At 41.6% G+C, this 72,089-nt stretch overlaps 1 protein-coding gene across 2 annotated transcripts; it reads left to right on the top strand.

The window, feature by feature from the left end:
- Positions 1–20,519: 20,519 nt before the first annotated feature.
- On the top strand, positions 20,520–67,024 carry NLRP3 (NLR family pyrin domain containing 3). 2 transcript variants are annotated; one of them, XM_045803964.2, is made up of 11 exons: positions 20,522–20,639; positions 20,732–20,793; positions 20,957–21,285; positions 24,277–24,375; positions 24,869–26,636; positions 28,823–28,996; positions 31,154–31,324; positions 32,688–32,858; positions 62,368–62,538; positions 63,004–63,174; positions 66,389–67,024. In XM_045803964.2, exons 3-11 carry the CDS (start codon positions 21,003–21,005, stop codon positions 66,486–66,488), a joined length of 3,108 nt encoding a protein of 1,035 aa, XP_045659920.1. In that variant the 5' UTR covers positions 20,522–20,639; positions 20,732–20,793; positions 20,957–21,002; the 3' UTR covers positions 66,489–67,024. The 2 variants fall into 2 exon arrangements, with proteins under 2 accessions (XP_045659922.1, XP_045659920.1); XM_045803966.2 differs by lacking the exon at positions 32,688–32,858 and having other exon boundaries at positions 20,520–20,639.
- The last annotated feature ends 5,065 nt before the right edge of the window (positions 67,025–72,089 follow it).

The raw sequence follows: 72,089 nt of genomic DNA, 5'->3' as shown, positions 1-72,089 counted from the left end.
AAACCAATCCCATGTCTTTATACTTTTTTAAAAAGCTTTCTTGTGAAGTCATCTCTATACCCAACATAGGGCTTGAACCTACACCCTGAGATCAAGAGTCACATGCTCTACCCACTGAGCCAGCCGGGCACCCCTATTAATGCTTTTTTTTTTTAACAGTCCTAAAGGTAGAAGCTTTTCTAATTAGATCAACATGAGTGTAAGGTGTGTAACTTACGACTATTATGTGTATGCTCTAAATTGAAATTTTAAGAAGAAATACCACTGGAATTGTGTTGATTACAGCTGATTTTAAGAAGTCACAGTGAGCTGCATAAGATTACTTGGAACATCATGTTTCTTTTTTTTTTTTTAATGATTTTTTATTATATTATGTTAGTCACCATACAGTACATCCCCGGTTTCCGGGAACATCATGTTTCTTATGACTATACTTATATTCTCACAAAAGTTCTATAACATTTAGTTAAAAAATTTTGTATCGAGGTATTTGGAAAATTAGAAGCTTCTTTTTAACTTGTGTTGATATGACTTGAATTATTATTTTCTGAAATTAAGAGCCCTGAATCTACCTGTAAATCTTTTCACATACTGTCCTTTAAGCCTTTGTTTTATTATTGTTGATTTACAGCTTACTTATTACTTAGGTTTTCTTTATAAGAATGCCATCAATGTCCATGCTTTTATGCTTTCCAAAAAAAAGAAAAAAAAAGGCTGTGTTTGGATGAATGTATAAGAAAAAATAAAATATTTACTGTCAAAAAAAAAATAAAAGAAAGGAAGTAAAAATTACCCATAGTGTGCACAGAATGAGATGGATTAAGAACTCATGACCCTGAGATCAAGATTTGAGCTGAGATCAAGAGTCAGTCACTTAACTGACTGAGCCACCCTGGTGCCCCATGAAATAACTTACCCTTAAATTTAGAGTATCTTCAATAAAGTGGATAGTTTCATACCCAGCTCCACAAGAGAAGCTCCTCATCCCCAGTTTATAAGACTCACCCATGCCCTCAGAGCCTTACTCTATTATTTTAGTGCCTCACTGTTAAAGATAACAGATAATCAAGGATCTAGAGACATTTAAGGAAAACTTGCAAGAGAGGGGAAAAAAAGTGAGAAACCAAATGCAGAGGCAAAATCACACTGAGAGAATAAAGTTAACAATATGCCTATAGAGATAGATAAGAACTAGATGTCATGAAGTAACAGTAATCTGATAACTAGAACTTTTAGAAGTTGAAATGCTCAGAGTCAATAAGAAAATGTATGGGTTGGAAGCTAAAGGACATAGAATCCATTAGAGGATAGACATAAATGATAAACGGGTGAAAGAGTCTGGGTGAATCAACCCAGAAAGGCTTACAAAGTCAATACTTAGATTTTTAGAAAAAATAAAACAGGAAATGGGGGAGGGGGGCATAGTCAAAGAAATCAAGTAAGAGGTTTTTCCAAATACTGATGGCATTCTTTTTCAAATTAAAAGGGCTCCTTGAGTATCAATGCATAAAAGGCTCACATTGTTTTAAAATTTTAGGCCCAGGGAAGAAATGATCTCATCAGCATCCAGAGAAGAGGAGGAAATGAGCAAAGAGAAAGAAATCACATATAAAGTGACAAGAATTCAGATGTCATTGTGTTTCTCAAAAGCAACATTTGATGCTTGAAGGATTATTATCTAAATTTTTCAACCCAGATGAACTACTAATCTAGTGTGAGTACGAAGCATAAACACTGTCCAGCATGAAAGGCTCAGGATATTGACCTGATGATTCTTTTCTCAAGAAGCTAGTGGAAGAGAAGGAAGCAAATCAAGAAAGAGAAAGGTATGGGATCCTGATAATGAGGGCACTGAGTCAGGTCACTCAAGGAACTGCTCTAGACCTAGGGAGAAATCTGTCCAAGCTATGTCAGGAAGACTGAGGACCTGGAAGACACTGTCCAAGCTATGTCAGGAAAACTGAGGACCTGGAACACACTGTCCAAGCTATGTCAGGAAGACTGAGGACCTGGAACACACTGTCCAAGCTATGTCAGGAAGACTGAGGACCTGGAACACACTGTCCAAGCTATGTCAGGAAGACTGAGGACCTGGAACACACTGTCCAAGCTATGTCAGGAAGACTGAGGACCTGGAACACACTGTCCAAGCTATGTCAGGAGGACTGAGGACCTGGAACACACTGTCCAAGCTATGTCAGGAAGACTGAGGACCTGGAAGACACTGTCCAAGCTATGTCAGGAAGACTGAGGACCTGGAACACACTGTCCAAGCTATATCAGGAAGACTGAGGACCTGGAAAACACTGTCCAAGCTATGTCAGAAGACTGAGGACCTGGAAGACACTGTCCAAGCTGTGTCAGGAAGACTGAGGACCTGGAAGACACTGTCCAAGCTATGTCAGGAAGACTGAGGACCTGGAACACACTGTCCAAGCTGTCAGGAAGACTGAGGACCTGGAACACACTGTCCAAGCTATGTCAGGAAGACTGAGGACCTGGAAGACACTTTTTAGGAAAAAAAAGAGAGAGAGAGACTCATAGGATTGATGATTTGATAGCACATGCAATGGAATGTCCAGATACACTAACAAAACAAAACAAAACAAAACAAAACAAAACAAAACACAAAACAAAACAAAACAAAACAAAAATTATGAAATAAATGAAGGCTATTGTTAATCATGAAAGAAAAGAAAAGAAGTAGAAGCAGATAATCTTGGAGCAGTCCCTGGCTTTGCGGGAAGAGCATGAGTGAGGCCATCAATCTGTAGACATTGGATGGCCTCACTCACACTCTGATGGACTATAATTGGGGGACAGGATGGGGGCCAAGGCAAGGAGAGGTGTGAAAGATCTAAATCTGCATTGTCAAAGAAGGAAGTGGACAGTGTCTAAAACTGAAAAATTCAAGAAATAGCCTGTAAGCAAACTTAAAAGTAAAGAGAGGAAGGGAGAAGAGTGCCCACATCGGTCAGAGGAGGTGTTCCTGAGAGTGGGGTGGGATGGGATCTTCACCCAGCTGCACAGGACGAGAAGCCCACATCGCAGAGACTTAAACAAGACTTTGTTGTGGTTGTTGTTTGCTTTCTCTTTAGAGGAAGGTGACCCGGTCATGATGAGGCTGAGGCCTCAGAGTGTTTTAACTATTTATGTGCAGTCTTCCTTAGCCTGTGGTTTTTGGTTTCACAGATTCAAGACAGTGCTGGTGGCCTTGGAGTCTGCAGCTGCATTCCTGGCAGGTGCAAGAGGAAGGCACGCTCCGGCTCTCTTCCTTTTGCTTAAAATAGGAACTTTGGAAAATTAATAGTTGTACTGATACACTGTTACTCGCATACTATACAATTCAGCTATTTAATGTATGCAGTTCAAAAGTTTCTCGTGTATTCATGCCATTGTGCAAACATTGCCACCATTAATTTTGGAACATTATCATCACCACAGATGTTCTAGTGGGGAACGTTCTGTCCCCACAAGAAATCACTCCCCATTTCCTCCCAAATCCTCAGTGCTAGGCAACCGTGAACAAACTTTCTGTCTCTGTCCACCTGCCTATGGACAGTTTATATAAATGGAATCATATGTGGCCTTCTGTGAGCAGCTTCTTTCTCGTCCTCTGTGTTTCAGAATCATGCATGTGATCACACTGTTTCTTACTGAATAATGTCTCATGGGGTGGACACGCCACGTTGTGTTCAACCACTCGGCTGTTGCTTCCGCCTTTTGGCTATTACGGATCCTGCTGCTGAGTTCCAGCATGGACACTGTGCCCCGAGTGAGCGGGGGAAAGGTGATCGGGGCTCCCAGATGCAGCTTGCCAGCCACTTGGACTTGAGGGGAATGAGAAATCCTGAGCTGCTGTCCTTTCCTTGTCTGGTACGACCCTGCATCCCACCACGGAGGCATGAGGGGAGGGGAGGCCGTGCCTTCCTGGAGCTCTCATCCTCCCAGGGAGAGGCAGGGCAGGTGGAGGGGAACGAAGGAGCCGCTTCCCGGCTGGGGTCACAGCTTCTCCTGTTGCTAGGAAGGTTTAGGAGATTTTCTTGGGTAAACACATCGTCTTTAGCTGTCTACCTTTAGGACAATTTCCAGAAACTTTTTTTTTTAATTTTTAAAAAGTCTGTTTATTTTATGTATGTAGGTAGGTAATCTCTACACCCACTGGGGGCTCGAACCCATGACCCCAAGATCAGGAGTCATACACTGGTCTGACTGAGCCAGCCAGGTGCCCCTCCAGAAACTTTCAAATGGTTGCTGTTTTTACACATCTCACCAGTTGTGGTTGTTTTGCTTGGGAATGGGTCCACAGGCCCCTTATGCTACATTCTGAAAGTGAAATACCCTCATAACACTCATGATAGTTTATTAAACCATTTACTTTTTAATCATAATCTTGAAACTCCTTGCATCGAAAAGCAAGGTCTCAGTGTAAAGCAAGACATCATCAGCCATCATGGAAATTCAAATCAAAACCGCAATGAGATTCCACCTTACACCTGTTACAATGGCAAAAATTAATTTCTAAATATGAAAGCAAGTTCAGGTCCACATCACTTTACAGTATTTTCTCCTTTTGTTAGAGATTGGCTTAAATTTGTCCTCTAGTGGGGTTGGTTGCTTGTTTTCCTCCTTTTCCAAAAAGCAGGCATGGCAATGGTATTTTTGAGGTTCTTATCTGTTTAAAAATGGTTTTTTGACTGTTTGCTTCAATGAATTGGCTGCATCCACAATTCTTAAGCCAAACTCTGCTTTAAAATTTCAATGAAATGATGCTGAGATTTTGATTAAGTCTGGGGCAGCTTGATTGTAGTGCTTTACAGATGCCTTTATCTGCTGACTTTTGCCCATAGGATTATTTCTCAGTCTTTGAAAGATATGCCCAAATGTTGCATATCCTGAATCATTTTTCCTTGAGACACATTGCGCCTTTTCAGCTGGTAGATTCAAGCATGCCTTTATTTTAGGAAAGTTTTCGTTAAGTCTCTGATTTCATTTTTCTCTTTTCCTATTGCATTTGCTCTCGTCTTCAGGGGCAAGATTTATGTATATGTTGGATCTCCTTTTCCTCCACATCCTCGCCAACACCTGTCTCTTGTGTTGTTGATTTTATCCATTCTGACAGGTGTGAGGAGGTATCTCGTGGTTTTGATCTGTATTTCCCCGATGATGAGTGATGTTGCGCATCTTTTCATGTGTCTGTTGGCTGTCTGGATGTCTTTGGGAGAAATGTTTATTCAGGACCTCTGCCCCCTTTTAATCAGCTTATTTTTATTTTATTTACCTTTGTCGTTGAGTTGTACAACTTCTTTATATATTTAGATATTAGCTCCTTATCTGATATGTCATTTGCAAATATCTTCCCTATTCAGTAAGTTGTCTTTTTAATTTTTGTACAAAAGCTTTTTATTTTTATTTATCTTATTTTTTTAATAATAATTTTTATTATGTTATGTTAGTCACCATACAGTACATCCTTAGTTTTTGATGTAGTGTTCCATGATTCATTGTTTGTGTACAAAAGCTTTTTAATGGCTGTGTTCCTTTCTGGAGGCTCTGGGCGGGAGTTGTTTCCCTGTCTTTTCCAGCTTCCAGCGTCCTCCTCACATGGAACCACCCTGAACTCTTCCCTCCCTCCCTTTCCCTTTCAAGGACGCCGTGATGATGCTAAACCCACCCGAACGATCCAGGGTCCTCTCCCTAACTCAGGGTCAACAACGAGCAAGCTTCATGCCCTCTGCTGCTGTAAGTGCCCTGGGCCATACACTGGAGCATGCTCACGGCTTCGGGCATTGGCGTGTGAACACGGGGTGGGAGCATGACTATGCCTAGCGCCTCATCTCCACGCCATGGCATTGGAGCGTTCCTCCTTATCTTCTGTTGGCCAGATGCCTTTCCTCTCTTGTTACCCCCTACATTATGTTTACACAGTTTTCATGATGGTTTCCTTCAAAAAAAAATCACTTTTCTCTGAAACAACGGAATTTTCCTGGAGTAGCTGGCACACATCCCCAAGGATTCTGTGGCTATGGTTCAGGGGTCTGTGAACTTGCGTGGGAGGAAGTTGAATCTCCATCTTCTCTCGGGAACGTGGACAGCACAGCCCGCTGGTATCCGTAGGTCGTCTGCGTTTGGCACCGTAGAAACTGCCGTCTCGCTCTGCTCGGTGTGAGTAACAGGAAGTCTCCATGACTCACATCACACTTGCATGACACAGGTTTGGGTGATTTCACTGGACTTCTCAGTGACCAGGGTCAGCGTGGTTTGGGTTCTTATACTTTCTCTCCATGCTGGAGACAGGTGCCTGCTGTTGAAAATGCGCGTCCCTGCTTCATCCCCAAATCCTGCCAATCCTGGTGCACAGGCTTCAAGCACGTTTGGGGCTTTGCCTGTTCACCTAGACCCTCCGATCCCGAGGAGGGTGGGGCTGGAGTGGCTGCTTCCTGCCCGTGCGTGTTCCCCACCCTGGAAAGCCCTGGATTCCCTTTATTTCCTTGCAGAAGGGCTGCCTCCCTGCGTCCCTCTGACGCCAGCCCCAGGCTCCCGTGCCCGGGAGCCTCCCCTGCTTGGTGACTTCATCAGGTGGAGGTCCTTTCTCAGTCTCTGTTTCTTCTTGTCTTGGGTTGACTTCAGAGATGACACAGGGTTGGGGGCTTCTCCTCGGCCTTCTTTAACAGGAAGTCTTTTCAGCTTTTTGCACTATTATCTTTTTAAAGTTGCTGAACTTCCTTAGAACGAAGAGGCAGCACAGAGCTGTGTGACGTGGGCGTATCTTCCCGCACACAATCACCTCTCTTAGGGGTGACCCGAGAGGCAAATATGTGTGTAGTGTCTATTTCTCAATCTTTTCTCTAGGCTTATATTCAAATTTTACGTATTCAGTCCATCATCAACTTATATCGGAGTATCTGGTAAAGTGAAATATAATTGCTTCCTTTTAGCTTTAGGAGCATAAAAACTAGCATTTATACTACAGCTCTTGTTTACTGTCTTCTGGGCTAAATGTTCACATTATTGTGGGAGTCTTTTTCAAGGAAAGCCTGGATGCTTTGGGACCCTGTGTCTCCTGTCCCTTCCCTTGTCCCTGGTACAGGGAGGACGTCCAGCTCCTGGGCTGCTCTCTGTCTTTGCTGGACCTCTCAGAGGTCTCCCTGCCTGCACCCGCCTACCAGTCTCCCTTCCAGCTGCATCTGGCACCATGTCCTCATTGGTCTTGGGCGCTCTGGGATTTCTGGTTGTCCCAGAATGCATGCTCCCTCCTTGCGTCTGGACCATGGAAGGTTTTGTGCATATATCATGACCTGGCCAGCTGACACCTCACACACCATTTCCTTATTTTTGAAGAGGGACTTCTCTTAGGGCTGTGTGCTCTTTCTGAGCTACATTTGGGATAGTGAGGCATGTTCTCTTGTATGTTCGGATCCCCTCCACCTACTAGGAGCTTCTTTAATGCCTCATCCTGGGGATTGCATCACAGCTCTGCGGTTGGGCTCTGGGTCCTTACTCAGGGACTGTATTAGTCAGGGTTCTCCGGAGAAACAGTGTCAGTAGGATGTGCACATTTGTATCTGTAGAAGCACTAGAAACTGAATGTTGGTGTCCCCCCGAAACTCATGTGTTGCAACCTAATCCCCGATGAGATGGCATGTGGAAGTGGGGTCTTTGGGGGATCTTAGGTGGCTAGAATGTAGTTAGAGCTTTTGTGTAGGATCTCAGGGCGAGCCCTCCCCCCTCCTGCCTTGTGAAGACACAGTAGACAGATGGCCTTCTATGAGCCAGAAAGCAGGCCCTCATCAGATGCTGAATCTGGACTACATGGCTTCCAGAACTGTGAAAAATAAATGCTAATTTTTTTCAGCCACCCATTTTATGGTCTGATATTTTTGTTATAGTAACCTGAACAGATGCAATATATATGTATATAATATTTATTTATGTGGATCTATATTTATTTCCCTATCTATTATCTATCTATCATCTATCTATGTATCTATCTATCATCTATCTATCTATCTATCTATCTATCTATCTATCTATCTATCTATCTAATCTATCATCTATCATCTATCATCTACTATCATCTAAATTACCCACTGTAGGGACTTTCCATTTCTCCAATTCAGCCTCATGTTAAAGTCTTCATGTTCTTTGAAATTGTTCTTACATCACCTCACAGTCTTCCCTGTGCTATAGTATGAGATGAAATTGATTTTCTGAATTCATGAATGCTCATGCTACTGGGAATTCAACAAAGCTTTTCTCTCTCAAAAAGCCTATATTCAACCATACAAGTCCTTTGTTCAAGGTCATCATTCTAACTTGGAATTCAGAGCTGGCTGAAACTCCTTATTTTTGACTATGTGGCCACAGGGAAAACTACGATGAGCAAATAGTAAAGGAACGCTAGTGGCCTACAGCAGCAGGCGAGTTTTTGAGAAATGTTTCAGAGTCCTAGGGCACAGACACCCACCCGTTAACACAGGCATGTTGTCAGCAATATTACACCTGTACTAGTAAGTCTTAGCTCAGAGTCAACTCCAGGGAAGTGGAAACTCAGAAGAATAGTCAGATCTAAAAAATGGCATCTACTCTGTACGTTGCCTTTGGATCTAAGGACCAAAAAAACCTATATGAAAGTGGCTTAAACATTGAGGCATTTTCTTGTTGGGCTGTTTGCTTCAGTGGACATGTTTCGTGCATTCCTGGCTCTGCCATCCTTCCCGTTTTGTGCTCCCTCGTAGCCACAAAATGGCCTCAGCTTCTCCAGGCAACACTACATACCCTGATGTGAGCTCCTCTATTGGTAAAGGACCAAACATTATCAAAATTCTTTCTTAGGAGCACAGACTTTTATGCCCCCTCTGTGAGGTCTTCACAGGACTTACTCACTGGTTCACTAAAAAGTCATTGTTAGGAGAACAGGATCCAATGATTGGCTTGTATAAACTGGAATACACCCCTGGAGTTGGAGGAAAGAGTTCACTTTTCCTGAGTCTTGTGGGGAAAAGATGGGTACTTATGTAATACTGGAGTCCTATTACAGGGAAGAAGACAGCCAATGGCTGCTGGTCTGACCACCTAAGGGACCTGCTCCAATCCTGTGGAGTTCTACCTTCATTTTAGTGTGCAGTACGTACTTAGCCTTTTGCAGTTCAGGACTTGGCATGAAATAGAAAGCAGGAGAGAAAGCATTAACACCTGCTGTGGTAGAGAAAAAAGACTGTGATTAGATAGAGGACTGGTATAATGATGAAGGTTGGAAGAGAAGGGCAGCCCAGCTGTCCCTACCATACTATTTCGAGGTGACCAAAATTCCAACACCTTGATACATGGGTTAGGTAACAGTCTTTTTATTTTTCTTCTTAAATCACTAAATTATAGGGGCATTTGGGTGGCTCAGTCAGTTAAGCATCTGCCTTCAGCTCAGGTCATGATCTCAGGGTCATGGGATTGAGCCCCATGTAGGGCTCCCTGCTCAGCGGGGAGCCTGCCCCTCTCTCTCACTCTCCTATGTGCTCTCTCTCACTCTTAAATAAATAAATAAATAAAATCTTTAAAAAATAAATTACAATGTTACTTGTGCTTGTTGGAAAAAAGCCAATTAATAAAGACATGTACAAAATAATAGCATGCTCTATTTTTAAAAAAGATATTTAACTTATTTATTTGAGAGAGAAAGCCAGAGAGAGAGCTTGAGCCAAGGGGGAGTTGCAGAGGGGAAGGGGCAGAGGGAGAGGGGGAAGCAGGCTCCCCACTGAGCAGGGAGCCTGATGCAAAGCGGGACTTGATCCCAGGACCCTGGGATCATGACCTGAGCTGAGGCAGACACTTAACCAACCAAGCCATCTAGGTGCCCTGCATTCTCTATTAATGTAGAAAATAAATATCCTCTGAAGGTTTCCCTTCATATTTATAGTTTCAAATATAGTTCTTCCAGATTTGTCTATACATATACTAGTAAGTGCATATATATATTTTAAAAAATAAGTCATACCATATATACCTTCAACAAATTGTCTAGTGTCTAATAGAATAATAATTCTGTAGGAAATTTTTAAGGTTTCCAAGCAACAGAAGTTAAGCATGCAGCCTTTCCAGGTAATGAAAAGAGTCAGACCAGGGCTGACAAATAGAACTCTGCAGTTGACGCACCTGTCCTATTTTGTGCTCTCCCAACATGTGGCTGTGGAGCCCCGAAAATGCCACTAATGTAGCTAGAACAACACTGTTCATTTTAGTTAACTTAGATTTGAAACAACCAACACCACAGAAATACACTCATAAGAGAATATTCTGAAAAACTGTATGCTAACAAATGGGACAATTTAGAAAAATGAATAAATTCCTAGAAACATATAAACTACTGAAGCTGAAACAAGAAGAAATAGAAAAAACAGAATAGACCAATAACCAGCAAAGAAATGGAATCAGTAATCAAAAACTTCCCAAGAAACAAAAGTCCCAGGCCAGGTGGATTCACAGGGGAATTCTACCAAACATTTAAAGAAGAGTTGATACCTATTCTTCTCAAACTATTCCAAAAAATAGAAAAGGAAAGAAAACTTCCAAATACATTCTATGAAACCAGCATTACCCTGATACCTAAACCAGATAAAGACCCCACTAAAAAAACAGAAGTACACGCCAATATCCCTGATGAACGTGGATGCAAAAACTTCTAACAAAATACTAGCAAACTGAATCCACCAGTACATTAAAAGAATTATTCACCATCATCAAGAGGCATTTATTCCTGGACTGCAAGGGTGGTTCCATATTCACAAATAAATCAGTGTGATAGACCAAAGCAATAAAAGAAAGGATAAGAATTATAACATCTTGATGAAGTCCCACAAGTTCATTTTATCTTTTGTTTCTCTTGCTTTTGGAGATGTGTCATAAAAAGGTTGCTTTGGCCGATGTCGTAGAGGTTGCTGCCTATGTTGTCCTCTAGGATTTTGATGGATTCCTGTCCCACATCGAGGTCTTTCATCCATTTGGAGTTTATCTTTGTGTACGGTGTGAGAGAGTGGTCAAGTTTCATTCTTTTGCATGTAGCTGTCCAATTTTCCCAGCACCATTTATTGAAGAGACTGTCTTTTTTCCACTGGATGTTTTTTCCTGCTTTATCAAAGTTAGTTGCCCAAAGAGCCGAGGGTCCATTTCTGGGTTCTAAACACAAGATAAAATGAACTTGTGGGACTTCATCAAGATAAAAAGCTTCTGCAAAGCCAAGGAAACAGTAAAAAAACCCAAGAGGCAGCCCACAGAATGGGAGAATATATTTGCAAATGACACTACAGGTAAAAGACTGGTATCCAAGATCTACAAAGAACTTCTCAAACTCAATACATGAGAAACAAATAAACAAATCAAAAAATGGGCAGAAGATATGAACAGACACTTTTCCAATGAAGACATACAAATGGCTAACAGACACATGAAAAAATGTTCAAAATCATTAGTCATCAGGGAAATTCAAATAAAAACCACACTGAGATACCACCTTACGCCAGTTAGAATGGCAAAAATAGACAAGGCAAGAAACAACAATTGTTGGAGAGGATGTGGCGAAAGGGGATCCCTCCTACATTGTTGGTGGGAATGCAAGTTGGTACAGCCACTGTGGAAAACAGTGTGGAGGTCCCTTAAAAAGTTAAAAATTGAGCTACCTTATGACCCAGCCATTGCACTACTGGGTATTTACCCCAAAGATACAGACGTAGGGAAGAGAAGGGCCATATGCACCCCAATGTTCATAGCAGCATTGTCCACCATAGCTAAATCGTGGAATGAGCCGAGATGCCCTTCAACAGATGACTGGATTAAGAAGTTGTGGTCCATATATACAATGGAATATTACTCAGCTATGAGAAAGAACGAATTCTTAACATTTGCTGCAACATGGATGGCACTGGAGGAGATAATGCTAAGTGAAATAAGTCAAGCAGAGAAAGACAATTATCATATGATTTCTCTCATCTACGGAACATAAGAACTAGGAAGATCAGTAGGGGAAGAAAGGGATAAAGAAAGGGGGGTTAATCAGAAGGGGGAATGAAACATGAGAGACTATGGACTATGAGAAACAAACTGAGGGCCTCAGAGAGGAGGGGGGTGGGGGAATGGGATAGACCGGTGACGGGTAGTAAGGAGGGCATGTATTGCACAGTGCACTGGGTGTTATATGCAACTAATGAATCATCGAACTTTACATCAGAAACCAGGGATGTACTGTATGGTGACTAACATAATATAATAAAAAAACATTAAAAAAAGAATTATAACATCTATTCATGATAAAAACCCTCAACAAACTAGGTTTAAAGGGGATGTACTTCAACAAAGTAAAAACCACATATGAAAACCCCACAGCTAACATCAACTTCAATGGAGAATAACTGAAATCTTCTCCCCTGGGATGAGGAACATGATAGGGATGCCCATTCTCACCACTATTGTTCAACACGGTACTAGAAGTCCTAGCCTCAGCAATCAGACAACAAAAAGAAATAAAAGGCATTCAAATTGGCAATGAAGAAGTCAAACTCTCACTCTTTGAAGATGACATGATGTTCTTTCTAGAAAACCTGGAAGACTCCAGCAAAGAACTGCTAGAACTGATACACGAATTCAGTAAAGTCACAGGATACAAAATTAATGTTCAAAAATCTGCTGCATTTATACACACCAATAATGACATAGCAAAAAAAGAAATCAAGGAATCAATCCCATTTGCAATTGCACGAAAACCAATAGCATACCTTGGAATAAACCTGACCAAAGAGATAAAAGATCTGTACTCTAAAAACTACGAAACACTTATGAAAGAAATTGAAGATGAAACAAAGAAATGGGAAAATATTCAATGCTCATGGATTGGAAGGACAAAGATTGTTAAAATGTCTATACTACCCAAAGCAATCTACACATTCAAAGCAATCCCTAGCAACATACCTCCATTTTTTTCCCCCAGAGCTAGAACAAACTATCCTAAGATTTGTATGGAACCAGAAAAGACCATGAATAGCCAAAGCAATCTTGAAAAAGAAAAGCAAAGCTGGAGGCATCGCAATGCCTGACTTCAAGCTGTATTACAAATTTGTGATCATGAAGACAGCATGGTACTGGCACAAAAACAAACACATAGATCAATGGAACAGAATAGAAAATCCAGAAAAAGACCCTCAACTCTATGGTCAACTAATGTTCAACAATGCATTAAAGAATGTCCAGTGGAAAAAAGACAGTCTTTTCAATAAATGGTGTTGGTAAAATTGGAAAGCCACATGCAGAAGAATGAAACTGGACCATTCTCTTACACCATACACAAAAATAGACTCAAACTGGATGAAAGACCTAAATGTGAGATGAGAATCCATCAAATCCTAGAGAAGAACATAGACAGTCACCTCTTCGACATTGGCTACAGCCATTTCTTGCTAGACATGTCTCCAAAGGCAAAGGAAACAAAAGCACAAATGAACTATTTGGACTTCATCAAGATAAAAAGCTTCTGTACGGCAAAGGAAACAGTCAACAAAACCAAAAGACAACCAATAGAACGAGAGAAGACATTTGCAAATGACATATCTGATAAAGGGGAAGTATCCAAAAGCTATAAAGAGCTTATCAAACCCAACACCCAAAACGCAAATAATCCAATTAAAGCATGGGCAGAAGACATGAACAGACAATTCTCCAAAGAAGACATCCAGATTGCCAACAACCACATGAAGAAATGCTCAACATCACTCAGCATCAGGGAAATACAGATCAAAACCATAATGATTTACCACCAGTCACACCAGTCAGAATGGCTAAAATTAACAAGACGGGACAACAGGTGTTGCAAAGATGCAGCGAAAGGGAAATCCTCTTACACTGTTGGTGGGAATGCAAACTGGTGCAGCTGCTCTAGAGAACAGTATTGAGGTTCCTCAAAAAGTTAAAAATAGTTACCCTATGACCCAGCAATTGCACTACTGGGTATTTATCCAAAGGATACAAAAGTACTGATTCAAAGGGGCATGTGCACCCCAATGTTTATAGCAGCAATGTCCCCAGTAGCCAAACTGTGGAAGGAGCCAAGATGTCCATTGACAGAAGAACAGATCAAGATGTGGTTCATATGTACAATGGAATATTACTGGGCTATCAAAAAGAATGACATCTTGCCATTTGCAGTGATGTGGATGGAACTAGAGGGTATTATGCTAAGTGAAATAAGTCAGAGAAAGACAAATACCCTATGACTTCACTCATGTGTGGAATTTAAAAGCAAAACAAACAAGCAAAGGGAAAACATAAGAGAGAGAGAGAAAACAAGAAACAGATTCTTAACTGTGGAGAAAGAAGTGAAGGTTACCAGAGGGGAGATTGGTGGAGGAGGGTGGGGGAACTAGTTGTGCACCTGTTGTGAGCACTGAGTAATGTGTGGAATTGTCAAATCACTATGTTGTACACCTGAAACTAATATTTCAGTATATGTTAGCTAACTGGAATTTAAACAAAAGCTTAAATTAAAAAAAAAATCCTTAGAAAAGTGGGGAAAAATAGATCTGAGTCTCAGTAGACACAGGCAGCTAGTGGCTCCTGTACTGATTGGTGGAGGGCTGACAGATGAAAAGTTGCTGCCGTCCTGGCAGACAGAGAGAATCTCTCTTCCAGGAAACCCATGTCCTTCTCGCAGCCCGTGTGGGAGAAGTGAAACTGTCTGCCTTACCCACCCAGAGGGGATGTCATGGTGTTCCCAGCGTGGGTGGAGGGAGCAGGGAGCAGGGTGAGGATTTCGGGTGTCCTGCTCTGTTATTACTACTTTGCTTGGGCTCTCCAATATGATCCTGACTTTCGGTGTTTTGGATCTTTGTCCCCAGGTCTGGTATCTGGATTTTGGGGTCAGAAAAATCAATGTGGCATTTCCTGGCTCTGCTCCCACCTGTTGAACCAGGGCTGGTCCCGGTGTTGTGGAGTGGGAGGGACATAGGGAGGGAGAAGCACTTCTGCGCTGGCCCTATTTGTTTTCCCCTCACATTTGGCAGGCTGTTGTCCCTGTGGCTTACATCAGTCATTGGTTTCCCAGAGCGGGTTTAGTTTTGTTTTCCTTTAGTTTCCTGTAGTTTGTTCAAGAGAAAGAAACAACTTTGGGTTTTCCTTCCAGTGTGAGCTTCGAGTGTTTAATGGGCTTTACTTCGGTGCACCGTGTAAAACTGTGTTCTCCACGCTGTTTTCCGAGGAGGCATGTATACAGACGAAGAAGAAATTGTTATGTTTAACTTTTGTGACTGTCCTTGCTTATTATCTGTGTTGACTTTTATGTTCCTGCATCTGAAAGAGAACTTGTTTCAGAATGCAGGATCACACGTGAAGCGTGGTGATTTTGTTCTTGCCTAGTTTTCATATGTGATTAGAATAGCTTTCCAAAGTTCTGGAATGAATTTTGAGCAGTGTTCTTTGAAATCCCTCTGGTATTGTGTTTTGAGCCTCACAGCCAAGAGCACAGCCAGCTGACAGGGATAGAAGGGTTGCGCATAAGGGTGGTGAAGGCTGTAGATCCCGTCTGTTCTTCCTCAGCCTCCCAGTGACTACTGTCCCTACGTAACTGCAACTAGTCAAACTGCACGGATTTGCAAATGATTTCTCCAATTTCCCTACAAACCTGTTACAATGGCTTAAACAGGGACAACACAACCGTTTCTCCCAAGTGCTAGCAAGGAGGCAGAGGGACCGGACCCCTCACGCGTGGCTGGTGGTGGAAGCACTTTGGAAGATGGTTTCACAGTTTCTTAGAGCTTAAACGCAGACTTCTCACACAGTCCAGCCATTCCATGCCTAGATATTTATTCAAGGGAAATGAAAGCACACACGAAAATCTGTATGCGAATGTTTGTAGTGGCTTCATTAACCATTGTCAAAAACTGAACACAAGCCACATGTGCTTGTGTGGGAAACAGAAAACACACTGGTTTGTGCACACTGTGGAATCCATCCCAGCAGCGAAGGGGGACGGAGACGCAGCAGCAGGAGCAAGGGCTCATGTGCATCACAAGGACTGGAAGGACCTGGACACCAAAGGCTGCACGTCGTTGGGTTCTGTGTCCGTGACACTCTGGAAAAGGCACAGGTGTCGCTGCAGAAACCAGGCCAGTGGATGCCCAGGTGTGTGGGTGGGGACAGAGCTGGTCTAGGAAGAGGGAGGAGAAGAGGTTGGGGGATGTTGGGAGTGTTCTGAAAGTCAGTCGTGGGGTGGGTATGCGACCCTATGTGCTGGTGAGGACTCATCGACCTGGATAAGAAGAAGGCAAGAAGTCTTACTGTTTTGTTCTTTCTTTTTTTTTTTTTTTTATTTGACAGAGAGACAGCCAGTGAGAGAGGGAACACAAGCAGGGGGAGTGGCAGAGGAAGAAGCAGGCTCCCAGCGGAGCCGGGAGCCCGACGCGGGGCTCAAATCCTGAGCAGGGAGCCCGATGCAGGGCTCGAACCCTGGACCCTGGGATCACGCCCTGAGCCGAAGGCAGACGCTTAACAACTGAGCCACCCAGGCTACCCTACTGTTTTGTTCTGTTAGAAAAGTTATATATATATATACATACATGGAGCCCTGGGTGTTATACGCAAACAATGAATCATGGAACTTTACATCAAAAACTAAGGATATACTGTATGGTGATGAACATGACATAATAAAAAATTATTATAAAAAAGAAAAGTTACATATATATACACACACTGACAGAAAAACATGAAAAGTACATAATTATTCAAGGAGGGAAAATTCACAATTAGTTGTTTTGATCATCCTAAAACAAAAAAGTGTATTCGTGTCCCTAGAAGTCAGAAATCTAAAGTTCAAGTATCAATCCCACCATCAACTAGTTGGCTGTATCCTTAAAAATGCCTAAATCCACCCCGTTACTATTTGCTCATTTTAAACGACATTGAACCCGCCTGCCTCCTTCGCTGGCAGGTTCTGATAATCGTTTAACTATGAAGGTTTCTTTTAGATCTACTTCGAAGAAGCGGTGTCAGTTAACTGACTAATTTATTTCTTACTCAAATGAGTGATGCCCGGTTATGGCAACAAAATAAATTTCAAGTAGCACAGAAAGATAGAAGAGAAAAAGGAAAAGCTCTTTCATCCTCAAAAAAAAAAATTACAATCCCTGGTTTCTGGTTCAGCCCTTCCTTTTGGGCGTGATTGTCCGTGTCTGTCCTGAGAGTCTGAAGGGCTTGCTCTCCTTGGGACGGGCAGCGCTTGGCACTCAGGTCTGCTCTCCTGCCCTTGCTACGGTGGGAGTAGGTACCTCTCTCTTCTCGCAGGGCATTCTGCACACAATTCTGTAACAACGGTCATAGCGGGACTGAACCACTGACGCCAGCTTCTCTGAGCCAGGTTCTGCCCATTTCTTCATTTGTTCAATCCCTACGACAACCTCTGTCATCAGTGCCATCGACACAGAGACAGAGCCATTTGCCAGCGCCCCTCCTCTGGACATGGGGTCTTACCCCTCTTGCTCCAGGGCCCCGCACTGGCCTGGGGAGCTGAGCACCTGTCCCTCACCACGCTCTGTGAAACACATGACACTATCACACCCTGGTTCTGCAGGCACCACCAGTGCTGGGAAACACCGTCTGTGTGCTTCTCCGTCGTCTAGCTCCTCCTGGGCTCAGCAAGGTGCTTCAGGCTTGTGTTCGTGCCTGGCACACACCAGGTGCTCCATAAGTGTTCATAGAACAAGTGAATCAGTGAGTCAGGGAGCAGAGTTTGTGTCTGTCCAAAGGAATTGAAATCAGGCTCTTGGAGAGATACCCACATTCCCATGTCCATTGCAGTGTTACAATAGTTAGATATGGAAACAAGCTCAGTGTCCATAAATGGAAGAGTGGAGGAGGACGATGCGGTATATATATCTATATCACACACCATGGATATTATTCAGCCACGAGAGCAAAGGAAATCCTGGCATTTGCAACAACATGAATGGACCCTGAGGGGTGCCTGGGTGGCGCAGTCGTTAAAGCGTCTGCCTTCGGCTCAGGGCGTGATCCCGGCGTACCGGGATCGAGTCCCACATCGGGCTCCTCTGCTGTGAGCCTGCTTCTTCCTCTCCCACTCCCCCTGCTGTGTTCCCTCTCTCGCTGGCTGTCTCTCTGTCACATAAATAAATAAAATCTTTAAAAAAAAAAATGAATGGACCCTGAGGGCATGATGCAAGGTGACATAGTCAGGCAGAGAAAGACAAATGCTGTATGACATCACTCATATGTGGAATCTGAATTAGTCAAAATCGTAGAAACAGAGAGTGGAATGGCAGTGACCAGGGAATGGGGAGGTATCTGTCAGGAGCACAAAGTTTCTGTGATGCAAGACGACCAAGTCCTGGAGATATGCTGTGCAGCACAGTGTCCGGAACTGAGCATTCCATGTTGTGCACTGAATATTTACGAAAGGGTAGATCTTGTATTAAGCGTTCTGACCATACACACAAAAGAATAATGATAAAATAACAACAACAATAATAAGGGGTGGGAGGAAACTTTGGGAGGAGATCAATGTGGTCTGGTGGAGGTGATGTTTTCACAAGCGTATTCTCACTTCAATCAAGTGGTTACAGGCAGTGACCGGTGGTACGGAGAGCCTGCTGCCTACTGATGGCCTCCCTGTGATGGCTTCACGGCCGGTCGTGCTGCTGATGCTCTACTTGCCAGCCCCGGCAGGGTCCTCCACCTCACTCTGCTCTCTGCCATTACAGCCCTCCCGTGGCTGCTGCAAGACCTAGAGGGGACATGCCCACCCCAATGGCCATCGAGGACAGTGCAGACATCTCTGGCTACAACCAGAGATAAGAACACTCTTCAGCTGCTTTGGAAAATCCAGCAATATGAGTAACTGTTAGTTTCCGACTTTGTCTGTGATGCAAGCTTGTTCACTCCATGCTGAGGCCACATCCTTCCTGACCCTGCTGGGCTGTGAGCACTATAAATTCACTAAGTTTCCTCTTGGGCTGTTTCTGAGGCTGGCGTCTGGGTGAGTCCAACTCTGTGGATCAGCATGGCTGAAAGGGTCTGGGAAGAAATGAGGAGGGGATGTGGAGGGCCAGAGCTGTCTTGGTTAATGCACTAGGGATTTCTTCTGCCAACTTCCAAGTCTGCCCTTCAACAACAATTCGGGAAAGTCCTTTTATGTTTCTCATTATTGGGCTCTGTGCATGTATGCAAGTGTGTGTGTGTAGGGGCAGGGGGGTGAGGTCAGGAATAGCAACCACAGCTTAAACCCATGACTGCAGCGGATTTGCCAAGCATCCCCCCAGGCAGTGGATGGAGGGGATGTGTATGAGGAAATAAATGTCCTGGACACCAAGGACACAGGAGGTAAAGGTTAGGATAGAGTGCACCAGGCTTAGGGACAGGGGCACAGAAGAGAGGTAGAGTCCTGGTGTGGATGGAAAGACTGATGGAGGGGGACGTGGGAAAGTCTGTAAAACTGATGGGTCTCTCTGGACATGCCTCACTTCCCTGTCAAATGCATAAGTAATGGATTTGGTGGGTGCGTGGAGCCAGGAGTGAGGGCAAGATGAGGGTACAAGGAGAGGTAAGTGTGCTTCAGTTGTCCTGCACACTCATCTGTGGTCACTCTAAATTCCAACATGCGCCGTTCCACAGCTCCGCAGGCCCTCTTCCTCCTGTTAGCATCATTTATGACTTTCGGTTGATGTGCTTTCCAAAATTCAGTAATGTGAGGGGATCGATCCAAAACAAAGCCAACGTGTTCATCAATCTAAAATCTGGGAGACATGGAAGAGAGAAAGACACAGAAGCTGACCTCTGCTCTTTGTGGAACCCTAAGTCTACGTAGGAAAATAGACCATGAACTCTGTAACAAGAGGCTGTGTGTGGTAAATGCTGGGAAACTGTTTTTTGCCTTTTAACCACCTATTTTATTGTCTTTGATCTTTTTTGTTGGTATCTGACTAAGAAACCTAGTTAACTGGTGCAAGAAAGAGTCATACACCTTTTCATGCTGTGAAAGTAGTATTTAGAGACATGAGTTCAGATATCAGTGACCCTGATCTAGATCCTAGCTTTGACCTATTTTTTTTTTCTGTGAAACCCTGGGAAAGTCACTTAGTTTCTTCTAAGACTCAGTTCCTTTTCCATCAAATGGGTCTAGACATATGTGCACCTTCTAGAGCTTCTCAGGAGTTAGGTAGGAAACCCATCAGTGCAGGGTCTAGCTCACGAGAGGCTTGCAGTAACCGTGAGCTCTAATAATGACTATGGTTGTGAATGTTGCAAGAAGACCTCAAGGAGGTTTCATGTGTTTATCATTCCCCCCCATGCACCCAGAGCGTCATCTCGTTTGTTTCTATCAATAGACGGATGGATGTGCAGTTGAAGACCATCCCCTTCTCTGCGCGTGTCTGTCTTCTCCTTTCTCAGTCTCGCCATGTGCTGCTCTGTAACCACCATACTTACTCATTTCCTGGGTCAAAACAGAAACAGGAACCAGAGCCTTTCAATTGGAAGGAACTGAAAAGCCATGTTTTCCATTCTGTCATTTTATAGATGAAGAAACGGAAGCCGAGGAAGAGTTTGTCCTAGGCCCTAGCCCAGGAATCAGTGAGAACAAAGTTCTCCCCGTGGTATGTTGAGGTGGCATCGTGAAGAGGTTTGGGCATACAGTACTGTTGACATGATTGCGTCTGGGGGGTCTAACTACTGTTTCTCTCCGTAGGGACACCGTTCTTCCATGGCTCAGGACACACTCCTGAGTCCAGCCAACAGGAAAACCTTCTGGTGGGTATTTGGGTCACTTTCCAAAACTGAAGATAACAGCTCATTACATTTCAGTTATATATTTTTTCCTTTGTGTTCCGGGTTTTTCAACATTTAGTTCTTTCTAAAGAGGACAGACTTTTAAGAAGACTCTCCCTACCTCTGTGCTGTTTTCACTGTCCAGCTTCCTGGCGTGGACCTATACCCAAGGACTCTGAGAAGAGCTGCAGATGAGCATGGCAAGCGTCCGTTGCAAGCTGGCCCGTTACCTGGAGGATCTGGAGGATGCAGACTTTAAGAAGTTCAAGATGCACTTACAAGACTATCCTTCTCATAAGGGGTGCAGCCCACTTCCTCGGAGTCAGACAGAGAAAGCCGACCACATGGATCTGGCCACTCTGATGATTGCCTTCAATGGTGAGGAGAAGGCATGGGCCATGGCAGTGTGGATTTTTGCTGCAATCAACAGGAGAGACCTTTATGAGAAAGCTAAGAGGGATGAGCCAGAGTGGGGTGAGTGGAAGGAAGACAGCATTTTAAAAAAAATTATGATAAAATACATATAACATAAAATTGCCATTTAAGCCATTTCTAAGCATATGTTTCAGCAGCGTTAAGCACATTCATGTTGTGCAATCAATCTCCACACTTTTCTTCGTCTTGCAAAACTCTGTACCCATTAAACAACAATTCCTCATTCCCCCTCCCCTCAGCCCCTGGAACCACCGCCTTTTGTCTCTACTAATTCGACTACTCTTGGTACCTCTTTTTATAAAAAAGCATCATTAAGTCTTTGTGGCTTACTTCATGTAGCATGAAGTTATTGAGCCTCTTCTGTGTTGTCACATATGACACTACGTAGAATAATACTCTACGGTAGGTGCCTACCACGTTTTGTTCATCTATTCATCCATCAGTGGACATTCAGATTGTTTCTAGCTTATTGTGAATAATGCTGCTAGGAACATGATGGTACAAATCTCTCTGAGCCCCTGCTTTCAATTCTTTTGGGTATATGTTCATAAGTGGAATTATTGTATTATGTAACTCTAGGTTTCATTCTTTGAGGAACCACCATGATGTGTTCCACAGTGGCTGCCCCATTTTGCACTCCCATCAACAGTGTACAAAGGCTCTAATTTTTTGTCATCCCCACCAATGTTTATTTTATTTTTGTTTTGAGAGTAGTTATTCTAATGGGTGTGAGATGATCTCATTGTGGTCTTGATTTGCGTTTCCCTACTGACCACTGATACTGAATGAGTTTTCATGTGCTTTTTCACCATTTGTTTATCTTTGGAGAAATGTCTATTCAACTTTTTCCCATATTTTAATTGGGTTATTTGGTTTTTTGTTGTTGACTTGTAAGTGTTCTCTACATGTCCTGGATACTAACACTTTATCAGTTATATGATTTGCAAATATTTTCTCCCATTCCATGGATTGCCATTTCACTGTTAATGGTATCCTTTGATGCAATGAAGTTAGTATGTTTGGTTTTAATAATTCCTTTTATCATCTTGGCTTTATCTTCTGTCTTCTTCTCATGACAGTGCTATGAAAAGTTGGAGGAAAGCAGTTTGCTTTTTTCTAGCTTCTTTAAAAATGCAAATCATGGCTTATCTACCCCTAGAAAATATGGACATGTTGGGGGAAAAGTTTTTTGCTTTCTGGCTTGGTGTTCTGATCAAGGGAAGAGCACAAACAAGGACTCAGAGGAATCTAAAAAATCACAGGATGATGATGGTGCGCTAGTGGAAAGGAGGAATAAAAATGAATCAGCAGATCAAGAGAGGCATGGCAAGTGGGGCAGTAATACGGGTGAAATGAGAGAGAGAAATATGACATGGGGACATGAGGCAGGGGTGCAGAGCAGCGGAGTGTTATAAAGAAATTGCATATGACAACACAATTATAATTGTGTCAGTACTTATCTACTCACTAACCAAATTCAAGTATAATAATCACAGTTACTGAAGTAGTTTTCTGAGCAGTTTTTATGGATTTTGGTCATTCTCCATAAAAACTCCATGAGGCTGGCATTTTTTTTTTTTGTGGGCTTTACACCCCAATGTAGGGCTTGGACTCACAACCTCTAGGTCAAGAGTTGCATACTCTACCAACTGCTCCAGCCAGGTGCCTCGAGGCTGGCGCTTTTTAATGAACTTTCAATTTCATTACTAAATGAAATACTCCAGTCACAAAAAGACAAGTGCAGTATGATTTTGTTTGTAAGAGGTACTAGAGTAGATAAATTTATAGAGATAGGAAGTGGTTGCCAGGGGCTGCAGGCAGTGGGGACTGGGCAATTTGTTGTTTAATGGCTATAGAGTTTTAGTTTTGCAAATAAAAGATAATTCTGGAGATTGACTAACAACATAAAGTGAGCCTGAAAGAGGTTCTGATTGCCTGTGGCTCTGTTTCAGTCAGAGCCAAGGCCTGGAGTCAATGCGGTGTGTGTCTCTGGCTGGGGTTTGGCTCTTAACCACTGTGTTATCTTGGCTTCTGTAAGTGGACTGTGAGGTAGAAGAATTATACCTAGGGTTAGAGGTTGGTTTGTTTTTTGCTGGGGAGGACCAGGTCGTAGGGTTAGGCTTTAGATAAGAATTAAGTCATGGTTTGGGTTTGAGTTAATGTTTAGATTTTGTTTTGTGATTGGGTTACCAATAGCATTTGCATTCAGGATGAGTAGACACCTACCAGGATTCCTTTATGTTACTCTTGTGTTCATCTCCCAAATATTTCCCCTAGTGCTTAGCACTTGTTCTGTTGTACCTAAATGAAGTGCTTCTTCACTGGGATATGCAATTTAGTGACTATTTAGCTCTATGATTCTTGACTGTGGATGCATGTTGGAGCCTTCAAAATACAGGGGTGCTGGTCCCCACCTCAGATAGATTGAAAGATAATCACTGGGGGTGGAAGTTTTTTAAAGCTTCCTACGTAAATCTCAAATTGGCCGGGGATTGTGAGCCACTGAGTCAGACAAACCAACTTGGTAATTCTCGGTCTTGAAGACCCAGAATGCGGGTACGATCAATTCCAGGCATTTGAGGGCCGGGGAGGAGAATCCTGCTGGCCCACAGCTATCTTGGGGATATTCAGACATTTAGTGTGGGGAAGGCCTCAAAACCAGGGCTCCAGGGGGAGTTTGCCAAAGACAAACAAGGATGAGAGAAACCTTGCCTGTCTCATGTGTTTGCCAGTTGATTTCTGGGCCTGGGAGAGATCCCAAGACTGAATACAGTGAGGACACAATGCTAGCTGGGTGAGTGACAGTGACATCCATTGCTTTGAAATTAAGAGTGCATGAATGCCACAAACTGGATATTTACCTGTACACCTGTCATCTGCAGCTCTGACATGGAGGCATGTTTAGGAGATGTCTGGAATAGGTGACTTTGAGCTGTGCCAGGTGTTGAGCACTGGGTCTCAATTACATCACCTTAGTCAGGAGTCCTGGTTTTTAACTTTGTATTTCTTCTTCCTTCCCCCCCCCCCCAGATAATGCACATGTGGTATGCAGAGAAGAAAGCCTTGAAGAGGAGTGGATGGGTTTATTGGGGTACCTATCCAGAATCTCTATTTGTAAAAAAAAGAAAGGTAAACAATGGGGGTAGTTCTTTCTGTTGGGTTTGGAAACCCAGTTTTGGAGGCTGGGAAGCTTGATCATTCTATATGCTCCTGTTCCCTGGTGGGGGGGGGGAAAGCCCATTTCAGGAAATCCACTATAGCTGAAGAAACAGATCAGTGTTCACATGGCTGCTTGTAGTCCCAGAACCAAGGGGAGGTGATAGAGTGTCTCAGGTTCTAAGAGGTATGGGGTGCAGATTACCAAAAGGAATAAGAGAATAAAAAGGATTTTCTGGCAGGTGACAGGGCCTATGGCACTTCTCTGTTCTTCTGCTCAACTGTGTACAGGAAGATTTTAACATCCTAGATTTTGTGGGAATACCCACATACCCACACAGTGAAGAGAATCTGCACCTCCCTTTTCTTAGCTCTGGTCATCACTTCCCGTGGACCACAGACTCTTGTCGATAGTTCATGTATGCTTGGACTTCTCCCAAAGTCTGCCTTTCTGTCTTTGCCCCAGATTACTGTAAGAAGTACAAAAAACACGTGAGGAGCAGGTTCCAGTGTATTAAAGACAGGAATGCCCGTCTGGGTGAGAGTGTGAACCTCAACAAACGCTACACCAGGCTGCGTCTCGTCAAGGAGCACCAGAGCCAGCAGGAGAGGGAGCATGAGCTCCTGGCCATCGGCAGGACTTCAGCCAAGATGCTGGACAGCCCTGTGAGTTCTCTGAATATGGAATTGCTATTTGAGCCTGATGACCAACACTCAGAGCCTGTTCACACAGTGGTATTCCAGGGAGCGGCGGGCATTGGGAAAACGATACTGGCCAGGAAGATCATGTTGGACTGGGCATCAGAGAAAATTTACCAGGACAGGTTTGACTATTTGTTTTATATCCACTGTCGGGAGGTGAGCCTTGGGACACGAAGGAGCCTGGGGGACCTGATTGTCAGCTGCTGCCCTGACCCAAGCCCACCCATACACAAGATTGTGAGCAAGCCTTCCAGGATTCTCTTCCTCATGGATGGCTTCGATGAGCTGCAGGGTGCCTTTGATGAACGCACGGAGGCTCTCTGCACAAACTGGCAGAAGGTGGAGCGGGGAGACATTCTCCTGAGCAGCCTCATCAGAAAGAGGCTACTTCCTGAGGCCTCTTTACTCATCACAACAAGACCTGTGGCCCTGGAGAAACTGCAGCATTTGCTGGACCGTCCCCGTCATGTGGAGATCCTGGGTTTCTCAGAGGCCAAAAGAAAGGAATATTTCTTCAAGTATTTCTCAGATGAGCAACAAGCCACAGAGGCCTTCAGGCTGATTCAGGAGAATGAGATCCTCTTTACCATGTGCTTTATCCCCTTGGTCTGCTGGATTGTGTGCACTGGCTTGAAGCAGCAGATGGACAGTGGCAAGAGTCTTGCCCAGACATCTAAGACCACCACTGCAGTGTATGTTTTCTTCCTCTCCAGTTTGTTGCAGTCCTGCGGAGAGAACCAGAAGCACCAAGTCTCTGCCAACATCCGGGGTCTCTGCTCGTTGGCTGCAGATGGAATCTGGAACCAGAAAATCCTGTTTGAGGAGTGTGACCTTAGGAATCATGGCCTTCAGAGGGCTGATGTGTCTGCTTTCTTGAGGATGAACCTATTCCAAAAGGAAGTGGACTGTGAGAAATTCTACAGCTTCATCCACATGACTTTCCAGGAGTTCTTTGCTGCCATGTACTACCTGCTGGAAGAGGAGAAACAGGGAGGGATCAGGAACCTGCCACGGAGTAGTTCCAAGCTTCCCAACCGAGATGTGACCGTCCTTCTTGAAAACTATGGCAAATTTGAAAAGGGGTATCTGATTTTTGTTGTCCGTTTTCTCTTTGGCCTTGTAAACCAGGAAAGAACTTCCTACTTGGAGAAAAAACTGAGTTGCAAGATCTCACAGCAAATCAGGCTGGAGCTGCTAAAATGGATTAAAGAGAAGGCCAAGGCCAAGAATCTGCAGATCCAGCCCAGCCAGCTGGAGTTGTTCTACTGTTTGTATGAGATGCAAGAGGAGGACTTTGTGCAAAAAGCCATGGGCCATTTCCCCAAAATTGAGATCAGTCTCTCCACGAGAATGGACCATGTGGTTTCTTCCTTTTGTATTGAGAACTGTCACAGTGTGGAATCACTTTCCCTGAGGCTGCTTCATAACTCCCCAAAGGAGGAGGAGGATGAGGAGGAGGAGGAAGAAGTAGCACAACACTCTGAGGTGGATCACTGTGTCCTCCTAGATCCTGATGCTGCCTATACTCACCGGTAAGGCAATTTGGCTTCAGGTGGTAGAGTGGTAGTGCTGCCCTCTGATTTCTGCCACCTTTCTCTGGGCACTTGCTGTCTCTGCCGGCTTCTCAACACTATTTATTTATTTATTTATTTATTTATTTATTTATTTATTTATTTTATTATATTATGTTAGTCACCATACAGTACATCCCCGCGGCTTCTCAACACTCTTTAAATTATGGTTGCCACAGCTACTTAATAATGCCACTACCACCCATTTCTACCAGACTCCTTCAGTGGCAGAGATTGACTAGTAGAGGAAAGGGAGGTGGACACATGGATGAGAAGAAAGCCAATGAAGAAAACAAGCAAATGTTTGGTGGATGCCAACTCCGTGCAGGGTATTATGTGAGGTAGAGAGTTGAGTAAAAATGTTGTAAACTCAAATTGCTTGCAATCTACTTGGGGCTCTAGTGCATAGTAGTCAGTTATTACCCAAGGAGAAAAACAACCCCAGTGACTGTCCCAGGAACACAGAGGACAGAGGCCTTTAGTGCTGGGCGCTGGGGGATGGGGAGGTTTTTCAGACTAATAGGTTTGACCCTGCCTTGAAGGGCTGGTAGGATGTGGGTGAGTGCAGGAGAAGGTAAAGGGATTTTGGCAGTAGGGTCCGGTGTCTGAGGAGCAGTGTACATAGGAGACTATGCTGAGGGACATGGCTTCATTGGAACAGATATAATAAGGGGAAATTGAGGGAAATGGGGCTGGGAAGGAGAGGGTGCTTTTAAGCTCCTGCATTGTGTTTATAACCAGGAAGTCACCAACAGCACCCTCTTTGGGGTCTGGTCACCAACGTTGTAGGAGATTGTAAACCAGTTGCTCTGTCGGGACAGCAAAGCAGTTCAGTTACCTGATCCCTGAAGTCCCTGCTCGGAAACTGCCACAGCTAAGGTGGGAGGGTGGATACTCTGTGAATGCTTGGGTTTAACCTGCATAGAAAACACTTGATATGGGATAAAATTAAGGAAAAAGGGGACTGACCCTTCCACCAGGAATAATGAATTTGCAGCTCCCTCTCTCACCCTTGCCACCACTAGCAGGGTGACCTTTTTATTTATCATTTGGTCATCAAGGACCACTCTCTGGGGCTTCAGGGTGGCTAAGACCCAGGCCCTGCTCATAGCAACTTAAGGTTCAGTTGTGGGGACAACTGGGAAACAAGGACAGACAGTAGAGATGGATGGGCTATGGCAAGAACACCTATAGAAGGTACCAGAGCATATGATGGGGAGCCCTTGAACAGCTGGACTCTGAGAGATGGAGCATGAGAAACCTGAATGTGGGCAAGGGGCAGCTCAGACAGAGGGAATAGTGGGTTCAGAGGGCAAGCGCTGGGGAAGCAGCTACATCCCTATGACGGCAAATAGTTCAGACTAGCTGGAGAGGGTGAGAGAAAGGAGGTAGGGAAGGAGGTACATCTGCTCCTTAGGGCCCTAAAAACTGTGCTGAGAAGAAACCTGACCAAGATCACACAGCTGTGAAGAAGGCTTGTAGAGACTTGGGCTAAAACTCCTGATGAAAAGCCTGACGCCCATCCCGTTAGATGACAGTTACCTTCTTCTGAGGGCAGGAGCTTGTTTTGTGTGCTCCAGAACCTTCTGAAGACCAGCAGCATGGGCATCCACCCCATGCTTGTTCGAAGTGCAGAACTGCAGGCCCAATCCTAGACATACACAGAGTCAGAATCTGTATTTTAACAAGTGCCGCATGTTGGAACCACATGGGAGTCTTAAAACTATTGATATACTTGGTCCCACCTCAGAGATTCTATCTTTAGTTCTAGAGTGTGGCCTGGCCTCAGGATTTTTGAGAGCATTGCTGATGCTATTACGCAGCCAATGTGAGATCTGGATCTCACAATGTGGTCTCTGGATCACTTAGCAGAGTGTCTAAGGCCATGGGCAGGACAGCTGACTGATGACAGAGGAAGGAGAAAGACATCTGAGGGAGGCGCCGGAGGGTGTGCAAAGGCAGCCAGTCACAGACTCATGCTGTTTCCATAATAAGGTGTGCAGGACAGTCTTACCAGGGCCCCCCTTTGTTATTCCTCAGTAGGCAATCTTTGGTTCTGTGAGTCAGTTCTTAACCTTGGGAGGTCTTTATCTGAACTGCTGCCAGCCACTCCTGATTTTCTGTTCTTCCTCCCCTACAATTTCTAGGTTGGTGAATTGTCATGTCACTATCAGCCTTTGGCAGGGTCTCTTCTCAGTCCTGAGCACTAACTCACTGACCCTCACTGAACTGAACCTCAGTGACAATGCTCTGGGGGACACAGGGATAAAGGTGTTATGCGAAATGCTCCAGCGTCCTGGCTGTAATATTCGGAGACTGTGGTAAGAACCTATGTGTGTGTGTGTATGTGTGTGTGTGTGTCTGTGAGTGACATAGAGAGAGGACTGGAGGAAGACCTCAGGGTCCAGATCAGCGCTTTACTAGTTTTCTAGGGCTGCTATAATAAAGTACCAGAGACCCGAAGCTTAAACAACAGAAATTCAAATTCTCATAATCCTGGAGGCTGGAGGTCCAAGATGAATCTGTCAGCAGGGTTGGTTTCTCCTGAGGCCTCTCTTATTGGCTTGTAGATGGTGGTCTTCTCCCTGTGTCTTCACAGGGTCTGTGTAGAGATCTCCTCAAGGACACCAGTTGTGTTGGATTGGGACCTGTCCTCATGACCCCATTTAACTCTTTAAAACCTGATCTCCAAATATAGTCACAATTCTGAAATCCTAGGGATTAAGACTTCAACATATGATTTTTTTGGAGGGGTTCAGCTGAACATAGTTCAGCCCACAACAAGTGGGAAGGTAGAGTGGATTGGAGACCAGTCGTTTGGGAAGTTTCAAATGGGGAAGAATGAAGGGGAATTGAAAGTAAGCCATTTGTTGGTGATATGACAAAAAGTGCATGACCTTCAATGTCTTCCATTTCCTCACTGGCCATTGTCATGGATGAGAATTGGAGAGTTTCACCAAATACAATGGCTACCTGGTCTGGACCCCATCAAAACTTTTTGTATAGGTTGAAAGGTCACCGGGAATCTCTTTCAGCTTTCTTAATAAAGAGCGCTTGCTTTGGACTCACACTGTGAATCAGACTCACATTCCCCAAGTGGAAACATGGGTTCTGGACCATCCCACGAACCCTCTTCCAACACACATCTGCATTTTTGATGAGCTACACAGCCAGCGCTAAAGCCCATCACTCCAAGGTGTTTTCATACATCCCTTTCTTGATCACCATACCCACCCAACACCAACCTTATCAATTTTATCTCCTATACAAACCAGTGGCCCAGGCCCAGCAACCATGACTGTTTGCCAGGATATTGCAATGGCCTTCAAGACCATCAGATTCATGGGGCAGGATTTGTGTTCTGTCTCTACAATGTCTGGACAAGTGTCTTAGCACATATTAATGCTCAAAAATACATACTGAATGAATACTGACTGTTTGGTCTCCCCACATCCACTTTCACCACCTACAAATACATTCTCCATACAGAAGTCAGAGGGTTATTTAGAAAATTCTACTTTGATTATGCCACTCTCTTGCTTAAATGCTTTCTCTTTGTTCTTTTGATAAATTACAAATCCTCTTCTTGCCTTCAAGACTCTGTCTGGTTTTGGCTCTTCACCTGCCTTTTTATCTCCAACCCATGCCAGTCTCCCCACTGCCCTGGTGGGTGCCCCTGTGTGATTCCAGAGGGTGAGACACAAACAGGGAGTCATGGGTGATGATGAGATATTTTGCAGGTAAACAGAGGTTTATTCATGCACTTACCTCTAGTTGGTGTGAAGATAGAGGTAGAAAGGAAGATTGTTTAACAGGCTCTAGGATAATGAACTATTCACCTGGAAAGGAGAATGTTGTTCTTGCTCCTCTGACGGGGACACCTAGTTGTTGTTGGTCATGATGGTGATAAGGGTGTGTGTGTGTGTATGCGTGTGTGTGTGTGTGTGTGTGTGTGTGGTTGTAAATCAAATCAAGAATTAGAGCTTCCTGATATTTCAATGTAGGCGGAGGGCTGGGATTTAATCATTAAACAGAACAATGGGGACAAGATTGACAAAGAGAAGTAGATGGGTAAAACCCCAGAGAGAACAGTGTCCACCTGAGGGATTTTCACAGTGAGGAACATGTGATACAGAGGTGGAAAACACAGGTTCACCACCTTTTTCATTTATAAAACATGCCTGTATACATTGGAGAGCTGACCATTATTTATGGAGGGAGTTCACTGACGCACTCAGCAGTTGTGGTCTCAGGCTGTGAGCTCATGAGCCTGGGAGCTAACTTCACAATAAGTCTTGGGCTGCGTATAGGAGTTCTGATAAGATCACACTTCCACCTGACTTTCCATAACATTTTCCCTTTGTAACATGAGACCACAAATACCCCTGTTTGGTGCTGAAAACAAGCATAGACCAAAAGGCAGTGACAGAGAAGCAGCCTGTGTTCTGATGCTTTCTGCTTCTGTACTTGGCATGAAGGTTGGGGCGGTGTTGCCTTTCCCATCAGTGCTGCTTCAACATCTCCTCGGTCCTGAGCAGCAACCAGAAGCTGGTGGAATTGGATCTGAGCCACAACACCCTGGGAGACTTTGGAATTAGACTTCTTTGTGTGGGGCTGAGGCATCTATCCTGCAATCTGAAGAAGCTTTGGTGAGTCTGAGCTATTTTCCTTCACAGAGCAGGAGCTGTGGCTTCAATGATCCATGATGGGCTACAGTTTTAGCGTGAGAATGGCCTTCACTACTCAAAAGATTTCCAAGTGTTTATCAATCAGGGAGTGTTTGTTTTGGGAAGAGCCACATACTAAGCCTTAGAAAGGAACTTAAATAATCAAGTAAATCATGCTCCCTTTTAAGGTATTTACAGCCTAGCTGAGAAAATAGAATCAGTGAAATGCATTGCTCCAGAAGGATTTTGAGACCTTATGACAAGCTCTTGGTCTCCACACCAAACAGGAAAAGAGGTGCTAACACAATGCAGACACTTGATATTTTGTGCAACCCTTCACTAAATGCTTCTGGGAGACTTGATTTTCAAATAAGAGAAAACACTTGAAAACGGTAGGGCCGATTCACACCCATTAGGATGGCTATTATAAAAAAACAAAACAAAACATAAGGGTAGGTGAGGAGAAATTGGAACCATCATAATTGCTGGTAGAAATGTAAAATGGTAAAGCTGGTGTGGAAAACAGTATGTCAGTTCCTCAAAGAAGTCAATATAGAATTACTGTATGACCCAGCAATTTCACTTCTGCGTATATATAAAAAACAGTGAAATCAGGCATCCAGACATGTATTTGTACACCTATGTCCATAGCAGCATTATTCACAATAGCCAGAAAGTAGAAACAACTCAAATACCCATGAATGAATGAATGGATTAAAAATGTGGTATGGGGGTGGAGTTGGGGGGGATGTGGTATATACATGCATCCAGCCTTCACGGGATTTCAGACACATGCTGCAACATGGATGAATCTTGAAGACATTATACTAATTAAAATAAGCGAAGGGACAAATATGTATGATTCCACTTATAAGAATGACCTAAAATAGTCAAATTCACAGAGACAAGAAGTAGAATAGTGGACCCCAGGGACTGGGGGAGAGAGGAGTGAGGAGTTAGTCTTCAGTGGGCACCAAGTTTCAGTTTGGAAAGATGAAAAATTCCTGGAGATGGATGGCAGTCCCAGTTACACAACAATGAGAAGGTACTTAAATGCTACTGAATTGTATGCTTAGAAAGGACTACAATGGTAAATTTTATTTTATGTATATTTTATCTCAATAAAAATAAGTGTAGGGAGCTGAAACGATGGGAGTATTGGCATGGGCTTGGAAGATGTTTACTTGCTATTACACCAAACAAAAGGAAATAAACGGTTAATATACAGTTTGAACACTCCTCCCGTGTGTGGACTGGACTAGAGGCAGCATCAGAGCAGGTGCTTCCGTGACACTCAGACAGTGAGGTGAGAGAAGTGTATGACATTCTGCCATCTCTATGGAAGGTTGGTCAGTTGCTGTCTCACATCAGCATGTTGTGAGGACCTTGCATCCGTCCTGAGCACCAGCCAGTCCCTGACCAGACTCTACTTGGGGGAAAATGCCCTGGGAGACGCAGGAGTTGGAATTCTATGTGAAAAAGCAAAGCATCCACAATGTAAGCTGCAGAAACTGGGGTAAGTCTTCATGGGTGTCTCAGCAGAAAAGCACCTTCTCTTCAGGGAGGTATTGCTTGGGAAACATGGATGGGAGCTGCTCTATAATGGGTTGATCAGACAGAGTTGAGGGTAGAGAATGGAGGAGACAGTATATGAAGTGGTTGGAAGCACTAGATACTACCTTCTACTAGTAAGGTATTTATGACTGCAGAATTAGAGATTCTTAGAGTTGAAAGAAACCTTAGGGAATGTTCAGCTCAATCCCCCACTGAGGGAAACACTTGCTTCTCAGACATTCACATGGATAGTCACTGGTTTCATGTGTGGACCCTTCCAAGCACACTAGTCATTGCTGCACAATGCAGCCACTGCAGTAGGAAAGAGTTCTTATTTCTACACTGCACCTTTGGTTTCCGTGCGTTGGTCCTTGTTCTGCTCCCTAGGGCTCTGCTGAGAGGTGTTGATTTCAATTGCCCAGAGACAGCACTCACACTCTAGGCCTTCTCCTCTCTTGCCTGCACATCTCTAAATTCTCAAGAAGGATGTGGCTTCACACCTTCACCTATGTAGTCATGCCATCCTAGGTAAAGGTTGTTCTGTTCATGTCCTTATTTGAACTAAGTTGCCCAGACCTGAACCTGATACTCCTTAAGATGTACGGTAGAATTTTCACCTCCTGTGGCAGGACACTGTAACTGTCATAAGGGGAGCCTCTGACTTCCTTATGTTTCTGGCCGTCACATCAGATCACAAGTTCATATTGGAATTCTGCAGTAAATAATAATGTGAAATTCTGGCATGTTTTCTAACATTAACAGCCAAATCTCTGCAGACTCCAACTGGGTGTCTTACAAGTCAATTCAGTTTTGACACTATATTCGGAGGTAGTGCGGACCCCACAGGTTAAGGACCTAGTTCTGCCGCTCCCCACACTGGCAATGTCAGATACGAATGCAAGTAGTGGGCACAGGTTACTTGCACTTCTTTCTGACTTAGCTATGAAGTGGGGGTCTCCACAACCGCCTCCTCAGGTTTGAAAATTTGCTAGAACAGCTCACAGAAGTCAGGGAAACACAACTTACATTTACATTGATTATAAAAGATACTATAAAAATACGAATAAACAACCAGATGAAGAGTCATATAGGGTGAGGTCCAGAAGGGTCTGGAGCACAAGAGCTTCTGTCCCCATGTAGTTGGGGCATTTCACCCTCCCAGCATATCAATGCATTCACCAACCCAGAAGGTCTCCAGATCTCATTGTCCAAGAGAGTTTGATCTCCAGCCTTCCTCCTTTCTCCTTCCTCAAGGTTAGCGGATGGGCTGAAAGTTCTCCTTCTCCAATCACTTGATCATTCTGGTGACCAGCCCCATCCTAAGGCCATCTGTGGGACCCATCTTCAGTCATCTCATTATTATGAACTCAGGTGTGATCAGAAGGGATTCCTTTGAATAGCAAGAGACTGCTCCACTTAGGACACTCCGAGGGTTTTAGAAGCTCTGTGCCAGGAACTGGGGACAAACACTAAATGTATTTCTCATTATTTTTTTAAAGATTTTATTTATTTATTTGACAGAGACAAAGACAGCTAGCGAGAGAGGGAACACAAGCAGGGGGAGTGGGAGAGGAAGAAGCAGGCCTCCAGTGGAGGAGCCTGATGTGGGGCTCGATCCCAGAATGCTGGCATCATGCCCTGAGCCGAAGGCAGATGCTTAACGACTGAGCCACCCAGGCGCCCCATAAATGTATTTCTCATTATGACACAAAAGTATCTACTGATAATCATGTACTTAAACATGTACCATGGCTCTTCCATGATCTTTACATGGATTATCTCAGCTGACCTCATAAAAATTATGCCAAGTAGATATCAGTGTATCCAACTTAAATAGGAAAAATGAGGCTGAGAGAGCTTAAGACCTTTACCCAAGACACCTGGACAGAAGGCAGTGGAACCCATGCAGACACGGCCCAGTGCAGCCCACCGCCTACTCCCTTAACTCCAGTGCAGTACTGACTCAGGATGTGTTGCTGACGGACTTTCTAGGGGGATTCTACATCCCTCTCTCTCTGACCTGTGGGGGCCTCACATTCAGTTCTGCTAAATTTCATCTTATCTTTCTTTTGATGAGCTGTTTAGGCATTTTTGAATTGTGATTCTGTCAATGTTACCTCCACCTACAACAAGCAAACTGTAAATGTCTTCATTCACATTACTGATATAAATAACAACCAGACCAGCACCAAGACAAGATATAGCAGGAAGGGTCTTTAATGAGTAATAATCCATTTATTCATGATTACAACCTGCATATGTTCACAACACTCTGATATCCTTCTACCTGTCCCATCAACCTAACCTCACATATCACCGTATCTCTTTCCTTGAAAAACCCTATCTTCAATGACTCTGTATCCTCTCCTTATTACTCTACCTCGGCAATTTGGCTTCTGCTACTCCTGGTTTGTTCAACAGACATCTTTTGGACCCTTTATTTCTGGGCACTCTTGGGACTCACTGGTAGGTGATGACAATGGCAGTGAGTAAGACAGACCAAGAGTCAGTTTTCACAACCATATATAGGGGGCAACAGACACTAGACAATAAACAATATACACTACATGTAAGTGGTATAATAAAAATGAGTTGACGGTGAGGCCTGCTTTCTTGCCCAAGTGTTCAGCAAATACCTCTTGAGTGACATGGGATCAGATACTAACTGAAGTGAAAGTGTGAGCCGTGAAGGAGCCAGGGAAAAAGAAATACTCCAGGGAAAGAATAGAAGTGAAGAGACCCACTAACATAATATATATAATAAAAAAACATTAAAAAAAAAAAAAAAGAAATGAAGAGACCCAGAGCATAGGCTCTCAGTTGGCCTTCAGTGATCCTGGTTCTGACTTACATATCCTTGCCAGTCTCTATTTTAGTTGATATCTGTTGCCTTTAATTTGCTCATCATTTTCCTGAAACTCTTCTCTTTTGTTTTTGGGACATTGCTCTGTCTTTCCTGCTAAGTTTATAGCTTCTGCTTCTCTGGGTCCTGCATTGACTTCTCTTCCTGTGGTCTGGGGATTTCACCACTGGTTTTCTTTTTTACTAATGTTTGTACACTGTCTGGGAATTTTCCTATGCCCCTAAGCTTCAAAAACAATGTGTATAGAGATGGCTCTGAAAACAGGTCTTAAACCCAGGTATTGCTCATTAGCTTTTTAAAAAATAGATTTACGCCTTAGAGCAGTTTTAGATTCACAGCAGGATTGGGAGAAAGGTACTGAGATTTCCCACATGCCCTCTGCTCCCACACATGCACAGTCTTCCCCATTGTCAGCATCACTGACCAGAGACATACATTTGTTACAATTGATGACTTAATGACATATCATAATCATGCCAAGTGCACAGTTTACATTGGAATTCACTCTTGGTTACATATATCATGTGAATTCCGGGCAAATGTATAATGACATGTGTAGTATCACAGAAAGTAGTTTCACTGCCCCCAAATCCTCTGTGCTTGGACTATTCATTCCTCCCTTTTGCTAATCCCTAGCAACCATTGTTTTTTGTTTTTTAATTGAAGTAGAATTAACATATGATGTTATATTAATTTTAGGTGTACCACAAAGTGATTTGGCATTTCTGTACATGCATGAGATAAATGTAGTTACATCTGTTAAAGATTTTATTTATGTATTTGACAGAGAGAGACAGCCAGCGAGAGAGGGAACACAAGCAGGGGGAGTGGGAGAGGAAGAAGCAGGCTCCCAGTGTAGGAGCCTGATGTGGGGCTCGATCCCAGGACCCCGGGATCACGCCCTGAGCCGAAGGCAGACACTTAATGACTGAGCCACCCAGGCTCCCCTCTATTTAATTTATTTATGTTCTACTCTTTATTATTTCCTTATTTCTACCAGCTTTTGGCTTTGTTAGTTCATCTTTTTCTTGCTCTTTCAGGTGTTAAGTTAGGTTGTTTATTTGAGATTTTTCTTGTTTCTTGAGTTAGGCTTGTATTGCTATTAAGTTTTCTCTTAGAACAGCTTTTGCTGCATTCCAAAGATTTTGGATTGTTATATTTCCATTTCCATTTGTCTCCATGTTTTTAAAAATCTCCTCTTTGATTTCTTGGTTGATCCATTCATAGTTTAGGAGAATGTTGTTTAATCTCCATGTATTGGTGTTCTTCCCAGATTTTTCTTGTAATTGATTTCTAGTTTTATACTGTTGTGGTCAGAAAAGATGCTTGATATAACTTCAAACTTCTTAAATTTATTGAGATTTGTCTTGTGGAGAATGTTTTGTATGCACTTGAAAAGAATGTGTATGCTGCTGTATCTGGGTGGAATGTTCTGTCCGTTAGGTCTGTCTGGTCCAATGCGTTGTTCAAAGCCAATGTTTTCTCATTGATTTTCTGTGTGGAGGATTTATCCATTGGTGTAATTGGAGTGTTAAAATCCCCTATTATTATTGTATAACTGTCATTTCTCCCTCTATGTCTGTTAAGAACTGCTTTACTTTTTTAGGTATTCCTATGTTGGGCGCATAGATATTGACAATTGTTATATCCTTTTGTTGGATTGTTTCTTTTACCATTATATAGTGCCTTTCTTTGTTTTTTTGTTAAAATCTTTGCTTTAAAGTTTGTTTTGTCAGATACAAGTATTACTACCCTGGCTTTTTTTTTCTTTTTCTATTTGCATAGTATGTTTTTCAATCCTTTCACTTTTAGTCTGTATGTGTCTTTAGGTCTGTAGTGAGTTTCTTGCAGGCAACATGTAGATGGGTCTATTTATTTTTTTTATTCATTCAGTCAACCTATGTCTTTTGATTGGAGTACTTAGTTCATTTACGTTTTAGGTAGTTATTGATAAGCATGCATTTATTTCCATTTTGTTAATTGTTTTCTGGTTGTTTTTGTAGTTCCTTTCTTGTCTTCTTGCTCTCTTCCCTTGTGGTTTGGGGGCATTCTTTAGTGTTATGTTTAGATCAATTTCTTTTTATTTTTTTTTGTGTATTCATTATAGGTTTTTGATTTGTAGTTACTGTGAGGCTCATATATACCATTTTTTGTGTATAGTAGTCTATATTAAGTTGATATTTGCTTGAGTTTCAACACATTCTAAAAAGCACTCAATGTTTTATGCATATGATGCCATATTTTATCTCTTTTCTTAGTTTCTGTATCTCTTGACTGATATTTGTAGATATAATTGATTTTACCACTTTCCTGTTTTAACCTTCATACTGACGTATAAGTGATTCGTCTACTATCTTTCCTGAATGCTTGCTTTTTTTTTTAAGATTTTATTTATTTATTTGACAGAGAGAGAGACAGCCAGGAAGAGAGGGAACACAAGGAGGGGGAGTGGGAGAGGACTGGATGTTTGCTTTTATCTGTGAAACTTTTTTCTTTTATAATTTTCTTACTTCTAGTTATGACTTTTTCTTTCCACTGAAAACAACCCCTTTAACATTTCTTGTAAGGTTGGTATAGTGGTGATGAACTCCTTTAACTTTTGTTCATCTGGGAAATACTGTGTCTCTCTTTCTATTCTGAATGATAATCTTGCCAGGTAGAATATTCTTGATTGCAGAGTTTTCCCTTCCAGCATTTTGAGTATCATACCACTATCTTCTGGCCTGAAATGTTTTTGCTGAAAAATTTTAAAAATTTCTTCATCATTACTTTTTTCCATTTAAATTGTTATGCATTCTTGTGTGAACCTCTTTAGGTTCATCTTGTTAGGAACTCTCTGTGCTTCCTGGACCTGGATGTCTGTTTCCTTCCCCAGATTAGAGAATTTTTCAGCAATTATTTCTTCAAATACGTTCTTGCTCTTCTCCTTCTGGGATCTCTAGAATGCGAATGTTATGCTTGATGATGTTGCTGAGTTCCTTTCGCCTATTGTAATTTTTTCTTTTTCTTTTTTCTTCTTACTGTTCAGCTTGGTTGCTCTCTATTACCTTGTCTTCCAGATTGTTGATCCATTACTCTGCATCCTTAAATCTGCTGTTGATTCATTCTGGTGTATTTTTTATTTCAGCTATTGAATTCCTTATCTCTGGCTTGTTCTTTTTATATTTTCTATCTTTTTTGTTGAGGTTCTCATGGAGTTCATCTACTCTTTTCTCAAGTCCTGTGAGCATTTTTATGAATGTTACTTTGAATTCTTTATCAGGCATATTGCTTATCTGTGTTTTATTTACCTCTTTTGCTGTAAATTTGTCTTGTTCTTTCATTTGGGACATATTCCTCTTCCTCCTCATTTGTCTGACTCTGTTTGTTTCTGTGTATTAAGGAGGTTGACTACATATCCTGGTTTGAGAGTAGTGACCTGTGTAGAAAAGATCCTGTGACTCCCTATGATGCAATGCTCCTCGTTTACAGACCAGCATTCCAGGTGTGTTCTATGTGGGCTGCATACACCTTCTTGTGCCTGCTGTGGGTGTGGTGGCTGCAGTTTGGTTCCTGCTCTGCTGAGGGGCCTTCTGAAGCTGCTGCAGGCTCATAGGTAGGTGGGGTCAACAATCAGGTTAGTTTTCTGGCCTCCCTGCCACAGATGTGGATGCATGGAAAGGCCGGGCATCCTTCCGTGCGGCCAGCTGAAAGGCTTAGCTGCTGAAACTAGCTACACTGGTGTGTGGGGTTATCTCCCTATCTCCCCAGGGCAAGAGTCATCTGGGAGTGGTGCAAGTTCCTGCTGGGGCTGCTTGCTGGTTGTGGTGGGGCAGCCACTTTGGGTGGACACTTGCCGAGGTGGGTGATTTGGCTGTGGTGGATCCGTAGGGGAGCACAGAGCAGGGCACGCGGTGTTAGCAAGATAGTGGAGTATGTTAGTCCTGGCTCCAGCTAGTATCCAGCTATCTAGGCTGCAGGAGGAAAAGAGAAATGGTGCCCACTAACACTTTCACTCTCAGAGAAATCTGAAGACCACTGCCCCTCCACACATGATCCTAGATAAGTAAATAAATCTCTTTCATGTATACCTAGGCACTTAAAAAAAAGATTTTATTTATTTATTTATTTATTTATTTATTTATTTATTTATTCATTCATTCATTTATTTTAAAGGGGGAGGGGCAGAGGGTGAGGCAGAGAATCTCAAGCAGACTTCCCACTGAGTGTGACACAGATCTCAGTCTCACAACCCTGAGACCAAGACCTGAGCCAAAAAGCTACTGAACCACTCAGGCTCCCCCTCCACCACTTTTCAACTGCTGCTGCTGTACTGTTTTGGGCTAAATTATCTTTTATGATAGGCATTTTAAAAAATATTTTTAAGTTGGGGCATCAGCCTGGTAATTGTCCGACTCTTGACTTCTGCTCATGTCATGATCTCATGGGTCATGGGATTGAGCCCCGTGTTGAGCTTCCTGCTCAGCGGGGATTTTGCTTGGGGTTCTTTCTCTCCCTCTCCCTTTGCCCCTTCTCCCACTGGTGCTCTCTCTCTCAATAAACAAATAAAATCTTTAAGAAATATTTTTAAGTTTATTTATTTATTTTTTAAATCAATCTCTACACCCAACATGGGGCTCAAACTCATGGACCTATCAAGAATCACAGGCTCTTCTCACTGAGCTAGCCAGGTACCTCTATCATGCTGGTTATTTTAGGTCAAGTATTAATTTTCTGTTGTCCTCTGGCTCTCCTGAAGTTGAGTCTTCTGATTTTTAAAGTGCCCAGAGTTAAGCCCCACTGGCTTTCAAAGCCAGATGTTACGGTGACTTGTCTTCCCAGTTTGAGTCCCCCATGCTTGTGGTGTCCCTCTCATTTGTGGTTAGACTTGCCAGGCATTTGGTTCTTAACTGTGCTTCCATGCCTGCTATCTGTTTCCATGTGGTCTCCTCTCTGTGGAATGTCTTTTCCACCAGTTTTCTAATTATTTTCAGAGTTTTAGTTGTATAGATGTAGCTGTTGCTATGTCCGTGGGACAATATGAACTCAGGATCCTCTTACACCATCATCTTTCTAAAAACTTTTTATTTAAATTCCAGTTAGTTAACACACAGTGCAATATTAGTTTCAGGTGTACTATATAGTGATTCAGCACCTCCATACAACGTTAGTGCTCAACACAACAAGTGCCCTCCTTAATCTCCATCACCTAACTCCATCCATGTCATTGCAAATGGCAAGAGTTCATTCTTTTTTATGGTTGAATAATATTCCATTGTATATATGTGTGTGTGTGTGTGTATGTGTGTGTGTGTATACATACACACCAGATCTTGTTTATCCATACATCGGTCGATGGACATTTGGGCTGTTTCCATCATTTGGCTATTGTAGATAATGCTGCTATAAGCATCAGGATGCATTTGTCCCTTTAAATTAGTATTTTTGTATCCTTTGAGTAAATACCTAGTAGTGCAATTGCTGGATCGTAAAGCAGTTCTATTTTAAAATTTTGGGGGAATCTCCATACTATTTTCTAGAGTGGCTGTACCAGTTTGTATACCCATCAACGGTGTAAGAGTGTTGCCCTTTCTCCAGATTCTTGCCAACACCACGGATTCTTGGTTTGATTTGAGCCATTCTGACAGGCATGAGGTGATATTTCATTGTGGTTTTGATTTGTATTTCTCCGATGCCAAGTGGTGTTGAATATCTTTTCATGTGTCTGTTGGCCATCTGTATGTCTTCTCAGGAAAAATGTTGATTCATTCATGTCTTCTGCCCATTTTTAAATTGGATTATTATTATTTTTTTTGGTGTTAAGTTTGAGAAGTTCTTTATAGATTTTGGATACTAACCCTTTATCAGATATGTCATTTGCAAATATCTTCTCCCATTCAGTAGGTTGCCTTTAGTTTGTTGATTGTTTCTTTTGCTGTGCAGAACTTTTTATCTTGATGAAGTCCCAATAGTTTATATTTGCTTTTTTCCCCCATGCCTCAGGAGACAAATCTAGAAAGAAGTTGCTAATGGTGACCAAAGTGGTTATTGCCAGTGCTCTCTTCTAGGATATATTATGGTTTCAGGTCTCACATTTAGGTCTTTTATCTATTTTGAATTTATTTTTGTGTATGGTGTAATAAAGGGATCCAGTTTCATTCTTCTGCATAATGTTGTCCAATTTTCCCAACACCATATGTGGAAGAGACTTTTTTCCAATGGATATTCTTTACTGCTTTGTTGAAGATTAGTTTACCATATAGTTGTAGGTTCATTTCTGGGTTTTCTATTCTGTTCCATTGATCTATGTATCTGTTTATGTGCCAGTACTGTGCTGTGTTGATTATAGCTTTGAAATATAACTCGAAATACAGAATTGTATTTCTTTGCTTTGCTTTTCTTTTTGAAGTTTGCTTTGGTTATTCAGGGTCTTCTGTTACTCCATACAAACAATTTTGTTTTGTATTTTTTGATGCCTGATTTGTTACTAATATGTGATCTATTCTGGAGAATATCCCATTTGCACTTGAAAAGCATGTGTATTGTGCTGTTTGAGGATGCATGTCTGAATATATCTGTTAAGTCCACCTGGTCCAGTGTGTCATTCAAATTGTTTCCTTGTTGATTTTCTGTTTAGATGATCTGTCCATTTCTGTGAGTGGGGTGTCAAAGTCCCATACTATTATTGTATTATTCACAATTAGTTCCTTTATGTTCATTTTAAATCGTTTTATATATTTGGGTGCTCCCATGTTGCATGCATAATATTTAAAATTGTTAGATCTTCTTGATGACTTGTCCCCTTTATTATGATATAGTGCCCTTCTCTTCTGTTGTTACAGTCTTTGTTTTAAAATCCAGATGTCCAATATAAATATTGCTACTCCAGTTTTCTTTGGCATCCATTTGGGTAGTAAATGTTTCTCCACCCCCTCACTTTCAATCGTCAGGTGTCTTTAGGTCTAAAATGTCTTTGTACTCTAGAACAAACTAAGGGTTGCTGGAGGGGTGCTGGGTTGGGGGAATGGGCTAAACTGGTGATGGGCATTAGGGAGAGCACTTGGTGGGGTGAGTATTGGGTGTTATATGTAAGTGATGAATCACTAAATTCTACGCCTGAAACCAATACTGTTACCTGAAACCAATATGTTAATACCTGAAACCAATGTTAACTAACTTGAATTCAAATAATAATAAAAAATGGAAATAAAAACTTGAAAAAATGTGTCTCTTGTAGGCAGCACATAGATGGGTCTTGTTTTTTTTTTTTTTTTTTTAAATCCATTCTGGCCCCTTTGTGTTTTGGTTGGAACATTTAGTCCATTTACATTCCACGTAATTATTGATAGATATGTATTTATTGTCATTTTGTTACTGGTTTCGTTATTGTTGCTGGAGACTTTTCTCTCTGAGCCTTTCTTGTTTTTGCCACTTTTGGTATCTCCTTTGCCCTCAAAGAATCCCCTTCAATATTTCTTGCAGGGCTGATTTAGTAATCACAAACTCCTTTAGTTTTTGTTTGTCTGGAAAACTCTTTATCTTTCCTTCTAACCTGAATGATAGCTTTGCTAGATAGAATATTCTTGGTTACAGATTTTCCCCATTTATCATGTTGAATATATTATGCCACTGTCTTCTGGCCAAGTTTCTGTGGAGAGATCTGCTGCTAATCTGATGGGTTTTTCCTTGTAAGTTAAGGACTTCTTTTTTCTTGCTGCTTTTAAGATATTTTATCATTATATTTTGCAAATTTAATTACAATATATCTTGGTGTTGGCTTGCTTTTGTTGATTTTGATGGGAGTTTTCTGTGCCTGCTGGATCTGGATGTCTGTTTTTTTCCCCCAGATTAGGGTAGTTTTCAGCTGTAATTTTCTCAAATTAATTTTCTGCCCCTTTCTCTCTCTTTTTCTTCTAAGACTCCTATAATACAAATATTATTATGATTGATGGCAGCCTCGGAGTTCCCTAAGTCTATTCTCATGTTCCATAATTCTTTCTCTCTTTTGTTCAGCTTCATTGTTTTCCATTATCTTGCCTTATATGCCACTGATTCCTTCCTCTACTTCTTCCAGTCTGCCGTTCATTGCATCATGTCTGTTTCCAGTCTCATTTATTATGTTCTTCATCTCTGATTGATTCTTTTTAACTTTTATCTCTGTGGTAAGGGTCTCACTGATGTCTTCTATTCCCAAGCCCAGTCATTATCGTTATGATTGTTGCTTTAAATTCTCCACCACACATGTTACTTATATCTGTTTTGATTAGATCTCTGACCATCCTTTATCTTGTTCTTTCATTTGGGATAAATTCTTCCATCTTGGCATTTTATCTAAGACTCTGCCTTCTTCTCTGTTTTAGAAAAGCCTGTTGTGTTTTCTGTTTCTAGGAGTAATGACTTTATGAAAGGGAGATCATGTAATGTCCAGGGCCTGGAGCTTCAGGGAGTGTCTCTGGTGTGTGCTGCATGCACTCTGGAGTTGTGTTTTGGGGGCTCTATCATTCAGACCAGGCATCTGAGGAAGCACTCCTTGCCTGCTGTGGGGAGTGTTTGGTCCCTAACTTGCATGTGGTGAGTTTAATGTGGTGTGTTCTGGTCTGCTTGTGAAATGAAACCTGACACCACTTCCATGAGATGGGGGGGCCCTGCAGAACCCTCTGGTCAGGAGATGTGGTGTGGGCAGGGGTATGTGTGGTCTTCTGGGGGAAGGGGCCCACCATACTGAGAGTGAGGCAAGCTTTACTGAGAAGGGCAGTCACTCCAGAGCACAGGGGTGTGGGACTTGGAGGAAGCAGGTTAGGCAGCCAGTGTGGGTACTGCCTTGCTTTCTGCAGGTGGTTCTGTGTCTATGTTGAGGGATGGAGGAGGGAAACGGCACTAGCCATCTCTGTGGCTCCTGGAGAGGTGTCTCCTTGAATGCTGCCTTCAGGAAAGTGCTCCAAGAAGAGGAACTAATTGCCTCACTGTGTCCCCCGGGCATTTTCAGATCACTGTTTCAATGCCATCTGCTCCTGTGTTATTTGCCTGTTTTCTCTCCAGAGTAGGATAGAACCCTCTAGGCTGTATTCCCAGGCAAGCCTGCTGACCTTCAAAACTCCAGGCTTTAAGCCCTGCTGGTTGCAAGAACTCATAAAATTCAGCCCCTCTTGTTTTCCCAGCCAATGCCTTTGGGGAATTGTTCTCCTTGTACTTTCCCCCATGTGTTCCCCTCTCTCTCACCCTTCTCTGTGACCATGGCTCCTTCCCCACCAGGCACCCATGTTCTGTTTCTCCCCCAAACCAGGTCTCCGACCTTCCAATCTTCTTCAATGTGGTCTCTTATGTCCCTTTAGTTGTATAGTGTGCTCTGTCGGTGTTCAGGTCAGTTTCTGGGGTATTTAGGATGTTTTGATAGTTATCTAATTGCGCTCATGGGAAGAGATGAGCCTGGGGTCCTCGTACTCTGCAGCCATCCTCTGAATTTCTCCTACTCCATCATCTTACTGTATCTCTTGTTTTCAAGTTTGATATTTATGAATAAATGTGGCATGCACATCTGTGTGAAGGTTTTTGCATGGAAATGAGTCTTCAGCGCCTTAGGGTAAATATCAGGAGCGATATTGCTGCATCATATAATTAAAGGATGTCTAGTTTTGTAAGAAACTGCAAACGTGCTTTCTAAAGAGGGTGCACACTTCTGTGTCCCCAGCACCATGAACGAGTGCTCGTGTGCTTCATAGCCTCACAGCATTGGCATTGTCAGCTTTCCCTGTGGCAATTGTAATATGCATGTAGTCATATTTGTTTTTGTTTTAATTTGCATTTCCTTGATGACTTATGATGTAGAATGTCTTTTCATAAACTTACAGTCATCTGTGTGCTTTCTTTCTTTTTTTAAAAAATTTTATTTATTTATTTGACAGAGATAGACACAGCCAGCGAGAGAGGGAACACAAGCAGGGGAAGTGGGAGAGGAAGAAGCAGGCTCCCAGCAGAGGAGCCTGATGTGGGGCTCGATCCCAGGACCCTGGGATCACGCCAAGAGTTGAAGGCAGATGCTTAATGACTGCGCCACCCAGGCACCCCATCTGTGTGTTTTCTTTAGTAAGGTGTCATTTAAGGTCTTTGACCCATTTTTAAATCAGGTTGTTTATTTTCTTATTGAGTGTTAAGGGTTCTTTGTATATTCTAAATAGCAGTCCTTTATCAGATATATTGGAAATATTTTCTCCCAGTATGGCTTGTCTTTTTATTCTCTTGATGGTGTATTAATCATAGTTATTTTAAATTCCTGTGCTGATAATTTCAACATCTCCATCATGTTTGAGTTTGGTTCTGCTGTTTTCTCTGTCTCTTCAAACTATGTTTCCTGCCTTTTAAAGTGTCTCATAATTTTTTTCTTGACATTGGACGTGATAGCATACCCATTTACTGGGTTGTTGTAAATAGGCCTTTAGTAATATGACAAGTACGTGTGGGAGAGGGAAGTCATTCTATAATTGTATAATTATATCTCAGTCTTTTAATGAGCCTATGCCTTTGAACTGTGAGTTCTCAGTGTTTTTCAAGTGCTTCTCATTACCCTCCTCCCACCCCAGGACAGGATGGCTAAATTTGGCTGGGCTTGAGTATTTTCCTTTTATAAGGTCAATTAGGCTCTGATAATATCTCAGCAGTTAGGCTTTGGTCAACTACTTTCTCTTATTAAGAATTAGCCTTATTAAGAAAAGCAGAGTACTCTGGTATATTTTAAAATGGTTTTCTCTCCCCTCCTCCTGAAACACAAAGTGATTTTTCTCTGATATTTACTGTGAGAATCTGGTTGAGACCCTAGAAATAAAAGTTACAGAAGTATGGGGATTCCCCTATGACTGGGTTCCCCTGGTGTTTTTATCTCTCAGACTTCTCTACACCCAACCTCCAGCTACTTATCAATTACAGTCAGGTTTCCCTATCTGGGTACTGGTTCCTATGTTGGTTTCAGCTTGTGGGGTTCCGATCCAGGCAGTTATGGTTCTCTGTATTGTCCTCTCTGTCTCTCCAGTTTTGGGGGCAGCAGGTTGCCCTGTGACCACACTTCTCTTGTGGACCTAAGATGAGTTGTTTTGTAGCTTGCTCAGCTTTTAATTTGTTGTTAGGATGAGTGGTGAGTTCTAAGCTTTCCACATGCTGGGCTGGAAACTGGAAGTTCTGCTCTGGGTCTTTTATTGCAAAAGTAAGACATGCTTAGTGTGAAAATATCAAATAATATAAATGCATTAAGTAAGATGCAAAAATTCTTACTCAGCCCACTTCTGAGAGAACCATTTACAAGGAGCTGATGAGTGAACTTCCAGACATTTTACTATACATGAACATTTATCTGTCTGTCTGTCCATCCACCCACCTGTCTTAATGCCCTCTGTGAATTGGCTTTCTGGGGCTGCTGGAACAACCTGCCACAAAAGGTGGCCGAAACAAGAATCATTTATTCTCCTTCCGCTTTACTGAGATACAACTGACACATAGCACTCTGTATGCTTAAGTTCTGCAGCATAAGGACGTGATGTACATACGTTGTGACTATCGCAATAAGTCTAGTTACCATACATCACCTTGTTAGTTACAGAAATATGTTTTTTTCCTTGTAATGAGAACATTTAGGGTTTACTTTCTTATCAGCTTTGACGTATACCATACAGCAGTATGAACGGTAGTCGCCCTGTTACGTTACATCTCCAGTGCTCATTCATAACTACAAGTTGGTCCCTTCGACCACCTTCACCAGTGCCCCCACCCTCTTCCCCACACCTCTCACAATCACAAATCTGATCTCTTTTTCTGTAAGTTTGGTTTGATTTTTAAATTTTTAAAAAAATTTCATGTATAAGTGAGATCATGATATTTGTCTTTCTCTGACTTGTTTCACTCAGTATAGTGTCCCCCACGGTCCATCCATCTTGTAGCAAATGGAAGAATTTATTTCTCTTTTATGGTTGAGTAGTATTCAGTTGTATACATAATCATATCTTCTTTATCCATGGATGCGTTGATGGAACTAAACCATTAGGTTGTTTCCTTATTTTGGCTATTGTGTATAATGCTGCAACAAACATGGCATGCAGCTATCTCTTCGATATACTGATTTCATTTATTTTAGATAAGTACTCAGATGAGGAATTAGATCTTGTAGTTGCATTTTTAATTTTTTGACCTCCACACTGGTTTCTACTGATCATGCCAATTTGCATTCCCATCAGCAATGCACAAGGGCTCCCTTTATTCCACATCCTCCCTGCATTTGTTATCTCTTCAGGTGGTAATCTCTTGGTATTTTTGATTAGCATTTCACTGATAATTAGTGATGTTAATATATTTAGTGGTGTTTATATACTTTGGATATTAGCCCCTTATCAGATATATCATTTGCACCCCCCCATTTTGTAGGATGCCTTTTCATTTTGTTGATCACTTCCCCTGCTGTGCAGAAGCTTTTTACTCTGATGAAATTCCCCATGTTTGTTTTTTATTTTATTGCTTGTGCTTTAGGTGTCATATTAAAAAAAATCATTCTTAAGACTTAGTCAAAGAGCTTTTCCTCCTATATTTTCTTCTAGGAGTTTAATGGTTTCAGGTGTTACATTTAAATCATTAGTTCATTTTTGTGAATGGTGAAAGATAGGATCTGTTTTTTTTTAATTTTTATATGTGAATATTCAGTTTTCTCAGTACCATTTACTGAAGTGCATTTGTCTTTTTTTCTACGGACCAATCTTGGCTTCCTTATCAAGTATTAGCTGACCATATATGCATGGCTTTACTCCTGGCCCTTGACTCTGTTCCATTCATCTATGTGTCTGTCTTTATGCCAGTACCATACTGTTTTGATTACTACAGCTTCATAATATAGTTTGAAGTCAGGACGTGTGATGCCTCTAGCTTTGTTCTTCTCTCTCAAGAATACTTTGGCTATTTGGGATCTTTTGTGTTCCATACAAATTTTAGGATTTTTTCCCCCACTTCTTATAAAATACCACTGGAGTCTTGATATGGATTATATTAGATCTATAGATGGCTTTAGGTAGTATGGACATTTTAACATTATTCATTATTTTTTAAATATAGTTACTTTTTAAAGATTTATTTATTTATTTATTTATTTATTTATTTATTTATTTATCTATTTCTTGAGAGAGCATGAATGGGAGGCGCTGAGGGAGAGAGAGAGAGAAAGAATCTCAAGCTGACTTCACACTGAGTGTGGAGCCCAACACAGGGCTTAACCTCAGGACGCTGAGATCATGACCTGAGCCAAAACAAAGAGTTAGACACTTAATCGACTGCACTACCCAGGTGCTCCAATAATATTAATTCTTCTAATCCATGAACAAGGATATCTTTACATTTATTTGTCTCATCTTCAATTTTGTAGTTTTCAGTGGAGAGCTATTTCTTGGTTAAATTTATTCTTGAATATTTTATTGTTTTTGATGCTATTAGAAATGAGATACTCTTTTTATTTCATTTTCAGATAATTCATTATAGAAATAGTACTAACTTTTGTATGTTAATTTTGTATTCTGCAACTTTACTGAATCCATTGCTTAGATATAACTGTTTTTTGGTTGAGTCTTTTGGATTTTCTATATATAAAATCATGTCATTTGTAAAAGAGTCAAATTTACTTCTCTTTTCCAATTCTGATGCCTTTTATTTATTTCTTTTTGTTGCCTGCTGGCTCTGGCCAGGATTTCCAGGATTATATTGAATGGGAGTGCAGAGAATGGGTACTCTTGTTTTGTTCCTGATCACAGAGGAAAAGTCTTCAACCTTTCACCATTGACCATGATGTTAGCTGTGGGCTCGTCATATAAGCTTTTATTATGTTATGGTACATTCCTTCTATGCCTAATTTGTTAAATTTTTAAATAATGAATGGATTTTGAATTTTGTTAAGTGTTTATTCTGCTTCTATTGAGAGGATCAAATGAATTTTGTCTCATTTTATTACTGTAATTTATCACATTCATTGATTTGTGTATCTGAAACCATCCTGGCATCTCAGGGATAAATCCCACTTGACATGGTGAACATCCTTTACATGTCCTGCCAAATTCAGTTTACTATTATTTTGTTAAGAATTTTTGCTCTATATTCATGAAGAATATTGGCCTCTGGTTTTCTTTTCTTTTTTTTTTTTAATGATTTTTTATTATATTGTGTTAGTCACCATACAGTACATCCCCGGTTTCTGATGTAAGGCTCGATGATTCATTAGTTGCGTATAACACCCAGTGCATCATGCAATACGTGCCCTCCTTACTACCCATCACCAGCCTATCCCATTCCCCCACCCCCCTCCCCTCTGAGGCCCTCAGTTTGTTTCTCATAGTCCATAGTCTCTCATGTTTCATTCCCCCTTCTGATTACCCCCCCTTTCTTTATCCCTTTCTTCCCCTACTGATCATCCTAGTTCTTATGTTCCATAGATGAGAGAAATCATATGATAGTTGTCTTTCTCTGCTTGACTTATTTCAATTAGATTTATCTCCTCCAGGGCCATCCATGTTGCAGCAAATGTTGAGAACTCGTTCTTTCTGATAGCTGAGTAATATTCCATTGTATATATGGGCCACAACTTCTTAAACCAGTCATCTGTTGAAGGGCATCTCGGCTCCTTCCACGATTTAGCTATTGTGGACATTGCTGCTATGAACATTGGGGTGCATATGGCCCTTCTCTTCACTATGTCTGTATCTTTGGGGTAAACACCCAGTAGTGCAATGGCTGGATCATAGGGTAGCTCAATTTTTAACTTTTTAAGGGACCTCCACACTGTTTTCCAGAGTGGCTGTACCAACTTGCATTCCCACCAACAGTGTAGGAGGGATCCCCTTTCTCCACATCCTCTACAACAATTGTTGTTTCTTGCCTTGTCTATTTTTGCCATTCTAACTGGCATAAGGTGGTATCTCAGTGTGGTTTTGATTTGAATTTCCTTGATGGCTAATGATTTTGAACATTTTTTCATGTGTCTGTTAGCCATTTGTATGTCTTCATTGGAAAAGTGTCTGTTCATATCTTCTGCCCATTTTTTGATTTGTTTATTTGTTTCTCGTGTATTGAGTTTGAGAAGTTCTTTGTAGATCTTGGATACCAGTCCTTTATCTGTAGTGTCATTTGCAAATATATTCTCCCATTTCGTGGGCTGCCTCTTAGTTTTTCTGACTGTCTCCTTGGCTGTGCAGAAACTTTTAATCTTGATGAAGTCCCATAAATTCATTTTATCTTTTGTTTCTCTTGCCTTTGGGGATGTATCCTGAAAAAGGTTGCTTTGGCCGATGTTGTCGAGGTTGCTGCCTATGTTCTCCTCTAGAATTTTGATGGATTCCTGTCCCACATCGAGGCCTTTCATCCATTTGGAGTTTATTTTTGTGTATGGTGTGAGAGAGTGGTCAAGTTTCATTCTTTTGCATGTAGCTGTCCAATTTTCCCAGCACCATTTATTGAAGAGACTGTCTTTTTCCCACCAGATGTTTTTTCCTGCTTTATCAAATATTAGTTGCCCAAAGAGCCGAGGGTCCATTTCTGGGTTCTCTATTCTGTTCCATTGGTCTATGTGTCTGTTTTTGTGCCAGTACCATGCTGTCTTTGTGATCACAGCTTTGTAGTACAGCTCGAAATCCGGCATTGTGATGCCCCCAGCTTTGTTTTTCCTTTTCAACAGTTCCTTGGAGATTCGGGGCCTTTTCTGTTTCCATACAAATTTAAAGACTATTTGTTTCAGTTCTTTGAAAAATGTCCTCGGTATTTTGATCGGGATAGCATTGAAAGTGTAGATTGCTCTGGGTAGCATGGACATTTTAACTATGTTAATTCTTCTGATCCATGAGCATGGAATATCTTTCCATCTTTTTATGTCTTCCTCAATGTCTTTCAAGAGTGATTTATAGTTTCTAGAATATAGGTCCTTTACGTCTCTGGTTAAGTTAATTCCAAGGTAACGTATGGTTTTTGGTGCTATTGTAAATGGGATGGATTCCCTAATTTCTCTTTCTTCGGTCTCGTTATTCGTGTATAGAAATGCAACTGATTTCTGAGCATTGATTTTGTATCCCGCCACGTTACTGAATTGCTCTATAACTTCTAATAGTTTGGGAGTGGCTTCTTTTGGGTTTTCCATATAGAGTATCATGTCATCTGTGAAGAGAGACATTTTGACTTCTTCTTTGCCAATTTGAATACCTTTGATCCCTTTTTGTCGTCTGATTGCTGTTGCAAGGACTTCTAGTACTATGTTGAATAATAGTGGTGAGAGTGGGCATCCTTGTCGAGTTCCTGATCTTAAGGGAAAGGCTTCCAGCTTTTCCCCATTGAGGATAATATTTGCAGTAGGCTTTTCATGGATGGCTTTTATGAGATTGAGAAATGTACCCTCTATTCCTACACTCTGAAGGGTTTTAATCAGGAAAGGATGCTGTATTTTGTCAAATGCTTTTTCGGCATCGATTGAGAGGATCATATGGTTCCTGAGTCTTTTCTTGTTGATATGATGTATCACGCTGATTGAGTTGCGAATATTGAACCACGCTTGCATCCCAGGTATGAATCCCCCTTGGTCATGATGGATAATCCTTTTAATGTACAGTTGGATTCTATTAGCAAGAATCTTGTTGAGGATTTTGGCGTCCATATTCATTAGGGAAATCGGTCTGTAATTCTCCTTTTTGAGGGGGTCTTTGCCTGGTTTGGGGATCAAGGTAATATTGGCCTCATAGAATGAGTTTGATAGCTTTCCGTCTGTTTCTATTTTTTGAAATAGCTTTAGGAGAATAGGGATTATTTCTTCTTTGAATGTTTGGTAGAATTCCCCAGGAAAACCGTCCGGGCCTGGAGTTTTGTTATATGGAAGGTTGTTTATCACTGACTCAATTTCTTCATAATTAATTGGCCTGTTTAAGAAATCAATTTCTTCCTGTTTCAATCATGGTAGTTTATAGGTTTCCAGGAAGGATTGCGTCTCTTTCAGATTGCTTAGTTTATTGGCATATAGCTGTTGATAAAAATTTCTAATAATCCTTCCAATTTCAATGGTGTTCCTTTTGACCTCTCCTTTTTCATTCATAATTTTAATAATCTGGGTCCTTTCTCTTTTCTTTTGGATAAGTCTTGCCAGTGGTCTGTCAATTTTATTGATTCTCTCCAAGAACCAGCTTCTAGTCCTGTTGATCTGCTCTAATGACTTCTTGTTTCTGATTGATTGATTTCAGCTCTAATTTTGGTCAACTGCTTCCTCGTGCGTGGATTAGGCCTGTCCCTCTGTTGCTGTTCCAGCTTCTTGAGGTGAGAATATAAAAACTGCATTTTAGATTTTTCTATTCTTTTGAGTGAGGCTTGGATGGCTATGTATTTCCCCCTTAGGACGGCCTTTGCAGTATCCCATTGATTTTGGACTGTTGTATTTTCATTCTCATTGGTCTCCATAAATTGTTTAATTTGATTTTTGATTTCCTGGTTTATTGAGTCATTCCTGAGCAGGATGGTTCTTAGTCTCCAAGTGTTTGAGTTTCTTCTAAATTTTTCCTTGTGGTTGAGTTCCAATTTCAGAGCGTTGTGGTCTGAGAATATGCAGGGGATAATTTCAATCTTTTGGTATCGGTTGAGACCTGTTTTGTGTCCCAGAACATGGTCTATTCTTGAGAATGTTCCATGGGCATTAGAATAGAATGAGTATTCTTTGGTTCTGGGGTGTAGTGTTCTATATATATCTATGAGGTCCAACTCGTCGAGTATGGCATTCAAAGCCTTTGATTCTTTGCTTAGTTTTTGCCAGGGTGTTCTGTCTATTTCTGATAGTGGAGTGTTGAGATCCCCTACTATTAATGTATTTTTATCTATATGTCTCTTTATTGTGGTTAAGAGTTGGCTTGTGTATCTTGCTGCTCCCCTGTTGGGGGCATATATATTTATAATTGTCATATCCACTTGTTGAATACTTCCTTTAAGAATAATATAGTGCCCTTCTGCATCTCTAACTATAGTCTGTATTTTAAAATCCAATTTATCTGATATGAAAAGTGCTACCCCAGCTTTCTTTTGAGGTCCATTTGCGTGAAAGATGGTACTCCATCCCCTTACTCTCAGTCTGAATGCATATTTCGGTTCGAAATGAGTCTCTTGTAGACAGCAAATGGATGGGTCATTTCTTTTTATCCAATCTGCAACCCTGTGGTGTTTTATGGGAGTGTTCAAACCATTTACATTAGCGCTAAGAACTGAGAGATATGATTTTAATGATGCCATGTTGCCAGTAAAGTCTTTGTTTGTATTGGTTGTGACTGTCTTTTGTGTATCACTCTTGGGGCCTTTTTACCTTTATAGAACCCCCCTTAATATCTCCTGTAGGGCTGTGTTCGTGGTTACAAAATTGGTTATTGACTGGCGATTCTGAAATGTCTTTATTTCTCCATCAATTCTGAATGACAGCCTTGCTGGATAAAGGATCCTTGGCTGCATGTTTTTCTCTGAAAGTGCTTTAAAAATGTTCCCCCAACCCTTTCTCTCATTCCAGGTCTGTGTAGACAGGTCTGACGTAATTCTGATGCCTTGCCTTGGTACGTGAGAAATTTCTTTTCCCTGGCCGCTTTCAATATTGTATCCTTGGATCTAATATTTGCGAATATGCACTATGACGTGACGTGGCGTAGGTTTGTCGTGGTTGAGCTTGGGAGGGGTCCTCTCTGCCTCTTGGACACGAATGTTTGTTTCCCTCGCTAGATTAGGGAAGTTTTCAGCTACAATTTGTTCAAATATCTCTTCTAGACCTCTGTTTTTCTCCACCCCCTCGGGGATGCCGATGATTCTGACATTGGAACGTTTCATTGAGTCAGTAATCTCCCGTAACCTACAATCGTTAGCTTGGATTTTTTTAAGAGCAGCTTCTATTTTGGTTTTTTCCTCTATTAACCCATCCTTCAATTCACTAACCCGTTCCTCTGCTTCTGTGACTCTGGCCATCAGAGCCTCTAGTTTTGCCTGCATTTGGCTTATAGAATTTTCAATTTCTGTCAGATTCGCTCTCATTTCTGTCCTTAGGGATTCTGTATTCTCAGTAACCTTTTCGTTAATACTTTTTTCAATTCTACTCATCATTTTGACCATCGTTACTCTGAATTCCATTTCTCATAATTTGGTTATATCCATATCCATTATTTCTGTGGCAGAGGCCACAGACTCACTGTCTTTTCTTTGCTCGGGGGGGCTTCTCCTTCTTGTCATTCTGATGAGGAGAGGTTGCGGGGTTGTCTAGAGCTCAAATTATTCACTGGGTCCCAGGCCGTGCCCCTTGTTTTATAGCAATCTTGGGGATGTGGGCTTCTTCTTTAAAGATTTTATTCATTTATTTATCTGAGAGAGAGAGACAGACAGTCAGCAAGAACAGGAACAGAAGCAGGGGTGTGGGAGAGGAAGAAGCAGGCTCCCAGTGGAGGAGCCCGATGAGGGACTCCTTTCCAGAACGCTGGGATCATGCCCTAAGCGGAAGACAGGCGCTCAATGACTGCGCCACCCAGGCGCCCTGGGTTGTGGTCTTCTTGATTTTTCAGCCTGCCTTGTGTGTTCTGGGGGAGGGGCCTGTCGCGCCGGTACTCAGTCAACCCTGTTTGGGTAGAGTCTCCGTGTCCCCTGCGAGGGGCGATGGGGATGGGCACGCTGTGAGCCGGTATTTCCAGGCTTTTGTTCTCTGGCGGCTTTCCCTGGCGGTCTGTTATGCCTCTTCTGGGAGACAGATCAGCAGAGGCTGAATTGTCACAGAACAGAGGGATTGTGGCCCATTCTCCACTGATGTTCTGGCCACTTTAACTCCGTTACTGTTGGTGCTGCTCAACCCTGCAGCGTCCTGGGATGTGCGCCCCACACCCGGCGTCCCTGCCCTCATTTCCATGGCCGGCGCGTCTCTGTCCTTTGTGTTTCTAACGCCGCCAGCCGCCAGCCGCCCCTGTGCGCTCCCGGATCTCCGGATCTCCGGATCTCCGGGTCTCAGTCTATGCCTGGTGAGCACACCGGGATTCTGGAGTTCCGTGAGAAGCCTGGTGGCTCACGCACCCGGTTCAGGGTGTCAGTCTGCTGTTTCGCGGGTGCCGACCGCGAGTCCGCCCGCTCCCCCGTGCAGGTGGCCGCCAGCCGCCAGCTGCCCCGAGCACGCTCCGGGAGCTCCCAGTCTCAGTCTGGATCCAGTGAGCGCACTGGAATTCCGGTGTTCCGCGAGATGCCTGGTGGCGCGCTCCCGGCTCACCGGTCTCAGTCCGCTTTCTAGGGGGTGCCGTCTGTGGGTCCGCCCGCTCCCCCGTGCAGGTGGCTGCCGTTTCCCGGCTCCAGAACACGGCGGCTCCCTCCCTCTTCCGTTTATCTTCCAATATCTGTGCGCGGTTTCACGGCTCCCCGCTTCGTACCTCCATACTCAGCGTTGGAGGTGTTCATTTGTAGAGATCCAGATGTATCTTCCTGCGTCTCAGGCTGATTCCGTGGTTGTTTAGGCTGGTCTGGTACCTATCCAGCTCGACTCAGGGGACCGGCTGAAAAAGGGGTCCCCTACTCCTCCGCCATCTTAACTCTCTCCCTGGCCTTTGGTTTTCTTGTATTGTTCTATCTGGTTTGGTATCAGGGTAATGTTAGTCTTAAAAATGACTTTGGAAGTGTTCTTTTCTCTGATTTTTTGGGAAAGTTTGAAAAGGATTGCTGTTAATTCTTTAAATGTTGATAAAATTCACCAATGAGGCCATCGGTTCTGAGCCTTTCTTTGTGGGGAAATTTTTGAATATTGGTTCAATCTCCTTACTAGTAGTAGGTGTGTTCTGATTATTTCTTCTTTGTTCAGTTTTGGTAGGTTATATGTTTCTAAGAATTTTTCCATTTCTTTTAGGTTGTCCAGTTTGTTGGTTATAGTTGTTTTTTATCCAATTTTTAAATTTAAATACTTGATAGTTAACAAATAGCATAATATTGGTTTCATGAGTAGAATTCAGTGATTCATCACTTACATCAACACTCAGTGCTCATCAAAACAAGTGCTCTCCTTAATACTCACCACCCATTAGCCCATCCCCAACCACCTCCCTCCATCAACCCTCAGTTTGTTTTCTATATTTAAGAATCTCTTATGCTTTGCTTCCCTCTCTCTTTTTCCCCCTCTATGTTCATCTGTTTTGTTTCTTTTTTTTAATTTAATAATTTTTATTATATTATGTTAGTCATCACACAATACGTCCCTAGTTTTTGATGTAAAGTTCCATGATTCATTACTTACGTGTAACACCCACTGCACCATGCAATACATGCCCTCCTTACTACCCATCACCAGTCTATCCCCCCACCTGAAGCCCTCAGTTTGTTTCCCAGAGTCCGTAGTCTCTCATGGTTCATTCCCCCTTCTGTTACTCCCCCTTCATTCTTCCCTTCCTTCTCCTACCAATCTCCCTGCTATTTCTTATGTTCCATAAATGAGTGAAACCATATGATAATTGTCTTTCTCTTCTTGACTTATTTCACTTAGCATAATCTCCTCCAGTCCCGTCCATGTTGCTGCAAATGTTGGGTAATTGTCCTTTTTGATAGCTGAGTAATATTCCATTGTATATATGGACCACATCTTCTTAATCCAGTCATCTGTTGAAGGGCATCTCGGCTCTTTCCACAATTTAGCTACTGTGGACAATGCTGCTATGAACATTGGGGTGCATATGGCCCTTCTCTTCACTATGTCTGAATCTTTGGGGTAAATACCCCAATTGCTGGATTATAGGATAGCTCTACTTTTAACTTTTTAAAATTTTTTTATTATAATAATATTTTTTATTATATTATGTTAGTCACCATACAGTACATCCCTGGTTTTTGATGTAAATTTCCATGATTCATTAGTTGTGTATAACACCAGTGCACCATGCAATGTTGGAGAGGCTGTGGAGAAAGGGGTCCCTCTTACACTGTTGGTGGGAGTGCAAGTTGGTATGGCCACTTTGGAAAACAGTGTGGAGATCCCTTAAAAGTTAAAAGTAGACCATGCAATACGTGCCCTCTACTTTTAACTAAATTTAAGGGATCTCCACACTGTTTTCCAAAGTGGCCATACCAACTTGCACTCCCACCAACAGTGTAAGAGGGACCCCCTTTCTCCACATCCTTGCCAACATCTGTTGATTCCTGTGTTTTTTAGCCATTCTGACAGGTGTGGTTTTGATTTGTAGTTCCCTGAAGGTAACATCGAACATCTTTTCATGTGTCTGTTGGCCATCTGGATGTCTTCTTTGGAAAAATGTCTATTCATGTCTTCTGTCCACTTTTTTAACTGGGTTATTTGTTTTTTGGGTGTCGAGTTTGATAAGTTCTTTATAGATTTTGGATACTCTTTATCAGATACGTCATTTGCAAATCTTCTCCCATACTTTAGGTTGTCTTTTAGTTTTGTAGATTGTTTCCTTCACTCTGCAGAAGCTTTTTATCTTGATAAAGTTCCAATAGTTCATTTTTGCCTTGTTTTCCTTGCCTCTGGAGATAGGTCTAGTAAGAAGTTGTTGTTAGCGAGGTCAAATAAGTTGCTGCCTGTTTTCCTTTCTAGGATTTTGGTGGTTTCCTGCCTCACATTTAGGTCTTTCATCCATTTTGGGTTTATCTTTGTGTATGGTGTAAGAGAATGATCCAGTTTCATTCTTCTGCATGTGGCTTTCCAATTTTCCCAGCACCATTTGTTGAAGAGACTGTCTTTTTTTCCATTGCATATTCTTTTGTGCTTTGTCAAAGATTAGTTGACCATAGAGTTGAGAGTGCATTTCTAGGTTCTCTATTCTGTTCCATGGATCTATGTGCCTGTTTTTGTGTATCATACTGTCTTGATGACTACAGCTTTATAATATATCTTGAAGTCCAGAATTGTGATGCTTCAAGCTTTGCTTTTCTTTTTCAGGATTGCTTTGGCTATTAGGGGTCTTTTCTGGTTTCATGCAAATTATCAAATTGTTCTAGTTCTCTGAAGAATGCTGGTGTTACTTTGATAGGGGTTGCTTTAAATGTGTAGATTGTTTTGCATTTTAGCAATGCTTGTTCCTTCAATTCACTAGCATGGAATTTTTCCCCCATTTCTTTGTGTCCTCTTCAATTTCTTTTGTAAGTGTTCTACAGTTTTCAGAGTGCAGATCTTTTACCTCTTTTGTTAGGTTTATTCCTAGGTATCTTATTGTTTTTGGTGCAATTATAAATGGGATCAATGCCTTGATTTCTTTTTCTGCTACTTCATTTTTGGTGTATAGAAATGCAACAGAGGTCTGTACATTGATTTTGTATACTGTGACTTTATTAAATTTATGTGTCAGTTTTAGCAATTTTTTGTGCAGTCTTTCTTATGATTTCTTCTCAAATTTATCATGAATTTATTACCATGCTCGTATATACAGATCTACAGATTTGGGCATAGTATGACATAGTATGCATTACAGTAATTTATTGAGGTTCTCACAGAATGATAAACCTTTGAATGAATTTCTCCTTTTTTTATTATTACAAGTAACTGTGAAAAACATATTTATATATATAACTTTATTTATGTGTGGATATTTCTTTTGAGATGGATACCTATAAATGTAACCAATGAGGTAAAACTTTTAGACATTTTATATTTTGTTAAGTGTGGCCAAATGTCCTGAACTTTAGGCCTCTATTTTTGGTTGCATTTTGCACTACCCACCCCTCTGATATTATGTAATATCACCACACGGTGAACATTTGCAAAATTCTTTAATTCTTATAACTTACTCTCCACACTCATCCTTTGTCCCCTTCTTGTCCTTTCTTTACTGCCTTGTTGAATAGTGGGACTTTCCAGGAGGCTGATTAGCCAGTAAAAAGAGGAAAATCCTAGATTGTCTTTACTTTCAGTTCCCTTTACCTCCTTTTTTCTTTTGCAAAACACCAGAAGAATTTTCTAAAATGTGGATTTGATAATATTGAGCTTTTTCTCAAAAAATTTCAAAAGTTCTTTGAAGTCAGAGTGTAGTTGCTATCTTAGCATCATACACAAAGCTGTCCCTGATCAACTCTAGATCATTTCTTCTGCCACACAGTTCATTCCATTCTGAGTCATATTGAATAAGTTTTTAGTTCTAAAAATGTGACCTCTTTTACCCTTCCTTCCCTTGCTTACCATTTTCCTTTTGCCTGGTATGAAAAATACTCTCTTGCCCTCATAGTCCATCTAGGAAGCTCCTTCTTATTTTTCAAGTAATTTCCCTGATTCTCAGCTTTTCCATTTAAACATAAGAACAAAAATGGTACCTACATCTTGGTTTTATAGTAATTCTATGAGATAATCCTATTGTAAGTCATTATTTCCGCACATATAGTAAACACTCAATGAATATTAACTCTTCTTCCTCAATTTTCTTTGTGACACATTTTTATAACATAAGGCATATCATTAGTAAATTAAAAAAAAACACATTAATGTAACAATGGAACTGAGTGGAATGGATTGGTTGAGACCAAGATATGTGATGTTGGTTACATCCCTCTAATCAAGTGGATTGGTTGGTAGAACTTGGTTGTTTGATTGCCTAAACATTTCATTATGCAATCCATGCACCCATCATTCAATCTCAATGGTAATTAACATTTTGGTAATTCAGATGTGACTTATTCTTAACAAAACCACCTTGTGCCTGTAACTGTTGCCATTTCATGGTGCACTGCTACTCAAACATCTGTTCATAATACCTTCTAGTCCTTTTCTGGAAATGATGGCAAAGCTTGCCATTTTGTAACTTACAAAATAATTTTTTTTCCTTTCCTTTTGGTTGACTGTCTTCAGTCTTCTGGAATGGTCTTCATCTTTGCTGTTCTTCATCTTCATCCAGGCTGTTTAGGCTGCTGTAACAAAAATATCATTGTCTGGGTGACTCAAACAACAAACACATCTCACAGTTCTGGAGGCTGGAAGCCCAAGATCAAGGTGCCTGTAGATCATCTGGTTCTTGGCTTTCAGACAGCCACCTTCTTGTTGTGTCCTCACATGGCAGTAGGGGCAAAGGAACTCTTTGGGGTCTGTTTTATTGAGGCACTAATCCCATCATGAAGACTCCACCCTGAAGACCTAATTACCTCTTAAAGGCTGCACATCCTACCATCACAATGAGGGTTAACATTTCAACATATGATTTCAAGACGACACAAACCTTTGGTTCATAACAGTTAATAAGCTTGCAAATACCTTCTCCATGTTAATTAAGGAATGTCTGATGAAATTATTCTCAGTTGGAAATAAAGTTCTTACTAGAAGCCTTGCCTTGTTATTTTACTCATCCATCTTGGGTTTTATTCCCCTCTTTGTCTTGCATATTCAATTTTTAAAAATTTTTTATAATAATTTTTTATTATATTATGTCAGTCACCGTATTCAATTTTTAAAAAAAATTATGATTCATCCTTGACTGGCCAGATAGAAACCAGTAAGTAGAGAAGTACTTCTGTTTTCTTTTGATAACCTGCTGGTGCTACTTTCTATGTTTCTATTTTTCCTGATTCTAAGACATGTTGGAGCTTAAAAACATGTCATTGTTAAGGATTCTGGCAGGAAGGAATGTGATTGCATGAGATGTTGTTAATTCAAGGTTTTGTTGAAGGCCTAGCACACGTGGCTTTCAGCATACTGTATACTCCCCTCTGAGCTTCTATGCTAGAGGGATGCAGCTCCCTACCCCAGAGCCCTCATGCTCCTGTTGGGGGAGAGAATATAATCAACTTGACCAAAGTGCAGCATACCAAACATCTTAGTCCCACTGAGTGTAATACAAATCTAGAGCTCTATGCTCTGAGAGCCCCCTTCCAGTTCAAAAGGAAGAGTGATATGGATAGAAGGGCCACAGAGGAGGGATGGCCCTATAATGCTTAAGTCCAGGTCCCTCCTCAGTAAACACTTGCTCTTTGACCTTAAGAGAAACATAGGATTTGATAAACCTCAGATTTCGAATATGCAAAAGATACATAATAGTTATAGCTGCACTACCACCTTGCTCAATTAATGTGAGAATCCAGTAAGGCAAGTCTTTGCAATGTTGTCAGAATTATCAGTGAAGGATAATCTGGGATGTATTTCTGGAAGATGCAGTGGTCAGGAGCATGCATGGCAGAGGGATTATGTGTAAGAAAGAAGAAGAATGTGGAAGGAATCTGAATCAATTTGCTTTTGCTCTGTCTCTTCCGCCAATCCCAGCAAAGTATCTGCTGGGATGATTATTTGTCTCTGTTATGGGTCCAGAGACAAGGAGTCATGCTCTCCTGGATTGTGTCCAAGATGCTGGCTCCTGACCTTGAAGGAAAAGGATGCAGATTTTTTTTTAAGATTTCATTTATTTGAGAGAGAGAGAGAGAGAGAGCACAAGCTTGGGGTGGGGGGCACAGAGAGGGAGAAGCAGACTCCCCTCTAAGCCCCTAGGAAGCCCGATGTGGGGTTCTATCGCAGGACCCTGGGACCACAACCAGAGCCGAAGGCAGACACTTCAACTGAGCTACCCAAGTGCCCAAAGGATGCACTTTTTAGATAAGATGAGATTCCTGTTCTAGGATAGTTGTACAATGTTCAAGAAGGGCTGAACATTGAGACACCATTTCCTTGTTCCTTCTCCAGGTTAATGAATTCTGGCCTTACATCAGGTTGCTGTCCAGCTCTGTCCTCAGTGCTCAGCACTAACCAGAAGCTCACACACCTTTATCTTCGGGGCAATGCTCTTGGAGACACGGGGGTGAAGCTACTCTGTGAGGGTCTCTTGCACCCCAACTGCAAGCTTCAGATATTGGAGTAAGTCCCTTAGTTTAATTACAATGATGGGGATACATGGTGGCTAAGGTGAGGGGAATGATTATGGGATGATTTTTATCTGAGAAGCGATGACTTATTACAGGATCATGGGACTGGGAGGAGTTCTACCTCTTGGTGGTGTAAAGGTAAATACTAGATTTCCTTTCACCACAAAATAATAGGGTGATATAGCAATTGTGTTTTAGGGAAATTTGGAGAGAGGCATAGAATTTGGGAAAAATCAATTCACAAACTACTATTACTAATTTGATCTGCACAATCCAATAGACTAGAAAAAATATTTTCATCTGAAAAGGGGAAAAGAATAACCATGAGCACACAAAATTGTTCCAAGTTCATTAATCCTGTGCTTTTTGTGCATTTGAAACATCGCAGGCTGAGATCTGGGGGACCTGGGGGGATAGTTAAGGAGGCATTTTCTTTCAATCACCCTCTTTCTTGCAGATTAGATGGCTGTAGCCTCACCTCACACTGTTGCTGGGATCTTTCCACACTTTTGACCTCCAACAAGAGTCTGCGGGAGCTGAGCCTGGGCAGTAATGACCTGGGTGATCTAGGGGTCATGCTGCTCTGTGAGGTGCTAAAACAGCAGGGCTGCCTCCTAAAAAGCCTAAAGTAAGTGTGCTCTGCTCAGATTTACGTGGTAGGGTTCAGAGTACTAAGGACAGTTTGACCAGTTATCAAAACCCAGAATGGCTTCATTTGTATTCAAACCGAGGTTGGGCCTGAGCCTGTTGTTGCAGACTTTTTTAATGAGTCACAAACCACATATTCAACTTCATCCAGAACAATTAAGGTTCGGTTGGGGCTGAAAAGTTTCAGGAATATGAAAGACATGAAAGTCCCAATGAAAGTGGCCAAATAGAATTACATGGCCCCTCAAGGAACCATACGTACTTTGTAGACCTAGAGCAGTCCATGGTTCCTCTTAATTGCAAAGGTCTCTGCACAGTGGGGTATTCTTGGGATTTTTAAATAGGAAAAGAGAGTTCCAGAAACATCAAGATTAGACATTCCATAGACCAGCTTATGTGCATTGTGTTGGGTTTCATTATTAGTGATACCACTGGTATTCATTACCTCTCCAGCAAGAGCTTCCTAATGAGTCCTGTACCTTTGTCAGCCCTGACAATCACATTCTCCGTGGAAGAACTTTCCCTCACTTGGCTTTAGGGGCCACACCTTCTCCACACTGGATTTTCTTCTCCTTCATTTGCTATTTGTGCTCAGTCTCCTTTGTGGATTCTCTTTATCATCCTGACCTGCACATGGTGAATACCCAGCACTCAATCATTCAGCTAATTCTTCTTCTCTATACTTTATCCTGTGTTGACATCATCCAGTGTTCTGGCTTTACCATATATATGCTGTGCAGCCAATTTATACCTGCATGAATTCCATGTCCAAATGCTAGTCTGACCTTTCCATTTGTATGTCTAATAAACGTGCTAAACCTTACGTGTCCAAATCCAAACCTGTCTACCTGAAACCTGCTTCTTCCTCATCTCGGTCAGTGGTTGCTTAGTGAGAATTGCTCAGGCCAAAAAACCCCACACAAAAACAAAAAAACCCCACTCTATGTCATCTTTGACACCTGCTTTTTCTTATGCACACGTCCAACTCATTGACATGTCCTGTTAGCTCTGCTTCCATAACATGCCTGCTTGCTGACCTCTTCTTGACTTCTGGCTCCATGACTCCTACCCTGGTTCAAGCCACTGTCCCCTCTTGTCTGGATTGTTCTGGTGGCATCTGCCAGGCTACTCTGCATCTATTATTATCCTGACCATGGCAGATGGAGGGTGCAGCTAAAACAGGAGCAAGCGATCATATCATTCCTACCCACATGCTCTAGTGACTTTCTATCACACTCAAAGTAAGATCCACAAACCCATGGCAGTGCCTAAGGCCTCCTGTGATCCGGCTTCTGCTGCTTCTACAAATTCATTGTCTCCTAATCCATGTTCCTTCTGCTCCACACACACTGAGCTTCTTGCAGTTTTGCAAAAATACGGTCACCTCCAGAACGTAGCATTTCCTCTTCCCTCTGCCTCGACCTCTCTCCCCTTTGATACCCATGTGTCTTCGCATGTATCCTTAAATCCTCTGCTTAGAGGTCTTCTTCTGTGTGTCTGTCTCTGACCACCCTACTGAAAATAGCTGTCCAGCATATTCCCCCCCTTCTTCCTTATTTTCCTCCATAGTGTGATTACCATCATATATGCCTGCTATAACACTTTCTTGTTTATTTATTACCTATATCTTACCCAAATGATATAAAATTAGTCCTGGGGCTTCTGTTCTTGGTCATGACCTCAAGGCTGAGAACCATCTGGAATGCAGGTTCAAATAAACAGAAATTTGCATCCTTATGCAGACACAGTGGAGCATAGGTGCTTCAAGAAAAGCCAACATTCTCAGAATGAAAAGAAATAGAAGGACAAGGGAAGGGTAGGCCAAGATGAAGCTGAGACATTACTGTATGTGGAGTCCCTAACCCAGCACTGAGGGACAGTCTGCAGGTGAGGTACAGGCTTCAAACAGACGGAGGAACCTCTGGATGCAATCAACCTGACTCATTAGCTCTGGGTGCCTTAAACAACAGGCGTTTATTGCTCACACTTTTGAATATAGGAAGTCTAAGATCACAGTGCCAACTGAATCAAGTTCTGGTGAAAGCTTTCTTCCAGGCTTGCAGATGGCTGCCTTCTTCCCATGTCCCTCCAGGGAACAGAGAGACAGAGACAGGGAGACAGTGTGTGCCCTGGCATCTCTTACCAGAAGGGCACTGATCCAGTCCTGATGATCCACCCCCATGACCTCATCTAACCCTAATTATATCTCAAATGCCCCATTTCAAATACCATCACATGGAGGATTAGGGCTTTAATGTATGAATTTTGAAGAAACACAAATGTTCAATCCATAACACAACCAAATCAAGATTGTTAGAAATGGTGCAGGACAAATGGTATCATTTCTTAGCTAAGTTGCGAGGGAAACTTAAGAAAAAAAAAAAGAGACAAGAGGGAAGAAATTATATATCAGAGAAGACCTGAGAGGCATACAAAACAGTTGCAATGGCTCCTGACTAAATGAACCTATTATAAAAAATGTATCAGCCAGTTGAGGAAATTTAAACACTGACTGGACATATGTTGATATTAAGGAGTCACTGTTGACTTTCTAGGTGTGATAATGGCATTGTGGTTGTGTTTTTTAAAACCTTCATTTAGTGTCACATACTGCAATATTTATAGATGCACGCAATGCTGTGTTTGTAAAATCCATTGATGTGAGGAGTAGGTGGGCAATAGATGAAACGAGATTGGCCATGAGTTATTTTTTTAAATTTATTTTTTAAAAAATATTTTATTTATTTATTTGAGAGAGAGAGATTGAGTGAGTGAGCAAGAGTGAGAGAGCGTGAGCAGGGGAGGGGCAGAGGGAGAGGGAGAAGCAGACTCCCCGCTGAGCAGGGAGCCCGATGACATGGCACTCGATCCCAGGACCCTGGGATCATGACCTGAGCCGAAGGCAGAAGTTAACTGACTGAGCCACATAGGCCTTCCTGGCCATGGCTTATTAATCATCAAATCTGGATAATAAGCATGGGAATTCATTACCATTCTCTCTAAATTTACATGTTTAAACATTTCCAAACTTGAAGGTTAAAAATATAACAGGAACACATTACGCATGAAGTGTAACATTGGACAGTTTAGAAGTGTGTTAGGTTAAGAGAAGTAAGGAGATGAGATTTTTAAGTCAAAAACTCTGAGACTGTTCTTTGAAGAATATAACACAAAGCTGTCAATTGCTCTTACAGGTTGTGTGGACTGTATTTCAATTATGATACAAAATGTGCATTAGAAACACTTCAAGAAGAAAAGCCTGAGTTGACCATTGTCTTTGAGCCTTTTTGGTAGTGATAGATGCCGGCTGCCAGATGCCAGCATCTTGGCTCCCTGCCATCCAGGTGTGGACAAGTGGGAGTGAACACTCCTCCATCCAGGGTGAAGACCATCACTCCAGGATTCCTCTGGTCCAGGGTGGGACAGCAAAATCTTGCTGACGGTGCCTTTATACAGAGAATGTGAGCATCTCCTTTACCTCTGGCTTGAAGACACCAGGACAATGACATCATCCAAATGAGGTGGTTCTCATTATAGAACCTTAGTCAGAGGAAATATTCCTTTTGGTGACCTCATATAACTAACTCATTTAATAGAGAATTTCTGTATTTCTTTTTCTCTTCTTACTCTCTAAATCTCCTTTCCCTCATGTCTTTTTTTACCCAGATTTGTTGTTTTCTTTCGCCCATATCACAATTATCACCCACTCCTATCTTTATGACTATAACAGAACTAGTAAACTATATATTATGTTGCAGTTTTGTAGCAACAACTTATTTATTTTTAATTTTTGTAACAGTTTTATTTTCTAATAAAAGAATTCATGTTTATTATAGGTGGTTGAAAATTCAGAAAATTAAAAACATTTTGTATTTATTGATTTAAATTCTTTCTTCTCCTTAGTTTTTTTTTTTTAAAGATTTTATTTATTTATTTGACAGAGAGAGAGCCAGTGAGAGAGAGAACACAAGCTGGGGGAGTGGGAGAGGAAGAAGCAGGCTCCCAGTGGAGGAGCCCAATGTGGAGCTCGATCCCAGGACCCTGGGATCATGCCCTGAGCCGAAGGCAGACGCCCAATGACTGAGCCATCCAGGCACCCCTCTTTTCCTTAGTTTTATTTATTTTTTATGTTTTTATTTTTTGTTATCATGTTCAAATAGCCAGCATATGGTACAACATTACTTTTTGATGTAGTGTTCACTGATTCATTAGTTGCTTATAACACCCAGTGCTCATCACATCATGTGCCCTCCTTAATACCCATCACCCGGTTACGCATCCCCCTACCCACTCCCTTCTGTAACCCTCAGTTTGTTTCCCAGAGTCCAGAGTCTCTCATGGTTTGTCTCCCTTTCTGAATTCTCCCCCTTCAGTTCTCCCTCCCTTCCCCTGTGGTCCTCTGTGTTATTCCTGGTGTTCCACATATGAGTTGAAACCATATGATAATTGTCTTTCTCTGTTTGACTTATTTCACTTAGCATAATCCCCTCCAGTTCCATCCATGTCGATGCAAATGGTGGATATTCATTCTTTCAGATGGCTGAGTAATATTCCATTGTGTATATGGACCACATCCTCTTAATCCAGTCATCTGTTGAAGGGCGTCTTGGCTCCTTCCACAGTTTGGCTATTGTGGACATTACTGCTATGAACATTGGGGTGCAGGTGCTCCTTCTTTTCACTATGTCTGTATCTTTGGGGTGACTACCTGGTAGTGCAATTGCTGGGTCATAGGGTAGCTCTATTTTTAACTTTTTGAGGAACCTCCATACTGTTTTCCAAAGTGGCTGTACCAGCTTGCATTCCCATGAACTGTGGAAGAGGGTTCCCCCTTCTCCACATCCTCACCAACATCTATTGTTTCCTGACTTATTATTTTTTGCCATTCTAACTGGTATAAGGTCATATCTCATTATGGTTTTGACTTGTATTTTGCTGATGGCTAATGATGCTGAACATTTTTTCATGTATCTGTTAGCCATTTGTATGTCCTCTTTGGAGAAGTGTCTGTTCATGTCTTCTGCCCATTTCTTAACTGGATTATTATTATTTTTTGGGAGGTGTTGAGTTTAAGAAGTTCTTTATAGATCTTGGATATCAGCCCTTTATCTGTAATGTCATTTGCAAATATCTTCTCCCATTCCATTGGTTGCCTTTTAGTTTTGTTGACTGTTTCCTTTGCTGTGCAAAAGCTTTTTATCTTCATGAAATCCCAAAAGTTCATTTTTGCTTTTGTTTCCCTTGTCTTTAGAGACATGTATTGAAAGAGGTCACTGTGGCCAATGTCGAAGAGGTTACTGCCTATGTTCTCTTCTACGATTTTGATGGATTACTGTTTCACATTTTGGGCTTTCATCCATTTTGAGTTTATCTTTGTATATGGTGTAAGAGAATGGTCTACTTCATTCTTCCGCATGTGATTGTCCAGTTTTCCCAGCACCATTTATTGAAGAGACTTTTTCGAATGGATGTGCTTTCTTGATTTGTCGAAGATTAGTTGACCATAGAGTTGAGGGTCCATTTCTGGGCTCTCTATTCTGTTCCACTGATCTATGTGTCTTTTTTGTGCTAGTACCATGCTGTCTTGATGATCACAACTTTGTAATATATCTTGAATTCAGGCATTGTGACACTCCCAGCTTTGGTTTTCTTTTTCAACAATCCCCTGGTAATTCAGGGTCCTTCTGGTTCCATACAAATTTTAGGATTGTTTGTTCCAGCTCTGTGAAAAATGTCCATGGTATTTTGATAGGGATTGCATTGAAAGGGTAGATTGTTCTGGGCAGGATAGATATTTTCACAATGTTTATTCTTCCAATACATGAGCATGGAATGTTTTTCCATCTCTTTGCGTCTTCCTCAATTTCTTTCATCGGTGTTCTGTAGTTTCTAGAGTATATATCCTTTACCTCTTTGGTTAGGTTTATTCCTAGGTATCTTATGGATTTTGGTGCTATTGTACATGGAATTGATTCCTTAATTTATCTTTCTTCAGTCACATTGTTAGTGTAGAGAAATGCAACTGATTTCTATGCATTGATATTGTATCCTGCTATGTTGCTGAACTGCTGTATGAGTTCTAATAACTTGGAGGTGGAGTCTTTTGAGTTTTACACATAAAGTATCATGTCATACGCAAAGAGAGAGTTTGACTTCTTCTTTGCCAATTTAATGCTTTTTATTTCTTTTTGTTGTCTTATTGCTGAGCCTAGGACTTCTAGTACTATGTTGAACAAAAGTGATGAGAGTGGGTATCTCTGTTGTGTTCCTGACCTTAAGGGAAAAGCTCTCAGTTTTTCCCCATTGAGAATGATATTCGCTGTGGGCTTTTTGTAGGTGGCTTTTGTGATATTGAGGTATGTTCCCTCTATCCCTGTACTTTGAAGAGTTTTAATCAGGAAAGGATGCTGTATTTTGTCAAATGCTTTTTCTGTATCAATTGAGAGGATCATATGCTTCTTGTCATTTCTTTTATTAATGTGTTCTATCACATTGATTGATTTGCGAATGTTGAACTACCCTTGCATCCCAGGAATAAATCCCACCTGATCGTGATGGATAATCCTTTTAATGTAGTGCTGGATGCTATTATTAGGAACTTGTTGAGAATTTTGGCATCTATGTTCATCAGGGATATTGGTCTGTAATTCTCTTTTTTGATGGGTTCTTTGCCTGGTTTTGGGATCAAGGTAATGCTGGCCTCATAGACAAGTTTGAAAGTTTTTCTTCTGTTTCTATTTTTTGAAACAGCTTCAGTAGGATAGGTATCATTTCTTCTTTAAACATTTGGTAGAATTCCCCTGGGAAGCCATCTGGCCCTAGACTCTTGTTTTTTTGGGGAGGTTTTTGATGACTACTTCAATTTCCTTGCTGGTTATTGGTCTATTCAGATTGTCAATTTCTTCCTGTTTCAGTCTTGGTAGTTTATAAGTTTCCAGGAAGGCATCCATTTCTTCCAGGTTGCTTAATTTCTTGGCATATATTTGCTGATCATAATTTCTAATAATTGTTTCTATTTCCTTGGTGTTAGTCATGATCTCTTTCTTTTCATTCATGGTTTTATTGATTTGGGTCCTTTCTCTTTTCTTTTTGATAAGTCTGGCCAGAGGTTTATCAATCTTTTAATTCTTTCAAACAACCAGCTTCTGGTTTTGTCAATCTGTTCTACTGTTTTTCTGGTTTCTATTGCATTGATCTTTGCTCTAATCTTTACTATTTCTCTTCTCTTGCTTGGTGTAGATTTTATTTGCCATTCTTTCTCCAGCTCCTTTAGGTATAAGGTTAGCTTGTGCATTTGGGGTTTTTTTTTTTTTTTTTTTTTACTTTTTTGAGAAAGGCTTGGATGGCTATGTATCCCATAGGTTTTGGACAGATGTTTTTCATTCTCATTCATTTCCATGAATTGTTTAAGTTCTTTGATTTCCTGGTTGACCCATTCATTCTTTAGCAGGATGCTCTTTAACTTCCGAATGTTTGAATTCTTTCACAAGTTGTGATTGAGTTCCCGTTTCAAAGCATTGTGGTCTGATAACATAGAAGGAATAATCTCAGTCTTTTGGTATTGGTTGAGACCTGATTTGTGACCCAGTGTATGGTCTATTCTGGAGAAAGTTCCATGTGCATTTGAGAAGAATGAATATTCTGTTGTTTTAGGGTGGCATGTTCTGTATATATCTATGAAGTCCCTCTGGTCCAGTGTTTCATTCAAAGCTTTTGTTTCTTTGTTGATATTCTGCTTAGATGATCTGTCTATTGCTGTGAGTGGAGTGTTTAGGTCTCCTACTATAAATGTATACTATCCATATGTTTCTTTATTTTGTTTATTAATTGGTTTATATATTTGGTGGCTCCCATGTTGGGGGCATAGATATTTTCAATTGTTAGATCTTCTTGTTGGATAGACCCTTTAAGTATGATAGAGTGTCCATCTACATCTCTTATGACAGTCTTTGATTTGAAATCTAATTTGTCTGATATGAGAATTGCTATACCAGCTTTCTTTTGAGGTCTGTTGCCATGATAAATAGTTCTCCATCATTTCACTTTCAATCTGTATGTATCTTTTGGTTCAAAATGAGTCTCTTGTAGACAGTATGTGGATGGGTCCTATCTTTTTAACCAATCTTCAACCCTGTGCCATTTCATGGGAGCATTTAGGCTATTCACATTGAGGGTAACTATTGACAGATGTGAACTATGTGCCATCATATTGCCTATACAGTCCCTGTTTGTATAGATTGTCTCTGTAAATTTCTTGTCTATATTACTCTTGGGGTTCTTCCTCTTCTTCTTCTTCTTCTTCTTCTTCTTCTTCTTCTTCTTCTTCTTCTTCTTCTTCTTCTTCCTTTGGGGGTTGGGTTTTCTTTACTTTTTTATTTTTTATTTTACTTATTTATTTTTATTATGATATGCTAGTCACCATGCAGTACATCATTAGTTTTTGATGTAGTGTTCCATGATTCATTGTTTGCATATAACACCCAGGGCTCCATGCAATACATACTCTCCTTAATACCCATCACTGGGTTATCCGCCCCCTCCCCATTCCCTTCTGAAACCCTCAGTTTGTTTCCCAGAGTCCATAGTCTCTCATGGTTCATTCCCCTTTCTGTTTACCTCCCCTTCATTCTTCTCTTCTTCTCCTACTGATCACCCTGCTATTCCTTATGTTCCACAAATGAGTGAAACCATATGATAATTGTCTCTTTGCTTGATTTATTTCACTCAGCATAATCTCCTCCAGTCTCGTCCATGTTGCTGCAAATATTGGGTAATCATTGTTTCTGATGGCTCAGTAATATTCCATTGTATATATGGACCACATCTTCTTTATCCATTCGTTTGTTGAAGGGCATCTCAGCTACTTCCACGATTTAGCTATTGTGAACAATGCTG

The sequence above is a fragment of the Ursus americanus genome, chromosome 5 (assembly GCF_024610735.1).
Source record: "Ursus americanus isolate L20-20 chromosome 5, mUrsAme1.1.p, whole genome shotgun sequence".
Classification (NCBI taxonomy): Eukaryota; Metazoa; Chordata; class Mammalia; order Carnivora; family Ursidae; genus Ursus; species Ursus americanus.
The sequence above is the reverse complement of the archived record's forward strand: the minus strand, read 5'-3'. Positions and strand labels throughout refer to the sequence as shown.

Coding starts and splice junctions, on each gene's coding strand:
- NLRP3 (XM_045803964.2), top strand. CDS start 21,003: ATGAGCATGGCAAGCGTCCGTTGCAAGCTGGCCCGTTACCTGGAGGAT. Junction 28,997..31,153: donor TGTAATATTCGGAGACTGTG/GTAAGAACCTAT, acceptor CTTGGCATGAAG/GTTGGGGCGGTGTTGCCTTT. Junction 63,175..66,388: donor TGCCTCCTAAAAAGCCTAAA/GTAAGTGTGCTC, acceptor TTGCTCTTACAG/GTTGTGTGGACTGTATTTCA.